The following is a 71,813-nucleotide window of genomic DNA, read 5'->3' as shown; positions in this document are numbered from 1 at the left end:
AATCACGCCATGGGCATGTTCAGCAATGATTTGGCCTCCTGGAAAGGGAGGGTGAAACGAGCTATTGAGGCTGAGGAACCCCTGTCCAAGATTCTGGAGGAAAATCCGACACTTACGGAAGAGGAGTTCGAAAAGTTCAAGGACACTTGCGCTACCGAGGACGCCAAGGCTAAGGCTACGAAATTCAAGAGCCTTTAGCAAAGGAACACGGGGAAGCATCGCCTCAGAAGCCGTGGCTACCTCGGTAAAAGGCCCATATGGGATAAGGAGGACGCGGAACGTGAAGTCGCAGGTCTCCCAGACCCCTTCGCGAAGTTCACCAACCCCTTGGAGCGTGACTTCATCAGGGCCCGCTACAAGTGGGACAAGGAGAAAAAGGTTTTTTACACGGACCAGATCACGAGGAAATTGATTAGACTACTGGAGAAGCAACACCAGCTTGGAGCCGAAAGCCCTACTTCTCCGATGAGGCCCAAGTGGGACACCCCTCTCAACCGGGCCTTGAACGAACTTAAGGGACTCCCTTTGGGCCAGCAGCCGCAATATGGTCGTGTGCACGGTGCTGGAGACGGCGCCACGTGGAAGGTGTTTTACAACGAGGGCCCGGAGGCCAAGAAGCAGAAAAAGAAGTTTAGTCAGGCGGACATCAACACGAAGGTGAAGCTTGCGGTCGAGAAAAAAGCAGCTTAGGACGTGAAAAAAGCAGTCGAGGACAAATATGAGTTGCTACAGGAGGCAGTCAATGCAGCTGTAACTGCCTACATAAATGATTTCGCTACTAACTTGGTTCCAGTTATCATCAACTGGACGAAGGAAAATCCAGACAAGACGGTACATGATTTCCCGTTACCCAATTTCATCGGGAGCAACTCCATGAACAACAACACCATCGCACCATCACTTGCCCACACAACCGGGCCTCCTCTCGCAGCCGCTCCCGCTCATAGCAGCCCGTCCTCAGTCTCTGGCGCGGTCGGTGGGCCTTCGTCTTTGGCTGAGCTCGACGCCATCACGGTAATTACATGTCGCACCAACATATATATATATATAATATTCCATTTTTGTTGCCTTTCGGATGTTTTACGCCACAGACATATGTGTTTGCAGGCGAAAGAAACCCCGTGCACCATACTCTACTTGATCAAAGGCCAGAAGGTGGACGTGGGAAAGGGGATGATAATGGACCCCTTGCAACCCACGTTCCACAACCAGCCGATCCCCGCTGGGCACTTCAGGGTTAGCTTGTCCAGTGTGAAATCGGGGCACGAGGATTTGCCTCCTCCATTACAGCATGTGGGAGCGGACGACGAGACCCCGCCACGGATTGGAAGCTGCAAGGGTTGGGTGCTGCTATGGCCGAAGAATCTTATTCGTCTGGAGCTGGCCGAGAGCACACCAATAACCACACATCAACAAGCATGTGCGGAGACCACCACCCCGCCTACGCAATTACCAGCTCCTGTAGTGTCGGGTGAGAGCGGCGGACGACATGATGAAGGGGGTGCAATAGTACTGGCTGATGTAATTTGTCCTGTAGAACAGAGAATGGATGATGAGACGGAGGTCGACCCTATGGATTTCCTCAATACAAACGCGTATGACTGTGACATGGAATTGATGAGTCAACCATATGACGAATCAGGCTATCAGCTTGCTAATGAGGATATGGATGATATGCCCGGGCAGGAAGGTCGTAGCAGGGATTGCAAAAAGTCTCTCTTCATGAAATCCTCACAGGACACGCCTGAAGATGCCACCTCAACACAGGCTCAACTAGCCGGGCGCGAGGGTCGTACAGTACTTAGCCCGGGAACACTGGGGCAGGGGTTAAGGAAGGGTCTAGAAGGTGTGCCCAAGAAAAAGGAGAGAAAGAGATCGGGGAAGATAGCTGCCTCCAAACAAGCCAGAGCACATAGCAGCCAGACGATGCATTCTGAAGAGCGTGTACCCGTGAAAGGTGCGGCCATGTTCCATCTCACGGGCGAGCCGATGCTACCGCCGAAACCGCTAGAGGCACTATCAGGGGATCTCAGGAGACTGCACGACCATGTGCTGTCGACTGAGAAAAGCCTACTAGCCTCAAAGGATCCAGGATATCCAACATACGCGGCTCGTGTGCCTGAGGGGAAGTGCTACGTCGAGACATGGCCCGCGGAGGTGTTCTTCCTACGGTTTGACCATATCTTTGAGATGTTTCTGACAAGGCGGCTCGATTTTACAATCGTCCACCTTTTTGCGCTACATATGAGCTCCGTCATGAAGAGTGAATAAGTCTCGCAAATCTGTGTGGCGGATCCATACTACATGCACGAGTCTTTCTTGAGTCTCGGCGACTTTGAGCGTGAAACTGCTAGGGAGTACCTCCAAAACTTCATGGTACAGAATAAGGACCGGGAAATTGTCCTCGTGCCTTATCATCCAAAGTAAGTCAGTTCCGGACAACCCTTTCATACATTTCAATCATTCCTTCTCTCTCTATGGGGAATAATTTGAGGTGTCTTTTCCCTGCAGCAACGGGCACGCCGTCCTTATCATTCTTTACCCACAAGTCTCCCACGCCGTGTATTTTGACCCTTCCAGAGACTACGAGAAAAAAAGACTGCACCCACATAATGAATATTCTAGATGATGCTCTCCAAGGCTTCAGCATTAGAGGTGGCCACATGCAGATCAGGAAACAAAGGAACAAGAAGATGGGTTTCATGCATAAAACTAACTTCTCCTGCATCCATGTCCCAAAACCAAGCAAGAAGGATGGATTCTACATCGTCCATCTCATGATCCAGTTCAACACGGATCACCAAAAGCTTTGCATGAGAAGCAGAAATGATGATCATATCCACAAGTGGCTAGAATCTCACGGAGAAGCGGATTATAAACTTAGAGATGACTTCTTTCGCATCCAAAGCGACATTGCGACAATCATCATGAAAGAAGTCGTCGATGAGGAGGGGATGTTCCACCACGGCCCTATATCGCGAGCTGACATCCGAACTCGCATGGGCATCCAACGTCTAGACCTCACGCCGTTCAAGAAGCTAGGGTCCATCCTTGATGATATGGAAGGATGGAACTTCTAGTGATTTATGATGCCGATGATGATGATATGTGTCGGTTGAACTTGTATACTTTTTGTAGCGATGAAACTTTGTGATGTCCACGGTCCCTGTCAAACTTGCGTGACGCTACTTTGTTAGTTTGCGTACGATGACCTGCGTACCTCTAGTTAATTAATTTGCATACTGTATGATGCATCTAGTTGCTAACCCTTTCTTTTTTGGTGTTGCTCTAGTATATTTTGTTGCATATATATGATTGTACATCCTCTTCATGAACATGCATCTCTAACAGGTACCTAGTTTCTTAATGGCGAGATGGAAGTGCTATCTCGTGTACAAAGGGAAGGTTCCGAGGGTGTACAACGAGTGGCATCAGTGTCAGGCGCAAGTGAATGGGTTCTCGGGCACCAGCCATGAAGGCTTCAAAAGCAGACAAGAAGGAGAAGCTAGTTACTTGAGGTTCACGCTAGCGCGAGAGAGGACTCGTAACCGCCACCTCATGTACCGCATAGCTCCGCTCTCACTCATAGTGATAGCTCTTCTCGCGTATCCCTTTGTTTAGATGGATGACGTTGTAGTTGCAAGTATTCGAGACTTGCATGTATCGCTATTTTCGAGATGATGACAAGATACCACTTTGTGTTGGATGATGATTATGATGAGACTATTTGTATGTATATGCTATGATTACATTTGTGGTCTCACAGGCATTTGTATGTGTATCATGATGACATTTGTATGTGCTAAAGATTCTTCTATAAAGCCTATTCAAATACAAAACAAATACGCCGATTTTTTTTACTAAAATTAGCAGTAGCGAGTGGAGAAAAGTTAGCAGCAGCGCGGTAGTAGCAGTAGCGCGTACAGGAGAAGCACGCTATAGCTATTAGCAGTAGCAAGCTTCCACTAGGAGCGCTGCTGCTACACTTATGTAGCAGTAGCGCTTGTGAGCACGCGCTACTGCTACGTGTTAGCTATAGCGCCTTATTAGTAGCGCCGGTACCCGCGCTACTGATACACCTAAAACCCGTGCTGCTGCTAGCCTTTTCCCTAGTAGTGTTGGTAGAATGTGGCGGCTTGTTCTTTGTATCAAATTTGCCTTTGCCCTGAGTTTTGTTCTTGTTGTTTTTGAATTTGTTGGCATGGAAGTTCTTTTTTTGTACCATGTGGGCACTAGAAGCTCCCTTAGCAACTCAAGCACGTGTGTCCTTTGCTCTCACCTTCTTTTCAACATCAAGACTACCAATGAGATCCGAAACGGAAAACTCCCGTCTCTTATGTTTCAGGGAAATAGCAAAATTGTTCCACGAAGGTGGAAGCTTGGCAATGATGCCTCCGGCAACAAATTTATCCGGAAACACACACTTGAAGTACTCAAGTTCTTTTGCAAGCGACTATATCTCATGAGCCTGCTAGACAACAGAGCGCTCGTCAGTCATCTTGTAGTCATAGAATTGCTCCATGACATACAACTCGCTGCCAGCGCAGCCCACATGTCCTTGCCGTTGTCAGACGACATATATGAATCCACAATGAAATCATCGAGAACACTTAGAAGGGCACCTTTAAAGAGGGTATCGATCTTCTCAAAAGCTTCCTGCTGTGCAGGTTCAAGATTGCCCTCAGGCTTGCCCTTGGCAGCGTCATAACAGTACATGGTCTGGAACGAGTAAATTGCTCTCGTGCGCCACCTCTTATATTGCATGCCCTTAAAAGTAGGCGGCTTCAGATGCACAGCAAAACCACTCGGAGCAAATTGCCTATATCAGGCTTTTGGATTGTTGAATATATGAGCAAATTACTACAACAATTAATCCGGATAAGCACTAAATAAATCATGACAGCAATAACAAAGACTAAACTAATCATGCGGACTAGCATAGTAGAGAACAGATCGAATCTAGGGCACAGACTAGAAATATGAATTCTAGCACGATCTCGAACAAGAAGGACAAGAACACATACGGTGCAACGGGAGTAGTAGCACCAATGGCGTTGAGGTTGTCACCCATGTCGTTGAGGAAGAGGTTGCCGAGGTCGGGGAAGAAGTCATCGTCGGTGAAGTCCTCGCTGCCAGCAGTTGCGCGAGTGCGCTCCCCAAAAACCTGATCGCCCCTCTCCCGTACAGGATCACGAGAGGCGGGGTTCCGGAGGCCTGCTGTCCCTTCTCGCGGTGCACGCCGAAAGGGGCGATGGAGAAGACTTGCGTAGCGGCACAATGATCTGGAATGGTGGTGCGAAACCATACGATATGGTGGCAGCTAGGGTAGAGTCTGCCTGACTATATAGTGCGGGCCGGGTAGGTCGTGGGAGTAAGCCCACATCCGAGTTGTGATCCAAAAGAATCAGAAATGGCAACGTGCATAGCTCTGTCCTCGGCTCAATCCCGCAACCCGCGTCGGGGCGAGGCGAGCGAGGAGGAGGAGTGCCTGATGAAGCTATGTACCTAGGGTAGGGTCATGGACCTGTCCTAACTGCCCTACCCAAGGACATCTCTAGAAGAAATCACCTTTTAATCGACTTGGAGGTGTTCCACTCGACAGACTCGAAGACACTCGACCAAGAAGCAATCACTCGACCAATATCCAACCACTCGACGGCCAGGAGACCTAAAGTCACTCCGCACGCTAACGGTCGGTCATTAAGTAGCTTTTATGGTCATCATAGCACTTTATTAGGGGCGTTACCAGTAATGCTCGACCTTAATGTATTTAAAACCCTGCATAACTGAGGGCCGGAGGGGTCTGGCGAACTCTATATAAGCCACCCCCCTCCTCAGTGTAAAGGATTCGCACCCCTGTAAAACATACACGCATAATCTAGTCGACCGCCTCCGGGCTCCGAGACGTAGGGCTATTACTTCCTCCGAGAAGGGTCTGAACTCGTAAACCTCGTGTGCTTACAACTACTCCATAGCTAAGATCTTGCCTCTCCATACCTACCCCCTACATTACTGTCAGACTTAGAACCACGACAGTTGGCGCCCACCGTGGGGCAGGTGTTTTAGCGATTTGTTGGAGGAGTTGCGATCTTTTCCGATCCAAATCATCATGGTTTCTGGCGGAGTTTTGGTGGAGGGCTGCGAGATCCGTCTCGGCGCGCTCACGTTCATCGCCGACGACTCCGCTTGGCTTCAGGAGGCTCCGCTCGACGTAGACGCACTCCCTGTCCGTGGGGCAACGCACTTTCGTGCATACGTCCGCGGCGTCCTCTTGCGGCAATCGTCGACCCATTATCGGTCGGCTCCTGTGTTGTCCTCCCTCCCTGTTTCCCGTCGGCGCAAGCGCTCCGGTCGGACAAGACTTCAGCGGTGGGTGAGACACGCGATGGCACGCCAGTCGGCCACCCCTCAAGTCGTGGCGATCGAGCCCGACGAATCCCTCTACGGCCTGTTCGACCTGTCGACTGGCTCCGCAGAGACCACATCCGAGTGCGACAGCAGTGATCCGGCGGCGGAGGTTCTGATGGTCGATAGACCGCCCAGTCCTCCCGGTTTTCCCCGCATCGACGGAGGCGCAGGTGGAGGCGACCCGTCGCGTCCCCATGAGGAATATCTCCCCGAGCCTCTCACGTCGCTGCAGAGAGAAGAACTTCGTCGCCGGAACATGGATGCACTGCACACTCCTATCGTTGGAGAAACCCCCGAAGCTCGTGCCTTGGAGGACGCACGCCTGGCAAACTTGGCCAAGCGCACTCGACTGGAGAACCTCCAACGAGCACTCAATGAGCGTGCGCGACAACGGGTTCCAGAGTCCAGTCGACGTCAGCTCTTTCCGCCCCCGCAGGTATATCGAACTCCGATTCAGAATTTAGCAGCTGCAGCCTGTATAGCAGAGTCGATTCAGCCTTCCCAGTCAGAGGCTGGCAGAGGCTTGATGCAGATCAGAGCATTACTCCGGGCAGCAGGAGACCAGAATTCCGCTGTTTCTCAGTCGTGGAACAGGATTCATAGCAGATCCATTGCTGCAGACACAGTCCAGTCGGCTCATAGCCCAAGATCGCCCCCGAGGCGTGAGGGGCGTGGGAACCGGCGTGATCAGTACGGGAACCGTGAGCAGTATGATCACCGTTTCGATCGTGACGATCGACGTCGAGTGCCCACCCCTCCCCCGAGGAGTGGATAGTATGTGCCTCGACAGCAGGATGACAGGCGCCCTCATAGTGTTGGGCGAAGGTTTCCAGTCGACCCCAGGGAACCAGGCTTTGATGCAAGATCCATTCTCGTTCAAGGTTTGGTCGACAGGAACAAAGCTCACCGAGAAGGTCACGACAGAGATGCACCTACCAGCAGCAGAGTACATGTTTCGGGGCCAGAGTGCTTTAGTAGAGCCATCAGGGCCGCTGTGATTCCTCCCAACTTCAGGTTGGCGACTGGAGTCAGTAAGTTTACTGGTGAGTCCAAGCCCGATACTTGGCTTGAAGACTACCGAGTGGCTGTCCAGATTGGTGGTGGCAATGATGAAGTGGCCATGAAGCACCTGCCTCTCATGTTGGAGGGTTCGGCCAGAGCGTGGCTAAATCAGTTAGCACCCAGCAGCATTTACACTTGGGAAGATCTCGCCCAAGTGTTTGTCACCATGTTTGAAGGAACATGCAAGCGACCGGCAGGGCTGACGGAACTGCGATCTTGCGTGCAGAAGCCGAATGAAACTTTGAGGGATTACATCCAGAGATGGATCACGTTACATCACACGGTAGAGAATGTACCTGATCACCAAGCAGTTTGTGCCTTCAAAGAAGGCGTCAAGTACAGGGAACTGGATCTGAAATTCGGTCGAACCGGAGACATGTCTCTGAATCGGATGATGGAGATTGCCACCAAGTACGCTAATGGTGAAGATGAGGATCGACTTCGGAGTGGCAAACACAAGTCAGTCGTCCAAGAAACCGGAGGAGGAAATTCCAATCGGAAACAGAAGCGGAAAGCCGAGCCAGCTGCTCCTGGGGAGGCCTTGGCTGTGACTCAAGGAAATTTTAAGGGGAAACCCAAAGGGCCTTGGAACCCCAAGAAAGTTAAAGACCAAGACGGAAATGATGTGTTGGATTTGCCATGTCACATCCACACCAAGAAAGATGAAGAGGGTAAGTTCATTTACCCGAAACATACCACTCGACAGTGTCGGCTCTTGATCCAGCAGTTCCAGGGCAAACAGCCCAAAGATAAGGAAAAGGAGTCGGACAAAGTTGAGGACAAGGAAGACAGTGATGATGGATACCCCTAGGTCAATTCCACCTTGATGATTTTTGCTGATGTTGAAAGCAAAAGTTGACTGAAAGTTATCAACCGTGAGGTGAATATGGTTGCTCCGGCGACACCCAGTTATCTGAAGTGGTCTCAGACTGCCATCACATTCGACCAGTACGATCACCCAACGCATATTGCCACCCCTGGGAGGCAAGCTTTGGTGGTCGAACCAGTTGTTGAAGGCACTCGACTGACCAAAGTCTTGATGGACGGTGGCAGTGGTTTGAACATACTATATGCTGAGACACTGAAAAGGATGGGCATTCCGATGTCCAGACTCAGTACCAGCAACATGAGTTTCCAGGGAGTCATTCCTGGGAAGAAGGCTGAGTCGCTTGGCCAAATTGCTCTTGATGTGGTTTTCGGTGATTCCAAGAACTACCGCAAAGAAAAGTTGACGTTCGAGGTTGTGGATTTCCAGAGTGTTTATCACGCTATTTTGGGCAGGCCGGCTTATGCCCGCTTCATGGCTCGACCATGTTATGTGTATCTCAAATTGAAGATGCCTGGTCCCAAAGGTGTGATCACTATTACGGGCAATCGGAAGAAAGCAGAAGAGTGTTTTCAGAAAGGTTCAAAGATCGCTGATGCTCAGATGGCAGTGGTGGAGCTGCAGGAATACCAGAAGACTACAGACCCGAGTGATTTGTTGCGAGCCAAGAAGCCCGCTACAGAATCATCTTTTCAGTCGTCTGGCGAAACGAAGCCGGCTCACATTCACCCGACCGATCCCAGTGCTGCTCCGACTCATATCTCAACAACACTCACCTCCAAATAGGAAGAAGCGCTCATCCAGTTCCTCCGTGAGAACTGGGACATTTTCACATGGAAGCCTTCTGACATGCCGGGTGTTCCCAGGGAGCTGGCTGAGCACCGCCTACGAGTCGACTCAAAAGTAAAACATGTCAAAGAACATCTCCGACGGTCCACCGTCCAGAAGAGAAAGGCTATTGGTGAGGAGGTGGCTCGGCTCTTAGCAGCGGAGTTCATCCGAGAGATCTACCACTCCGAGTGGCTCGCCAATGTTGTCATGGTCCCCAAGAAGGACAAGTCACTTCGCATGTGCATTGACTTTAAACATATCAATCGGGCCTGCCCGAAAGATCATTTTCCTCTCCCCCGCATCGACCAGATAGTCGACTCGACTGCGGGATGTGAGCGACTGTCTTTTTTAGATGCCTATTCCGGGTACCATCAGATCCGTCTGTATGGACCTGACGAGATCAAAACAGCTTTCATCACTCCATTCGGGTGCTTCTGTTATGTTACCATGCCGTTCGGCCTCAAGAATGCCGGAGCCACATTCATGAGGATGATTCAGAAGTGTTTGCTCACTCAAATCAGTCGGAATGTGGAAGCATACATGGATGATATTGTGGTCAAGTCACGGAAGGGTTCCGACCTGCTGACTGACCTTGCTGAAACCTTTGCCAACCTCAGGAGGTATGATATCAAGCTTAATCCATCAAAGTGTACATTCGGAGTTCCTGGCGGAAAGTTCCTCGGTTTCCTCGTTTCCGAACGGGGAATCGACGCCAATCCAGAAAAAGTCGGTACTATACTCCGAACGAAAAGTCCTGTGCGAGTGCACGACGTCCAGAAGCTTACTGGTTGCTTGGCCGCTTTAAGTCGATTCATCTCTCGTCTCGGTGAAAAGGCATTGTCTCTTTACCGATTGATGAAGAAGTCAGACAAGTTCGAGTGGACTCCTAAAGCTGATGCAGCGTTTGCAGAGCTCAAAGCTCTGCTCTCCACCCAGCCGGTGCTTGCTGCCCCAATCAGCAAAGAGCCTTTGCTGCTTTACATCACAGCCACGGGACAAGTCGTCGGTACGGTACTTACGGTCGAGCGGGAAGAAGGAAAAGCCTTCAAAGTTCAGCGCCCAGTATATTATATTTCTGAAGTTTTGACCCCGTCGAAGCAAAGATATCCTCATTATCAGAAGCTTGTATATGGGATTTATATGACCACAAAGAAGGTTGCTCACTACTTCTCTGATCATTCCATTACAGTCGTCAGCGACGCTCCATTGTCAGAGATCCTGCACAACAGAGACGCAACTAGTTGAGTGGCAAAATGGGTGATTGAAATCCTTCCTCTAGATATCAAGTTTGAGGCAAAGAAAGCTATCAAGTCCCAGGCAATAGCAGATTTCATCGCTGAGTGGATTGAACAGCAACTGCCGACTCAGGTTCACTCGGAGCATTGGACCATGTTCTTCAAAGGTTCCAAAATGTTGAATGGTTCCGGTGCCGGGGTAGTATTGGTCTCCCCCCAAGGAGATAAGCTCAGATATGTTCTTCAAATCCACTTTGATTCCTCCAATAACGAGGCAGAATATGAAGCACTTTTATATGGGTTGCGCATGGCCATTTCACTCGGCGTCCGTCGCCTCATGGTCTATGGCGACTCAGATTTGGTGGTTAATCAGGTGATGAAGGAATGGGACGTCAGAAGTCCAGCCATGACTGGTTATTGCAATGCAGTGAGAAAGCTGGAGAAGAAATTCAAGGGGTTAGAACTTCATCACATACCCCGACTGAAAAATCAAGCAGCTGATGATTTGGCGAAAATAGGTTCCAAAAGAGAAGCCATTCCCAGCAATGTGTTTTTGGAACACATCCACACACCATCAGTTCAGGAGGATCCCTTCACTGAAGAAGCCCCACAGCAAAAAAGTGCCACGGATCCGACTGAAGTTGAAGTTCCAGCTGTGGTCGACCTGATCATGGAAGTTTTGGTCATCACTCCTGACTGGACAATACCGTACATCGCGTACATCCTAAGAAAAGAACTCCCAAAGGACGAAGAAGAGGCTCGACAGATCGTCCGTCGATCCAAGGCCTTTACAGTCATAAAGGGACAGTTGTATAGAGAAAGCGCGACTGGAGTCAGTCAGAAGTGTATAACACCAGAAGAAGGTCAGATAATCCTTGATGATATCCACTCGGGGACCTATGGTCATCATGCATCCTCTCGGACCATTGTGGCTAAAGCATACCGAGCGGGATTCTACTGGCCAAGGGAAAATGAAATGGCGAAAGAGATAGTCGACAAATGTGAAGGATGTCAGTTTTACTCCAATATGTCGCACAAACCCGCGTCAGCCCTGAAAACCATTCCACTCGTCTGGCCCTTCCCTGTTTGGGGACTGGACATGGTTGGACCACTGAGAACGGGCAGAAGCGGTTTCACTCATTTGCTAGTGGCAGTCGACAAGTTCACCAAATGGATCGAAGCTAAGCCTATCAAGAATCTTGATGCTTGCACTGCTATCAGTTTCATCAGAGAGTTGATATTCAGATATGGAGTTCCGCACAGCATCATCACTGACAATGGGTCAAACTTCGATTCTGACAAATTCAGAGCCTTTTGCACCTCTCAAGGCACACGAGTCGACTACGCTTCAGTCGCTCACCCCCAGTCGAATGGACAAGCGGAAAGATCAAATGGCTTAATTCTCAAAGGACTGAAACCCCGACTGATGCGCGATCTCAAGCACGCAGCAGGTGCATGGGTCGACGAGCTTCCATCAGTTCTTTGGGGATTGAAGACAACCCCGAACCGATCGACTGGAAGAACCCCATTCTTTCTGGTCTACGGAGCCGAAGCAGTTTTGCCGAGTGACCTGCTTCACAACGCACCCCGAGTCGAGCTCTACTCTGAAGATGAGGCAGAACAAGCCCGGTAGGACGCAGTCGACCTCCTGGAAGAAGAAAGAGAAATGGCCATGATCCGATCGACCATCTATCAGCAAGACTTGCGTTGATTCCATGCCAGAAATGTGAAGAGTCGAGCCTTCCAAGAAGGAGACTTGGTCCTCCGAGTGGATCAGCAGAAACCACACAAACTCGCTCCTACTTGGGAAGGTCCCTTCATAGTCACCAGAGTCCTCCACAATGGAGCGTATCACCTTTATAATGTCAATCGCCAGATTGATGAGCCATGAGCCTGGAATGCGGAGCTGCTCCGCCCCTTTTATACTTGAATTCTCACTCGGATGAGATGTAATAAGAAAAACTCCTGTAGTTTATTTATCAAAGACAAGAGCGTTGTAATTTTCCCAGTGATTGTTATCGTTTTTGTTTGCGTGAGAAATCCCCCCAGTGGGTGGCTTAGCTGCGAATCTGTTTCGCCTAAGTTTGTAAAATAATTTCATACCGAGTGGTGAGCCAGCCTCCCACTCGGGGGCTTAGCTGCGAACCCGTTTCGCCTAAGTATTTGAAAATCCTACCGAGTGGTGAGCCAGCCTCCCACTCGGGGGCTTAGCTGCGAACCCATTTCTCCTAAGTGTTTGAAAATCCTACCGAGTGGAGAGCTAGCCTCTCACTCGGGGGCTTAGCTGCAGTCCAGTGCTCGCCTAAATATTTGAAAATCCTACCGAGTGGTGAGCCAGCCTCCCACTCGGGGGCTTAGCTGTGAACCTGTTTCGCCTAAGTGTTTGAAAATCCTACCGAGTGGCGAGCCAGCCTCTCACTCGGGGGCTTAGCTGCAGTCCAGTACTCGCCTAAGTATTTGAAAATCCTACCGAGTGGCGAGCCAGCCTCCCACTCGGGGGCTTAGCTACAGTCCAGTACTCGCCTAAGTATTTCAAAATCCTACCGAGTGGCGAGCCAGCCTCTCATGCGGGGGCTTAGCTGCAGTCTAGTACTCGCCTAAGTTTGAAAAATCCTACCGAGTGGAGAGCGACCCTCCCACTCGGGGGCTTAGGTGCAGTCCAGTACTCGCCTAAGTTTGAAAAATCCTACCGAGTGGAGAGCGACCCTCCCACTCGGGGGCTTAGCTGCAGTCCAATACTCGCCTAAGTTTGAAAAATCCTACCGAGTGGAGAGCGACCCTCCCACTCGGGGGCTTAGCTGCAGTCCAGTACTCGCCTAAGTTTGAAAAATCCTACCGAGTGGAGAGCGACCCTCCCACTCGGGGGCTTAGCTGCAGTCCAGTACTCGCCTAAGTTTGAAAAATCCTACCGAGTGGAGAGCGACCCTCCCACTCGGAGGCTTAGCTGCAGTCCAGTACTCGCCTAAGTACGAAACACATCCTACTCCGCAAGGACGACGAGGTGCAGGTCGACTGTCACCTTCTCCTTGGGAGCTTCGCCACAAATACAACGTGCGCTCCATCACCGACTCCGCAAGGACGACGAGGTGCAGGTCGACTGCCACCTTCTCCTTGGGAGCTTCGCCACAAATACAACGTGCGCTCCATCTCAATCCGCAAGGACGACGAGGTGCAGGTCGACTGCCACCTTCTCCTTGGGAGCTTCGCCACAAATACAGCGTGCGCTCCATCCCACTCCGCAAGGACGATGAGGTGCAGGTCGACTGCCACCTTCTCCTTCGGAGCTCCGCCACAAACACAACGTGCGCTCCATCTCAATCCTCAAGGACGGCGAGGTGCAGGTCGACTGCCACCTTCTCCTTGGGAGCTTCGCCACAAATACAACGTGCGCTCAATCCCACAGGTGCAGGTCGACTGCCACCTTCTCCTTCGGAGCTCCGCCACAAACACAACGTGCGCTCCATCACCGACCCGCAAGGACGACGAGGTGCAGGTCGACTACTACCTTCTCCTTCGGAGCTGCACCACAAATACAAAAGTCGTCTCGAGTGAAGAACGAGTTCCACTCGATGGAGGATTCATGAAGATATTCAACGATAAACCAAGTTCAGATAAATCCTAAAGGTTCCAGACCACAGATCGAAGTGCTCGGGCATTCAGCCCGAAAGAGTTTAACGGTTACAAAAACCACTCGGCATTCCGAGGCAAATTTAAGGTGGGGCATAAAAGTTTGTTCACTCCGCAGGAGGAGGACTGGCAGGCTCGACGAACTCGTCCAGGTCGACGCCGTCGGTGATCCGAGTGGCTGCAGCAATAAAAGTCTCCATAAAAGATCGGAAGTCATGCCTCTGGGTGTTGGCGACCTTGATTGCTGCTAGCTTATCTTGTCGCACCACCTTGCAGTGGACACGAACCAAAGACAGAGCCACATCAGCACCACACCGGGCAGAAGATTTCTTCCACTCCTGCACTCGATCAGGGATCTCGTTAAGTCGAGTCATCAGGGACTCAAGATCATTCTAGAACGTGGCCTCTGGCCAAAGTGTCGTGTCGATCTGTGACGTGGCGACCTTCAGTCGAGCCAAGTAGTCCACAACGCCGTCGATGCGGGATTCCAGTCGGAGCAGATTCATGGCAGTTTCATCTTTCACGGGAGAATTGATTGGGTCCAAACCTGGCTCAATCCGCCCAATCTCCTCCTCGAAGTTCTGGCAAAACTCTGCATTCACGATCCAAGGGTAAGTCAATTTTTGTATGCTGAGTCGACAAAAAAACATCAGTCGGAACAAAATGTATACCTTCAAGCTTGATGAACAACTTCTTGGCAAGGCTCCTCAGATAGCTCTCCAGATCGTCCCTCCTGCGAGCGATGCCTTCCATCTGCTCGTACAGGTTGAGGTTGTCCTTCTTCAAGCGCGTGCACTCCTTGTTGGCTTTGTTCAGGGCAGATTTCATCTTGGTGTTCTCTTCCTCCAATTGGCCGACTGAAGCCAGTTTCTGTTCAGCCAGAGCGGTTCTGTCGTCAGCTTTCTTTTGAGTAGCAGCCAAATCCTGATCCTTCTTCGCCAGAGCTTCTCTCAGTTTTTCTGCAAAGAAATGGTGCTTGATTCAGAAAGAGCAGAAGGGTACTCAAGCCTAAGACAAATCAGTCGACAAGCTCGTCTTACCATTGGCGTCGTCCTTGGCCTTTTGCAGCTCTGTCTTGGCCAATTCCAAGTCAAGGTTTAGTTGGATCTGCTGTTTCTCCAAGTCAGCAAAGCGAGCTCCAAGATCACAAGATTTCTGCAATCAGGGAGGAGAAGTTATTTTACAATGAAAAACGACAAAGACAATAAATACTAAGACTACGGTCGACTGCCCGTAGTCCACCATAGTCTCGGGGACTACACCCAGTGGGTGCACTTTGCGTGCCCCCACCGGTTCTGATCCCACTCGACCGGCCCGCCGGAGTCGAGTGCAGGGAGTAAAAAAAGAGAGAGAAAGAACAATTGCACCGTCAAGAAAGAAGAATTCAGACCATAGAACTCAGACCACAGTCGACTGCCAGCAGTCGACCGCGGTCTCGGGGACTACACCCAGTGGGTGCACTTGGCGTGCCCCCACCGGTTCTGATCCCACTCGCCCAGACCAAGTGGAGGAGATAAACTACCAGTTCGGTTTACACTCGACGCGGCCAGACCAAGTCGAGCGAAAGAATCAAAATACAAAGACTACAGTCGACTGCTAGCAGTCCACCGTAGTCTCAGGGACTACACCCAGTGGGTGCACTCAGCATGCCCCCACTAGTTCAAAAATTCAATCGACGCACCGAGTGGGTGTACAGATGCAAAAAAAATCGGAAAGAGAGTCTTCAGATAGCATATCCTAGCAGAACAAGCGGTGACCAACTAACCTGAACGTTGCTTTAGAGAGCCGAGTTGGCGTCGTAGGCGGCCTGACTGGCGTCCCGCACCGTCTTCATCTTCTCCATCATAATGCCCGCCTAGCGTATGGCTTCCTTGGCAGCATTCACTTCGTCCTCTGGGACATGATGGGTCGCAAAAACTGAAGGTGGGTCGGCAGGGGCTTGAGCAGTCGATGAAGAAGGCAAGGCACTCGACAATGGTACGACGAAGGTAACAGAACCCCGATTGGCATCACCAGCATCCTGAACGACTGGTTTCGCCCTTGGCATCGACTGTGGCACCTTGCTTGCAGGAGCTTGCCTATTTTTCCTCAACAAAGGCCTCTCAGGCTCTTCATCATCATCATCGGGGAGGTCAATAATGTTAGGAGCTGTTCAAAGATCAATCGCCAAAATCACATCACCCAATGGTACACATTGCAGTTGAGTCGACCAAATAAAGGCAGAATGACAGAAATCATACCCAGATTGGAAGTGACCGCATCCTCCATTACCTCATCCTCGTCCCTGTAAGCTGAGGTCCCGGAAGTAGCAGCGCTGCCAGTTGCAAAGTTCGTCTGGTTAAATCAATAAAAAACAAACAGCACGAGGCGTCGAGTGAATACAAAGGGAGACACTCACGCAGAAGCGACGGGGATGTCAATCTTAATCTTCGGCAACGCCTTCCGAGGCTTCTGCTCTGCAACTTTGGGATGCTTTGACGCTTTTTCGATTGGGGTTGGTGAAGAGGTCTGAGGACGCTTTGAAGACTGACCAGCCTGAGCAATCGCCTTTTCACGGGCGCTCGGTCGTTCTTGGTCAAGCTTGGATCGCCTCTCCCTGCGAGGAGGCGACTCGACTTCTTCTTCGTCACTCGGGTCGTCGCTTTCTTCGTCTCCTTCACCGTCAGAATACCATTCGCCATTGTCGCCGCCGCTCGCCTCTTCTTCCAGGTCTTGCTCTTACTCTCCGTTGGGCATTGAATACATTTCGATAAGGGCCTGAAAGAAAGCAGGAAGAATAAAGTCAGTCGACGTAGTATAGACAGCTGCGCGAGTGAATTCAGATTACAATCAAAAGCTCAGAATCGGACCTTTTCTGGTTCATGGGACTGGTCGAATGGAGGAACTCTCCTGGCTCCTCTGGGGTTGTCCTTGAAGGAAATATGCCCTAGAGGCAATAATAAAGTTATTATTTATTTCCTTATATCATGATAAATGTTTATTATTCATGCTAGAATTGTATTAACCGGAAACATAATACATGTGTGAATACATAGACAAACAGAGTGTCACTAGTATGCCTCTACTTGACTAGCTCATTAATCAAAGATGGTTACGTTTCCTAACCATGAACAAAGTGTTGTTATTTTATTAACAAGGTCACATCATTAGTTGAATGATCTGATTGACATGACCCATTCCATTAGCTTAGCACCCGATCGTTTAGTATGTTGCTATTGCTTTCTTCATGACTTATACATGTTCCTATGACTATGAGATTATGCAACTCCCGTTTGCCGGAGGAACACTTTGGGTGCTACCAAACGTCACAACGTAACTAGGTTATTATAAAGGAGCATTACAGGTGTCTCCAAAGGTACATGTTGGGTTGGCGTATTTCGAGATTAGGATTTGTCACTCCGATTGTCGGAGAGGTATTTCTGGGCCCTCTCGGTAATGCACATCACATAAGCCTTGCAAGCATTACAACTAATATGTTAGTTGTGAGATGATGTATTACGGAACGAGTAAAGAGACTTGCCGGTAACGAGATTGAACTAGGTATTGGATACCGACGATCGAATCTCGGGCAAGTAACATACCGATGACAAAGGGAACAACGTATGTTGTTATGCGGTCTGACCGATAAAGATCTTCGTAGAATATGTAGGAGCCAATATGGGCATCCAGGTCCCGATATTGGTTATTGATCGGAGATGTGTCTCAGTCATGTCTGCATTGTTCTCGAACCGTAGGGTCCGCACGCTTAACGTTACGATGACAGTTATTATGAGTTTATGCATTTTGATGTACCGAAGTTAGTTCGGAGTCCCGGATGTGATCACGGACATGACGAGGACTCTCGAAATGGTCGAGACATAAAGATTGATATATTGAAAGCCTATGTTTGGATATCGGAAGTGTTCCGGGTGAAATCGAGATTTTACCGGAGTACCGGGAGGTTACCGGAACCCCCCGGGAGCTATATGGGCCTTAATGGGCTTTAGTGGAAAGAAGAAAGGGGCAGCCCAAGGTGGGCCGCGCGCCTCCCCCCTCCCCTAGTCCTATTAGGACAAGGAGAGGTGGCCGGCCCCCCCTCTCTCTCTTTCCCCCTCGAGGAATCCTATTCCAACTAGGATTGGGGGGGGAGTCCTACTCCCGGTAGGAGTAGGACTCCTCCTGTGCCCTCCTCCTGGCCGGCCGCCCCCTCCCCCTTGGATCCTTTATATACGGGGGCAGGGAGGCACCTCTAGACACACAAGTTGATCCTTGAGATCGTTCCTTAGCCGTGTGCGGTGCCCCCTGCCACCATATTTCACCTCGATCATATTGTAGCGGTGCTTAGGCGAAGCCCTGCGACGGTAAAACATCAAGATCGTCACCATGCCGTCGTGCTGACGAAACTCCTCCCCGATGCTTTGCTGGATCGGAGCCCGGGGATCGTCATCGAGCTGTACGTGTGCTAAGAACTCGGAGGTGCCGGAGTAACGGTGCTTGGATCGGTTGGATCGAGAAGACGTACGACTACTTCCTCTACGTTGCGTCAACGCTTCCACAGTCGGTCTGCGTGGGTACGTAGATAACACTCTCCCCTCTCGTTGCTATGCATCACCATGATCTTGCATGTGCGTAGGAATTTTTTTGAAATTACTGCGTTCCCCAACAGTCCTTGTTTCCGGTGATGCCCGACAGCCACTTCTCCAGTGTGTCGTCATCGACCTCCTCCAGGTGAATCCGAGTGGTGTCGTCAAGACCCGAATACATCCACATCGGATGGTCTCGGGCTTGAAGAGGCTGGATGCGCTGCCGAAGGAAAACCTCCAAGAGATCCATACCGGTGACCCCGTCACGGATAAACTGGACCACTCGTTCGACCAGCACCCTAACCTGCGCCTTCTCCTCCAGGAGCACCTTCAAAGAGGAGGGTTTCCTCACTCGGTCCATGGTAAAAGGAGGGAGGCCAGTCGACTGCCCTAGCGTCGGCTGGTCTTTGCAGTAAAACCAGCTCGACTGCCATCCGCGGACCGAGTCGGGAAGAATCATGGCTGAAAAGGAACTTTTCCCTCTCATCTGAACACCAAGACCCCCACACATCTGAATCACTTGTGTTCTCTCATCACTCGGATTGGCCTTTTTCACCGTCTGAGAACGACAGGTGAAAATGTGCTTGAAAAGACCCCAGTGAGGCCGACAACCCAAGAAATTCTTGCACAAAGACACGAAAGCAGCGAGATACACGATTGTGTTGGGAGTGAAGTGGTGGAGTTGTGCCCCAAAGAAATTCAGAAATGCCCGAAAGAAAGGGTGAGGAGGCAAGGAAAATCCACGGTCGACGTGGGTGGCAAGGAGAACGCGCTCACCCTCCCGAGATTGCGGCTCGGATTCCTTCCCCGGAAGCCGCGCCGATCCATGGGGGATCAGCCCTCCATCGGCTAGGTCGTCGAGGTCTTCTTGGCGGATCGCCGAGCGGATCTAGTCGCCCTGGATCTAGCCCTTCGGCAGGCCGGCTCGCGACGAAGATCCACCCCGACTGGTCGCCTTCCCCTTCGCCTTTGCCGTCGCCTTCTTCGCCCGCTACAGAGCCGCCGTCTTCTCCTTCCCCATCGTCGCCGGCGAGACGCGTACGGAGCGGCGGCGCTGGGGCGAGAGCGAGCGCGACGAAGAAGCCTGAAGAGGAGAAGAGGAAATGGGAACGCACTGTTCAAGAAACCCCGGTCCGACGCCTTATATGAGGTCGCTTCCGAGTGGCTGACTGGTAGGCCCGGACGGTCCTGTCAAATCCCGTAACAATCGCGCGCGCGATACGTGGCGAAAAAGGTGGCGCGGAGATCGAGGCGGCCCCGCCCTATCCCATCCGATTACTGCGGCCTCCCCCGTCCCGCGCGCTTCCCAAAATTTGAATCTCGCGAAATCTGCGGGCAGCAGAAAAGCTTGTCAAACGGAAGATCTCCTCCACACTGTCACTCAGAGCTTTTCAAGTAAAGAAACTCACTCGACAGAAAACTAAGAATGGATCAAGGCGACTGAAAAGGAAGTTGCTGTCATCACTCAGGTTCATTGATCCGAAACAAGATATGCTCATGGCATGAAAAATGCGTCGGAGAAGTTCTCAACTCCTTCCCCACTCAAACCTCGATCCATTCGGGGGCTAATGATGAAGCTATGTACCTAGGGTAGGGTCATGGACCTGTCCTAACTGCCCTACCCAAAGACATCTCTAGAAGAAATCACCTTTCAATCGACTTGGAGGTGTTCCACTCGACAGACTCGAAGACACTCGACCAAGAAGCAATCACTCGACTAAGATCCAACCACTCGACGGCCAGGAGACCTAAAGTCACTCCGCACACTAACGGTCGGTCATTAAGTAGTTTTTATGGTCATCATAGCACTTTATTAGGGGCGTTACCAGTAACGCCCGACCTTAATGTATTTAAAACCCTGCATAACTGAGGGCCGGAGGGGTCTGGCGAACTCTATATAAGCCACCCCCCTCCTCGGTGTAAAGGATTCGCATCCCTGTAAATCATACACGCATAATCTAGTCGACCGCCTCCGGGCTCCGAGACGTAGGGCTATTACTTCCTCCGAGAAGGGTCTGAACTCGTAAATCTCGTGTGCTTACAACTACTTCATAGCTAAGATCTTGCCTCTCCATACCTACCCCCCTACATTATTGTCAGACTTAGAACCACGACAGCGCCCGTGTAGGTCTCCTCTTCTCATGCTCATACAATTGGTGAAGAGCTCACCTTATAAAGAGGTGTATGTCTCACTCAACTTTTAGGGTAGGACCAAACTTTAGTCCCACTCACACCACTCATAAATTATGTATGAATGAGACAAAAGAATTTCAGAATTTTAGTTGGCCTTTGGGCCAAAGGCCTCCTAGCAAATTCCAACACTACTATGCATTTCATCACATGGTACAGTGCACCGTAAAATCTCTTCTTTTTTGTATCCAAGTCAGTTGTGCAAAATGCAAACTTGCTACATCCTGCAAGAAACAAACAAGCAAATGGAAAAATGGAAACAGGGCACTCCGGCATTCCGCGCAAGCGCAGGGCGGCAACAACAGAAGAGGGCAAGTGCAAGTGAGCCAAATACAACTCTGCGATTACTCGCACAAAAAAAAAACACTGCAATTTTCATGGTCTGCTCCGTTTAAAAGAACTGTTGTGGCATGCTGGAACTAGAGATCCACATTCAATTCGAGGCAAAAGTTGTACTGCATCTCAGATTCCTTCCAATATCAACACAAGGCTGTGCAGGTCAAAAGGCTAGCCGGTGCAGTTGCAGTAAGTATATTTCTTCAGGAGGTGAAGGAAGAACTGTCAGCGATGCTGATTTTCTTTTTCGGGGTCAACGAGGAATCTTGCTTAATCAAGCGCTAAAAGCAACCCCAAAGGGACGACTCAAACGGACGCTAATTTTGTTTGTTTTTTATCCGTTTGGGTCGCCCGTCCGCTTGTCCGCATCCGCTTTTTCGTTTGGATCGGTCGATGTGCCCAACAAAAGCCAGACCCATTTTGTGCATATCTGTGTCGGCATTCAGTCAAATACCTGATGGGCGAGCTCCCGCGCGACCTCATCCTGCGCCCGCGAGCTCACCTCCGCCGCCTCGCCCGCGAGCTCCCGTCCGCAGCTCGCCGAGCCCGTCGCGCATGCCCCACCCCCGTTTTGCAGCTTGCCGCGCCCGCCCTGCAACTCGGTCACACCCCCGCTAGGTCGCCTCCGTCGACATCCGTGCTCCGGTCGCGCGCTCGCACCAGCACATGCATGCAAGCAGCCGCCCCGCGCGTAGACATCACACGCAGATCACGAGCAGCTTCATGTCAAGAGGCTCCGTGCACAGCTTGATGCCAGCATCCAATGATTGTCTGACTAGCATCCGACGAGTATCTGACCTGCATCCGACGAGCTTCCAACCAACAGCCGTGCAGCCTCGCCCCGCGCCCAGCCCCGCAACTCCCGCACCACCGCGCCCGCACTCCGTCGCATGCGCCTCGCCGGCTTTGCAGCAGCTCTCGTCCCGGCCGCGCACCGCACGCCACCCGCGCTGCGTGCCCCTCCCCGCAGCTTCGGCCCCGTGCCACTCGTGCCCGAGCTCCGCCCGCAGCAGCTCGTCGGGGCTGCAGTAGCTATCGCCCCGGCAGCGCACCGCACGCTACCCGCGTTGTACGCCAGCAGCAGCTCGTGCCTCGCCCACGCCCCGGCGAGGTCGTCGAGAGCATGGGGTCGCGCATGTTCTCGCTGTGGAGGTGCGCCGCCTGCGCGGCGAGGTCGTCGAGAGCATCCGCTTGCCCTGGCGTTGCCCCGGCTCCGGTGCTTCTCCGGCGCTGCCCCCTTGCTCCCTGCTATCTCGCGACGGAGGCCGAAGCGGCCGGTGGCGGGGCACTGTTGGGTGGATGGGAGAAAGAGAAAAGGAGGAGAGAGACGGGAATGGGATGGGTGGGTGGCTGATAGATGGGCCAATGCTCCCATGCAGCGGACGGAGGCGGACGAGGAGGCCACAGAAAGCATTCGTTTTGTGTCCGTCGTGGATCCAAATATGTCCTAAATTTGAGATAAAAATGGGTCTGAACGGACACGAAACGGACAACGGACGAACACTGTGTTCGTTTGGATTAACTCGTTAGGTCAATTTTTGTGTCCGAATGAACCAAACGGACAAAATGGGTCGCCTTTGATCTAAACGCATCCAGATCACGGTCCGTTTGGTCGACGGGGAGCGCGGTAATTACTGCACCACGCAATGCAGGAGACACGATCGATGGACGGTGGAAACCAAGAACTGTGGGCGCTCGGAACCATGCGGGGATCCTCACCAAAGTCCATGGCGTCCGCGATTAACAAACCATTTAACGCGGCGTCGTCGTCTCTGGACGGCTAAATACTGTCGGTGCTAAAATTATGGGCGGAGCACCGTCGCCACTACTGGTTTGTTTTCTTTTCCATGGACGGCGAAACGAAAGCCGGCCTTAATTGGATTGGATTGCTCTCTTCTGCAAAGCAAACTGATGCACTGCACTGGAGTGCAACAAAGATCATCGCTGCCGTTCTCTCGTTGGTCGCATTCCGAACGTGATCATCTCGCGAGATGAAACATCCGGGAGCAAATAGCGGGGGTGAGTTCGTGCCTTCCGTTCCACACTTTTCTGTACCCTTCTTTCCCAAGCTATGATGGGCGATTGGCCGAGCAATCATCATGTGTACGCACGCACCTTTAGTAGTTACAGTATCTCTCTGCCGAACATCATTTCACTCAGAAACCTTTTGCTCATCAGTTTGATCAGCACTCAAGCTCATCGATCGGCACGGCTGCAAACGGAATAACCGGACGCTTTCTACAGAGCCCACATCCCAATCACTTGTACATGCTGCAGTTAGCGAGCCATTGAGGAATGAAAGGCCGGTAACCTTCCCTTGTCCGCTTCCAGCGGCCGGAATCTCACGGTCAGACCACGCTCCCACTTTGCCCCCGCCACCTTTGCTGGTCGTCAAGTGAACCTTTTTCGCGATCTCTAGCGGCGAGCGGTACAAAGCGCGGCTAAAGGTGTTGGCGTCACCCAAGATGTGAATAAAAACTAGTCTACCAACAGGACTTACGCCTTTCCTTGTACAGGTAGGTGGGTGTCAATGGCAGCCGCGATACGACTCGATTGCGCGGCACGACGGGGGATACGGCCGGTGTGGTGGCTGGCCATGAACCGTCGTGCGTGGATAGGGATGGGGGTGGTGGAGTTTATGGAGGTAGCCAAACATTCAATAATTTTCTAGCGTAGCGCCTACCTGGGGAGAGTGTTAGTGCTGCCCCTCTACTGCGTGCCCTGCCGTATGATTATGATGCCTTCTTCCCTTTGACTCTAACCCTCAGCCCTGCCCAGATGAACATGGGAGAGAAACTTATAATGCTAGTACTAGGAGGAATCTTGATGAGTTCCTGTTTTTTTTTCTTAGTATTGTCTCTGTTTCATAATGTAGTGTTCACAATTTTTTTAAGGATAAAAATTTATAAAGTTTAACCAAGTTTATAGGATATACGTCTAACATCTAAATAAAAGCAAATGCATATCAATAAATCATACTCCCTTCATTCCACAATGTAGTGCTTACTCTATCCTCGTGCTTCAACTTTGACCGTAAATTAAACTATCAAGACCGATTGCGGCGGGAGCAAAAATTATATCAGTGAATTCGTATTCGAAAGAAGGTTTTAATTATATAATTTTTTCTCCCGTCGCAGTTGGTCTCCTTGGTTAAATTTATGGTCAAAATTGGACCTCGGGAAGCGCGGGCGCACTATATTTTGAAATGGAGTGAGTATGGGACATGCTTCCACACTGTATATATGGCACTGTAGTTTATAAATAGTTTCCTTCGTAAACATGATCAAAGTTCATAAAGTTTGTTTTTTTCATAAAAGTTATAAACACTACAAAACAGATGGGATTGTAGGTATAATTTTTTGGAACAAGTTTTTTATTATTATCATTGAAACAAGGATTGTAGGTATAATAGTAGTACTAGCGAGTGCGCCGCTATCCTCTACTGTGCGTACAAGAAAAATATTGAGTTTGCACATGGAGACGCATGTGTGTATGTGCTTTTCCAACAGGGACGAAATAGTTTTTGTCCCCCTTAACGGCTAGTGGATTACGGTTAAGAAGAAGGTGATAACATATCCCTTCCGTGTGAGTCGTGGCTGTCACCAGGTGACACAAGCCCTCACAAACCCACCAGGCAAGCAAGGCATGTGTTCCATGTCTCGCTACCTTCCCATCAAAGCCACGTACAGTACAACCTAAACAAACAAATCTCCATTCATCCTTCCTTCCTTCCCATAGCTGTTTTTTTCATAGATCATAGGCCACCCACCGAGAGGAGAAAGGTGTTTTTTAAACAAGGCGGCATAATTACCACCACGTACCCTCGTAGTAGGAGTAGTAGTAAGTTGTAATCCATGTGCCCTGCTATATAACAATCCCCTAAGCACTCTCTTTTAGCCGTCCAATGCCCGCTCCCCCCTCTCTCCCTCTCTCTTCTTTCTCCCGCACGCACGCGCGCTGTTTGGTGAGAGGCCAACTTTGGTGGTGACCATGGAGAGGACGCCGTCGTCGTGGTGCATCCTCCTGTGTCTGGCCGCCGCTTCGGCGGCGGCGGCGGCCCCGCTGCCGCAGTACTACAACGCCATATTCAGCTTCGGCGACTCCTTCTCCGACACGGGCAACTTCGTCATCATCAACTCCGGCAAGCTGCCCAACATGCCCAAGTTCCCGCCGCCCTACGCCCGCTGCTCCAACGGCCGCCTCGTCATCGACTTCCTGGGTACGTGCTCGCCTGCTCTGCTCGGCCGTCGATCGATCGGATGTTTGTTTACACGTGAGTTGCTGAACCGGATGGATGGATGGCTGGATTGATTGATGTGTGCGTGCGTGCAGCCGAGGCGCTGGGAGTGCCGCTGCTGCCGCCGTCGGCGAACAAGGGCACCAACTTCAGCCAGGGCGCCAACTTCGCGGTGATGGGCGCCACGGCTCTGGAGCTCAAGTACTTCCGGGACAACAACGTGTGGAGCATCCCGCCCTTCAACACCTCCATGAAGTGCCAGCTCGAGTGGTTCCAGGAGGTCAAGGAGACCGTCTGCTCCTCCCCGCAAGGTATCGTAATTAGCGCCGCTAGTAAACAAGGAGTTTTCTTGTCCGTTTCTTGTTGAAAACGAAAAACCAAAAAGGAACCGACGAACTCAACAATCTGCAGAGTGCAAGGAGTTTTTCGGCAAGGCGCTGTTCGTGTTCGGCGAGTTCGGCGGCAACGACTACAGCTTCGCGTGGAAGGCGGAGTGGAGCCTGGACAAGGTGAAGACGGAGATGGTGCCCAAGGTGGTGGAGTCGATGATCGGCGGCGTCGAGGCGGTCCTCGACGAGGGCGCGCGGCACGTGGTGGTGCCGGGCAACCTCCCCGCCGGCTGCATCCCCATCACGCTCACCATGTACGCGTCCGAGGACCGCAGCGACTACGACCCGCGCACCGGCTGCCTCAAGAAGTTCAACAGCGTGGCCCTCTACCACAACGCCATGCTCCGCATCGCCCTCGACCAGCTCCAGCGCCGCCGCCCGGACGCCCGCATCATCTACGCCGACTACTACACCCCCTACATCCAGTTCGCCCGCACGCCTCACCTCTACGGTCAGCCGATCACCTCCCTTTTCCTCCTTTGATTTCATTGATCCCTACTTGCTTCCTGGTGCTGCTAGCGTGTGGGTGCTCTGCTCTCCTCTGTTTCAATGGGGAATGGGGCACCGGCCACCTTTGTGGGTGTTAGTTCCAGGTTCAGCCTCTCAGGGCTGGTCACGCGCTAGCATGTCAGTTCCACACAGAAGACCGGCGCGAGTGGTGAGCTTCCACCGTCCTTTTGCTAGTTTTAGATGAGTGGCGTCGCGCGGGGATCTCGGGCTAGGGCCAGGGCAACAAGGCAAGGCTGGTGTTCCTTCCCAGGAGTAGGACAGTGGGGAGTGATGGCGTTGTAGATACGCCTGTGTCAGAGGCCAGAGCAACATCGTTGTGACTTCACCTGCCAACACGCGACACGCAGCACGCACGCATAGCTGTTCCTCACGGCTCACGCACTGCTGGTGCTATCTGCTAGCTAGCTTGGCACAACACTAACACCGGGTTCCATCCGTGCTCAGGCCAACCTGGCACTGCATCGGCTTAATCTCCGCCCCATTATTAGGGACACAAATGCCATCTGCTCTACCTCACTGAACCACGTAGTATACCTGATGGTCTTAGTACTTTTTTTTTGAGGGAGTGATGGTCTTAGTACTAATTAACACGTCGCACGCTCACTCATCACGCAAAGACAACTTTAGGTACAAACAAAAGCATAGAGCACAAAGAACAGGACAGAGTATTTACTTCAAGGGGTGTAGCTAGGTCTAGGTCAACTGAGATTTAGCCAAGTCTCAGTCAAGTGACATAGTATATAAAACAAAACAAAAACCAGAAAGAAATTTTTGCACGGATCTCCATGTAGGATCGAATGAACATAGCATTGACTGAGACATAACCAATTCTCAATCGACTGAGACTCGGTAAAACTGTCACTCTAATAACGAGATATGTGGCGAATTGCAGGGTACAAGAGGGGAGCCCTAAGGGCGTGCTGCGGTGGCGGAGGCCCGTACAACTACAACATGAGCTCGTCGTGTGGGCTGCCCGGTGCCACGGTGTGCGACGACCCCGACGCGCACGTCAGCTGGGACGGCATCCACCTCACCGAGGCGCCCTACCGCTTCATCGCCAACACCTGGCTCAAGGGCCCCTACGCGTACCCGCCCCTCGCCAGTGTCATCCGCGACGACATGGTCTATTAACTTAACTACTGTTATTAACACAAACACACACGATGATCCTTCATCCATGACTAAACTACACCATACGTCCGTCCGCTTTCTCTCTCTACGTGTGAACCACGCCTTCATACAATCCCGTGTGCGTGTTTTGGTTTGTAATATGCTTAGCAAGTTATACATTGGCCGTGTCACGGGAAGGTGACCTCCAATCTTTTTGACGCCGGATTGGCTGGCGCCTCTACTGTCTTGATCTGAGTTGGGGACATTGTAATCGTTGGTTGTATATTGGCAAGTAAATCGATTAGGTTTTTGCTGTTGTTGTTGTGTCGGCTGTAAATTGTGAAATGTGTTCTCCGTGTTACCAATGATGAACAAGTCCCTTCTTCGAAAAAAAATAACAAACATTTTCGGAGAACACGAACAAAAAATTAAATTTCAAAATATTTTTTCAGGAATGCGAACAAAAGATGAAATCAAACAGGTGTTCTAAATTTTTCCCAAACATTTTTTAAATTTGTGAACATTTGTTTTCTTAAAAGTTAAATGGGAACATTTTTGAATTTCCGAACAAAATCCAATAGGTGCGAGCATTGTCGTCGTTTAGTTGGGCAAGGCCCGAGAATTTTTCTTTCTTTTCTATGTTTTCATTTTTCATTAATTTATTTTCTCCTTTCTTTTCTATGTTTTCATTTTTCTTCTTTTTTCATGAATTAATTTTTTTCTCCTTTTTAAACTTTATTTTTTAACCTGTTCCAAAAATTGAAATACCAAAATAACATTTTTAAGTAACTGTTCTAAAATTATGATTTTAAATTATTTTTTCCTTTAAATATTTATTAAATGCTTTTAGAAAAAAACATTTGCTATTTTCAATTTTATCATTTTGTATTTATTAGTTATGCTAAAAACTTAAAATGACAATTAGTACCTATATAAGTTATGATTTTAAATACCATTTTCCTTCACACCTAGCATGGATGCCTACATGGGCACGCTACGTTGAACATGGTGTTTTTTTGGACATTCTTGAAATGATCCCAACTTTTGCGAGCAGGTGGCGTGCCCATGGTAGTCATCTATACCCCCAATATTTTTTTCATGGCCTTGTATGACCAATTCAAGGCACCAAGCAAATTTGGTTGGGTTTTCGATAAGTGTTGCATTTTCTAGAGTTTTCTCGGTAAAAAAAAAGTCGATAAATGGTTAGACATGCCGCAACCTGCATATGTGCTGGAAGTCGTTCAAACCTGCCATGAATGCCTACCACGGGCATGTCCACCTAGTGGAAGAATTTAGGGTAATTTCAACGATGTCCATAAAAACACCATGTTCAACGGAGGGTGTTCAGGTTGGCCAGAAGGGTCCGTCTGAGAGCTCGTGGTTTTTTGACATCCTTAAAATGGCCTTAATTTTTCATGATCTTGTATGACCAATTCAAGGCACCATGAAAAATTGTGTTTGTTTTCGACAATTTTTATATTTTTCTGGAGTTTTCTCAGTCAGAAAACACGGAAAAAAGGCTGGACGTGTCGCAACTTGCATACGATGTCAAAAATTGTTCAAACTTGTCATGGATGCCTATGAGGGACATGCCCACCCAATGGCAAAAAGTTGGATCATTTCAAGGATATACAAAAATAGACCATGTCAAACAAAGTTGCTTCGGGGAGGGGGGGGGGACAGAAGGCTCCGTCTGAGAGCTTGTTGTTTCTCGATATCCTTGAAATGACCCCAATTATTTTCAAGGGCCTCATATGACCAATTCAAAGCATCATGGCAAGTTGTTTTGGTTTCGACAAGTTATACATTTCCTGGAGTTTTCTCGACGAAAAGAGGACAATTAATGGCAGAACATGTCGCAACATGCGTACGTTGTTAGAAGTCATTTAGACCTGGTGGGGATGCCTAACATGGGTATTCCCACTTGCTTGCAAAAATTAGGTTAGTCCTGATATTTTCAAAGAAATACCATGTTCAATGAAGGGTATTCAGATAGGCCAGAAGGATCTGTTTGAAAGCACCTCATTTCTCGACATCCCTTAATTGACCCTTTTTTTATGGTCTTGTATGACCAATTCAAGGCATCATGCCAAATTATTTGGGTTTTGTCGAGTTTCATATTTCTAAAGTTTTCTCGGTGAAAAAAGGACGATTAATGGCAGAACGTGTCACAACGTGCATACGGTGTTGGAAGTCATTCAAACCAGGCATGGATGCCTAAAATGGGCATGCCCACCTGCTTGCAAAAGTTGGGATCTGTCCTGAGATTTCCAACAGTTGGATCAATTATCCATAGTCCTAAAAACACTAGTTTAGATGAGTGTATTTATAATTTCCGATCATTATCAATCAGCATGAGCATTTTCTTTTGTCCTGAAAATTTCATGAAAGTTGCCAACAATTTTGGAATTTCAAAATGTGCATGAAAATTTTACAAACTAGAATACTTTTTTCTAAAATTGTAAACAAATTTCCAAAAAATTATGAAAATTTTGAACAAAAATTGCAAACCACGTACTTTAAAAAAATTATCAACTTTTTTGAAACCATAAATTTCTTAAATTTGTGAACAAAACAATCGACAACAAGAACGTTTTCTAAAATTCTAGAACAATTTTTAAAATTGCAAAGAATATTTGAAAACAAGAACATTTTCTGTTATGCCAAACAATTTTTTATTTTTGAAAAAAGTTTCACAAAGAATAATAAATTTAAAAAGTAGAAAAATGAATAAACAAAAGGAGAAGAAAAATGAAAAAAAATGAGAATCAAAAAATGCTCAGGCCCTAGAAAATAAGAAATGTTTTCAGAAAATGTTAGTAAATTTGAAAAAATATTCGTAAACTTGAAAAAATGTTTCTGTTTTTCGAATAATGCTCAAAAATTAGGTTTGCATGCTGAAAAATATATTCGGAAATTTTAAAAATTCTTCATAATTTCAAGATTTTTTTTAAAATTGATAAATTATTTGACTTTTTGAAAAAATTCTTACACTTTCAGAAAAATATCCTTGAAGTTTGAAAAATATTTACAAAATCAAAATGTTTTTCCGAAAAAAATGTTCTCAAATTTGGAAAAAAGATCGTGTTTCCAAAAGAAGTTCAAATTTTGAAAAACATTTCGTATTTTTGAAAATATTCATGTTTTCAAAATATATTTTGATGATGAAAAAACACATTAGTATTTTTGAGCTATAAAAAAACACTTTAGCTACAATACCCCCTGTCAAATAATCTCGATACACTACAGTGTGTTCTATTCGTGCTAGAGTGTCTGCCCCTTTGTACAGTACTAATTTCGATCTGCTACAGCATTTATATAAAAAATACTCCTACGGTGCGACCATTCTCTGTGATAATATACCACGCTAGTTATGTATAACCAAGTTGTGTTTGTCCTGGTGGCTATTAAAGTACTCCCTCCATCCTTGAAAGAGTGTATTTTTAACTTTGTTAGAAAGTCAAACTTTTCTACGTTTGACCGTATTTATACAATAATAGACCAACATTTATGCCATCAAATTAGTAGCATTAGATTCATGATAAAATATATTTTCGTCATATGCCTATTTGGTTTCACAAGCATTGACATATTTTTCCATAAACTCGGTCAAACTTTGAGATAGTTTGAGCCCAATAAAATTGGAAGTACACTCTTTAAAGGAAGGAGGGAGTATACAACTGCAGAAGGTCCTGGGTTCGAAGCCTGATATTTTTTTTGATTTTCGATCCATGCTACAGTAAATACTAATGGGCCGGCCCAAGGCGGACACAGAACGTAACAGATCTCCGTGACGTATTTTCTAGAAAGATTATCCTTTATTATGAAGGGGTAAAGATAGATCTCGTCCATTGATGTATTTAGGGGATTGTACCGAAGCAAAGATTATTTTGTTATCGAAAATTATAAACCAACGGACTTTTACGGGCCTATTACGTGGTCTGTTTCGTTAACTAATCTCCACCCCCACCCCTGATTTTCGGATTGTCTCAAAAAAACCCTGATTTTCAGGGATGTGGGCCCCGCATCATGATTTTCTCCAATCAAAAGGTCCCAGCTAAGCCCGTAAAAGCCCATGCTTATTTGCCCATGCGTGTAGCAAAGCTCTTTTCTTATTCACGTCCATTGTGAGCTTAACGAATTAATCGAGCTAGCTCGAGTTACATGAGTCGAGCTGAGTTTATTATGTTAACGAGTCAAGCCAAAGCTAACTCGAATTCTAACGGGTCGAGCTGAGTTTATTATGTTAATAAGTTTATTATATTACCGAGCTCTAACGGGTCGAGTCATGCTGGCTCGACTCGAATTCCACCCCAAGTGAACGGTTTAAGAAAAAGAAAAATATGGTAAATCAAAATATATGTTTGAAACATGTACATATGATTTCAGTGGGCTATTCAACTTCAACAAAAAGTAACGGCAGGGATCAATAGGCGTGCCATGAACAAGTTCAGGCAGGTCATAATCGATATCAAGCTATCGGAGGGCCCCCCTGATTGGGTGGCGATTTACATTTGCACTGTGTTACAAAAATATCCATGACAATATTGTTACACGTGAAAAGATATTCAGATATTTTTGGAACTTCTAATGCCCTCCTCAGGGTTTCAAAATTACCAGGAGCAGCAGTGCCGAAAACCACTTGTTTCTCAAAAAGGAAAATAGCTACTGCATGTCATGAAGACATGAAAGTATCAAACAGGAAAAAGAACACAACAAAAATAACAGCTTGATTTCCATCTTCCGCTTTTGATCAGGGTATTATCACAAGTACGGAGAATCCATGTGTTGACCATCCCTCTCGTCACCAAGCATCATCATTGGATCTAGACCAAGATCGGGGCGTGGAAACAGTAATTTGAGACGAAAAGCATCCACGCCATTTAGATAGTATCTATACAGCCTCTTTGCTCGGATAAAACCTAGGCGGCCATACAGAGCGAGGGCACCCTTGTTTGTAACCTCTGCTTCAAGCGTCACCTGGATTGCACACGAGTCAGATGTCAAATACTCTAATCGTTCACACTGTTAAGGCAAATAGCTTATTCTGGTAACTGCAGGACAATCAAGGGACTGCATGAGTCAGATGTCAATCCTCTTTCCCTTTTTTCTTTACAAAGAGGATATGAACCACATCCATAGCCAAAACAAATAGACAACGAACACAAAAGTAGGATATATATAATAGCTGATATGTTTCTCAGATGACAAAATATCAAAAACGAATGAAATGTTAGAAAAGACGGACCAACAGAACTGTAGTATAATTACCTCCTCACAACCAGATTCCATCATTACCCGAATGGCTCTAGTAACCAGCTCAGTTGCTGTAGCATGAGGAAATACAGGTTAGATCAGCCTAATATACAACATAACACATTAAACTGTAAGGTAAAAAGTATGACGATTCCTATGGAAGGAGATAAACTGGAAGGCTGAAATTGCAAGGAGTTGACAAAGATTATGGGACGCCGCATTACTACATTACAATATTTGAAGTACTAGACAACTGAGCATCTTCGTTATATTTAGCAACAATGCACTGATATCTGATTTGTCAGAGATTGAGCTACCATATGAAATCCATTTAGTCCAAAACAAACTCAACGTATGAAGAATGGTGCAGAATATAACTTCAGTATGTAACACCAGATAACCAACAACGTTTGCTAAGTTCTTGCATAAATAATAATGCACATAGCGGTTGCAACTAATGACATCACAATAGCACTTAACGAACGAACATTATATAGATCAAAAGAAGGCAGCACAAAAAGCAATTGTCAAGAAAGAAACCTAGCAAGGCTAGCATAGACATGTCAATCATCAAGAAATAAACATAGTATCCAAGAACTAAGCAAATAAATACGCCTTTCTTTCTGCAAATGAAGCAGACCCAAAGTTAAACAAGCACAATAAAATACTTAACATAGCTGTTTCATTAAAGGGCAGCCCGGTGAACGTAGCTAGCTGTTTCTTTCTATAAAAAAAAGCAAATAAACAAATGCATTAGAAGATCCTACTCATAAATAATGGACTAACATTAATAAATTCTACAACACAAGCAACATATTAAAACTGTGCCCAGCACCAGTCAGACCACCAGAGTTCGACGACTTCCATCGGCTAGAATTTATTCCCCACCTCTATCTCTACTACTAAAAGCGCGAGTTCTAATTCTTCTAAAGCCACCAAAAATAGTGCACCCAGAACAAACCACACCCTGATCTAATCTATCTAATTAAATCTAAGAGTTGATATTGCTTCTGTGGTCTGCCATCCAATCCAAGGGCTCATATTCAATGTTCTCCCACAGCCCCACGCGCGTCCAGCCCCAGTCACGTAGCCACCACCTCCCTCACACAATCCTCCCTTAATTAATAGCATATATCCAATATCCATGCTAGCACTAACCAATTAATTATATCCTACAAAAATATCAATGTGTAATTAAGATCTTGTCAAATATTAGTGTGCGATGCAATTAATATATTGCCTAATATGCACATGCACGATTAATGTGCAATGCACGTTAATATTATATTAACGTGCATTGCACATACACGATTACTAGTAGTGACTGGTGTCTCAGTCGTTCTTCTTTAGACAATGCCAACAGGTGCTAGTGACTGGTTGGTTGTATGTTTTTCTCATATTGAAACTAACAGCAGATAAAAGGATTCTTTGGACAAGAGCAGGAAAACTGTGCTAACCCAACATGTTTGTATTACAATACTAAGCCAAATGTAGTTCTATAATGCAAGGTAAACATGTAAAGTGATCAAGAAAAAAAAAGGTGAATTTGGAGAAAGATAACTCATGTTAGTCATAATAACTAATGAAGCGAACTTACGCAAACACAACAAAGAAAAGGAACATGATCTCACAAAAACATAAGAATATCAAGGACAACATACGGATTCCCTCTGTTTTCTGCCGGTAACCCTTAATAACCGACCAAATCTAGTTTCTACGTAATCAATAGGTAGAGCTCCTATTGGTTGTGCGAAATAAAGCATATGGTACTCCAAGAAAGATGGTTGGTTGTTACATAGAAAAAATAACTCCGCCACTCCATACTTGTTGGCCAAAATGGGACCAAAAAAGGCACCTTATCCTGAGTCTGTAAGTTAGTTAAGTTATTTATTTAACTAGCGTAATGCCCGCACATTGCTACGGGTATTATTAGATTGTTTAGTGACTTTATTATGTTGAAATGTTTATATAAGAAATTGCATGTTTTTTAAGCATAGAGTTGCAAAGTTCAAATTTTGTCCAAGTGCGTAAATAAATTAGAATTTTAAATTTAAGTACATTAGTTTTCTGGCACAGTTTCAATGGTCACATCTTCTGGGAAGTTAAAAACTGTTTTTTTAATGTGTTAATCTAACAATTATTATGCTTCTTTTTATTCTTTTGTAATGTCTTTCTGCTAAGAGACATCATTTCGCCAGCACACCTTTTCACCAAGGGATGTGTCTTTCCACAAAGAGAAATCCTTTCACCAGGGGGTGTGTCATTTAACCGAAGGACATGACTGTTCGTAGGCCCTAACTGTCAAGATATAACAGACTTGATTGATCCTCTATATAATCTAAAGACTGGTCCTTTTAGGGTCATGTGTCTAATAATGGATACTGCATTAGGAGTCACTTTTAGAATAAAGAGGGACAAGGATTGCAGATGCATGCTGGGAACATGCAGCATGTCAGTCATAAATCGGTTCAGTTGCAGAGCACATCACATTCAGAAATTACAGTGCTTCTTTTGAACACAATCGGAAGCAAAGAGAAAATGTTTCCTTTTCAGATGGACGAATGAGATAAAATCTAACTGCAAGCATAAAAATTGCTCCAATTCAAACAAAATAAATGAAACAACCAGAGAACTTTGGACATTTTTCACAGTAAGCACAATGCCTATCCCTAATAAAATACTAAATGAAACAAGGCAAAGAGCGCCTTGCAATGAATCAAATGCTTATGTAACAACACTAAACCTGACGTTTCTTTTGGGAAGCAATAACCATTAATTGTGTGTTCCTACTATAGGATTCAATATTGCAACCTTGCAAAAACATAAAAAACGAAAACCACACCCTTATACGAGAGTGAACAGAGTCTTAGCAGTTACATACACTGGACAAGATGAAACCCTTGAAGTAAAACTATACACAAGTAAGATCTCTACGACTAGCAAACTCAGTAAGAAAGATTGTGTTTCCATAAACCTTACTAAGTCGATACTGCCACCCTTAGACATACATAGCAAGATTCTAAGATCACACATCGCCTAGCAACAATTGATGAACTATAGCAGAAAATTAAAGGATTTTTTATAAATATAAATCTAATAAACTCACCGATTCCTCGTCCTCGGTAGGGCTTGAGGACGACGAGCATGGCGATGTACCCCCTGAAGGCGCCTCGGTGCTCCCCCATCTTGCAAACCACTGTCCCCACGCACTTACCATCCTTTGCATCAAACGCCTTCGGACGAATCCCCCGGACAAACCAAGAAACCATCAAGAATATACCAAAGCCACATACTTTCAGCAGCGTGAGAGGTAGAGTGCAAAGAGAAAGTAAAGGCGTACGAGCAAGGTGAGCTGTGGCCAGAGGTAGACGAAGTAGCGGTAGGTGAAGATGGAGTAGGGTTCGCTGAGCTCCGCGTCCACCAGCGACATCACCAGTGGGAGGTGCTGCTCACCGCCGTAGCTAACGTACGCAATCTCCGCTCCGCCGCTGGAGGAGTCGCGGCGCTCTACGGGCGCTGTGCCCTGCATCACAGCCGCAGACATAGGTCGCCGGAGGACGAGCGAAGATCGGCGGCGGGGACGGATAGCTAGGTGAGAGGGAGTCAGCGGCCGGCGTAGGCACGCACGGGCTAGTGGACAAGCCCGTGGCCTACCCAAACTTTAGCCCGAAAGGATCTGGGCCAACTTTCTGTGTAGGTTAAACCCGTTATCAAATTAAAATGTTCAGGTGTGCCCAAACGGAGTCAAAGCCCATATCAGAACTCCTCTTTCACGAGAGACACAGTTTTTTCATCCGTTTTTTTTAAAGTTCATCAAAACCTATTAATACGGGATCTTGTTTTGAAGATCTCGACGCAAGGGATCCAACGGTGAAAACGATTTGAGATTTGAACACACGATCTAGGAGATAAAACATTTTAAATAAACGGATCTATGAAAAAAAACTCCCAGGTTGCGACAAGTGACGTACATGTTATGCGCCACTTGTCACAATCTAGAAAGGTGAAAGTGATCTTTGGAAGGAGTATTCCTCAATTAGTGATTTTGCGTGCACCCTGCTTGCTAGACTATCTGGGTTGCTGATCTATTTCTTTCCTTTTTCAATTATCCTTTTAGTTTTCACTTTTTTCTATTTTTCCTGAACTTCTTTTTACAGATTTTGAACTTTTTTCAAATTTGTTTCAAATTCATGAACTTTTCCAAATCTATGACCTTTTTTAGTTCATGATCATTTTTCTTTCAAATTTGTGAACTTTTTTTTCAACTCCCTTAACGTTTTTGTTTTTCCATTCTTTTCAAATTCACGAACTTTTATGTATTTTGATATTTTTAAATCCGTGGACTTTTTTTTTGTATTCTTGAACTTTTTTGCAAATCCATGAATTTTCTTTCCCATGAACATTTTTCTAATCCATGAAATTTTCCATTCATTTTTTCTTTTATCATTTTATTTTTGAAGTCTGTTTTTCTTTTTCTAATTTTGAACTTTCTTTCTTAAATTGATGAATTTTTTTCATATTTGTGAACTTTTTTCTTAAAATCATGAACTTATCTCAAATTCATTAACTTTTTTCAGACTCGTGATATTTTTTCCCAAATTCTTCACCTTTTAAAAATTCATGATTTTTTAATATTTTATTTTTCGTGACTTTTTCCTTTTTCAAATTAGTGAATTTTTGTTCTTAAATTCGTGAACATTTTTCCAATTTTATAATATTTTTTTCAATTTGTGAACCTTTGTTGAAATGCATTAACTTTTCTTAAAATCGTGACATTTTCTAAATTGATAAAAAAATCAAACTCATGAACTTTATTTAGATTCATGATTTTCCCCTAAATTTATGAACTTATTTAGAAAATAGTAAATCCTTTTTTAGAATGTCAGCGGTCAATGCTCCATGTCACCACTCAACGGTCAAAGGTCACCGGTCATGGTCCTAGGTCAAAGTTAATGGTCAAAGTGTGCTTATAATCAGTGCGATCTAAGAGCATCTCCAACAGCCGCGCTAAACAAGCGCCGCGTCACAAATTTGGCCATTTTAACGCGCGCGCAACCCGGCTGGTGGCTCCAGTGGGCGCGCAATAACCGCGCGCGCGGTATAAGGAGTTAGGCGCGCAGTCGGATTCGCTATCTCGCGCGGTGTATTTGGGGCGCCCGCTTCCGCGTGCGGCATACTTGAGCGCTTGCGCCGCACTCTCTCCTCTCCGCCTTCTACGGCCCACGCGCACCGGCGCCGGCGAACTGCACCCATGGACGCACGCGCCGCCACCCCGCTCCCCCATCCTATAACCGCGACCCCTCCACCGCTGCTGCCGCCGCCGCCGCAAACCCTAGCCCGGGTGGCGTTGGCCTCGTCTCCGCCGGAGCTCCTCCGACCATCGGCCTCGCGCGCGGCCTCTTCATGCCGCCGCGGATGACCTCGGCGGCGGGTGGCGTCGCGCCAGCGCCGGCCCGAGCCGACGCCCCCTCCTCGAAGCTTCCCAATGCGGCGCGACCAAAGAAGGGCAAGACATCGGCGAAGAAGAACAAGACGGTGGACGGCTCCGGCACCTCGAAGGCAAGGAGGAAGAAGCTTGTAGGGCGTGCGACGCGCGCGGCAACTACCTAAGCGCCGGCGAGCTCACTCGTTGAGCCGGCGGCCGACGCGCACAACATGTTCGACGAAATGTCCCCAAGGTAAAAAAAATTCCAACTTTTCTCTTCTTGTTATTTTTTTTCAATGCATTCATATAGATAGCTTATTTGCATTGTTCAAAAAACTTTGTAGTCTCAATGATGATGCATACATGTCAACTATGGGTGTTGGCTCCAACAATTCGCATTGATCTCAAACCAATGACATGCATTTCCATGACCATGAGTTCGAGGTTGTGACGCCCGGATAATTAAGCTACAGTAAACCTCCGTTGATGATGCCGCGTCACCACGGTTACTGTTGCTAATCTCACGTTAGTTCGAAACAGATTCAAATTCAAATTAAAAAAAAAGCAAACAACAAAAGTTTTCAAAAAATTAACACCAAAATGTTCGGATTGTTTCAAATAAATCGTAAGCAATTATGATAGAGAAACCAAGCTTTTATAAAATGCTTAAATGAACTATAAGGATTTAAACAGTAGCAAAAACAATTAAATAAATGCCTTTTATATTTTGTAAAATACTAATCTATTTTATTTGGGTGCCATGGTTAATATAGCAGTAGTAGATATAGTTATACTAAAATAGGAACTATTTTTATCTTTTTAAAATAGAAAATAAATTAGAGACTAAAAGAAAAATGGAAAAGGAAAATAAAAAAAGGAAAAAAACAAACATAAAACAAAAAAAAGAGAAGACCCCCCCGGGCCGTGGCCCAACTGGGCCAACCCACCAGGCCCAGCCGGCCGCCCCCCCCCACTCCCTTATCCCCACTCCCCCAATAATCCTAACCGGCCACACCCCACACCCCCCACGTCGCCCATTCCCCTCTCTCTTGTTGGATCTGGATCGGGAGGGCCCAATCCCGTCCCCGACGCCGGCGCCCGGAGCTCGCCGCCCCCACGCCAGGACGCCGCCGCCTTGCAGGACTGCCTCCCCGCCGGCCTGTTTCCGCGATGACCCCATCGTCCTCTCCGTCGTCGCCTCGTCCCCATCGCCCTCCCCACGCCCGCTGCCTAGTCCCTACGGCCCCGCGGTGAGGAACCCCGTCCGTCCTTCCCTTGCTCTGACCCCGCACGGATGTGCCCGGTCATGCCTCCGCTCGCACGCAGCTCACTCCCTCCCCCGCGCACCGCGTCCCCTTCCCCGCTAGTGCCCGCAGCCGCGTGCTGCTCACGCTTCGGCCGCGCCGCACGCGCCCGGCCACGTTCCCATCCCTCCGCGCGTGCGCCCCACCTCGTCGTTGTCGTGCCGCTCACCGTCGTCCTCGCTCACGCCCGCTGCATCCCGTGGACGCCGTCGCGCCGCACTTGCCGGCCGCGCCCTCCGCACGGCGCTGCGCCGGCCACCGAACCTGCTACCGCGGCCTCGTTCGCCTCCAGTCGCCGCGCCCATGGTCCCCTCGCGCACACCGCGCCCGTCGCGCCCCGTCCTCCCACCGCGGCTCTCGCCGCTGCACTGCCTCCCCTGCTGCTGCCGCTACCCCTGCGTTGCGTGCATCCCGAACCCCCCTCGCACGGCCTCGCCGGTGCTGTTCCCAGTCGTCGCCCAGCGCTGGCGCCTCGTTCCCCCACTGTAAGGGCATATTTATCCCTACGGTGTTTTGGTGATTGATGACAATGCATTTGCGGACTAATCGGGTGCTTTGAGTTCTTTCAGATATTCATCCTTCGGCACGAAACGATTATTTCCCCTCGGCGCTCTACTCAAGACGGTGTAGCTTCCTTCGTGACTTTGTTGGTGGACTAAGTTTCGTAGTAGTCACCGTACTATCAAGAGGGGATCTGCTTCGGTATGGTTTGGGTGGAATCAACACGTACACGTTCTTCTCTCACCCACCGTTTCTTTCCGTCTCTCTGGAGCTCCTCTTTGCGTGTTTTCCTGGACCCAGCGGTAGTACCGCGGGCCACAGCGGTAGTACCGCTGAGACTCACTAAGCGGCAGTACCGCTCCTCGGAGCGGTAGTACCGCTTTATGGCCTCAGCAGCAGTACCGCTGCGGCTCCGTGTTCCTACCGCCTCGACTCGAGTGCGCATTTTCTCGTGTCGGGTTTTACGGCACTAGCTGCAGTATAGCGGTAGTACGGCTGAAGCTCAGCAAGCGGTAGTACCGCTCCTCCGAGCGATAGTACCGCTGGATGGCCTCAGCCGCAGTACCGCTGTGGCTCCGTGCTCCTACCGCCTCGACTCGAGTGCGCATTTTCTCGTGTCGGGTTTTACGGTACTAGCTGCAGTAGTAGTGGCGGTAGTGCTGCTTGCGAGCGGTAGTACCGCCCTGCCTCCGCGGTAGTACCGCTCTGGGTCCCAGTCCCAGCCTCTTCTCTTCTAGCGCGGCAGTACCGCTGAGGTGGAGCGGTAGTACCGCTTATGAGCGGTAGTACCGCCCTGCCCCCGCGGTAGTACCGCTCTCTACGGGGCTGAGTGGGGGGTAACGGTTGGATTGTTCCCCCCACTATAAAAGGGTGTCTTCTTCCCCCCTTTGACCTACCTCTCCCACCATTAAAGCTCCATTATTGCTCCAAGCTCCATTTTCGCCCGATCTCACTCCCTAGCCAACCAAACTTGTTGATTTGCTCGGGAGTGGTTGAGAAGGCCCCGATCTACACTTCCACCGAGAGATTTTTGATTCCCCCACTCATCCTTAGCGGATCTTGTTACTCTTGGGTGTTTGAGCACCCTAGACGGTTGAGGTCACCTCAGAGCCATATTCCATTGTGGTGAAGCTTCGTGGTCTTGTTGGGAGCCTCCGATTAAGTTGTGGAGTTTGCCCCAACCTTGTTTGTAAAGGTTCGGTCGCCGCCTTCAAGGGCACCAATAGTGGAATCACGGCATCTCACATTGTGTGAGGGCGTGAGGAGAATACGGTGTCCCTAGTGGCTTCTTGGGGAGCATTGTGCCTCCACACCGCTCCAACGGAGACGTACTTCCCCTCAAAAGGAAGGAACTTCGGTAACATATCCTCGTCTTCACCGGATCCACTCTTGGTTATCTCTTACCTTTACTTGTGCAAGCTGTTTAGTGTTTGTTCCCTTGCTTGCTTGTGTGCTTGTTATTGTTGCATCATATAGGTTGTTCACCTAGTTGCACATCTAGACAACCTACTTTGATGCAAAGTTTAATTTGGTAAAGAATAGCTAAAAATTGGTAGTTTCCTATTCACCCCCCCCTCTAGTCAACCATATCGATCCTTTAAATTGGTATCAGAGCCTCGTCTCTTTATTAAGGACTTTACCGTCCAAAGAGTATGGTTGATACCGTAGACGGAGCGGAGGAACACTCCGGTGTGAATCCTATCTCGTCTACGGGCGATGGGGGAACTTCGGTCTCTCGTGAGGAGTTCAATGTAGCCTTGGAGACATTGAAAACCTCCATGACGACCGAAGTTGAAAACATGTTTACTAAATTTCTCGAGGGGCTTAAACTATCCACCGCACCGTTGAAAGTGGGGGATCCCACCAACAAGGTGTCGGATGCTATCCCCGACAAGGGGGAAGCTAGTAGCGAAAAGGCTCCTTCTTCTAGTGGCAAGAATGGCACTGGCATCTTTGCCCATGTGGAACCACCACTTGTGTATGGTGGACCGGTTCCTTCTACTCACTTGAATCATGCCGGTCCTCCTCCTAAGATTGTGAAAATGAGGATTTTGATTCTTGGGTTTACCGCTTTAAACGTCATTTAAATCATGTGAACACTAACCTTTGGAGAATCATTGAAGAAGGTTTCTACCCACATGATCCAAGCAACTTCACTCCTCGAGAAGCCGCGGACAATCAATTCAATGAGAATGCTCTCTTCATCATTCAAGATGCAATTCCACCCGAATACCTACCTCATCTTCGTCCCTTCGCCTTGGCCAAAGATGCATGGAATTGTGTCGTGTCTCTCTACCGGGGAAGCGCAAGCATTCAACGCTCCAACTATGAAGTGGTACAAGATGAGGCCGATGAGTTTGCAATGAAGGAAGATGAAGAACCTCGTGAGCTTTATCGGAGAGTCACCAAACTCGCGGTCTCACTACAATATCACGGGAGCAAGGACACGGATGACAATTGGATCAAGCGCAAATTCCTCAAGGCAATGATGCCCTGCCACAAGGCCATGTCCTCCGTCATCCGCCAAAGACCGGACTTCCACACTTTGACCTCAAGCGAGGTGTTGGATGAGTTTGTGGCCATGAACATTTTGGACAAGACCGCTGACAATGCGGTGCTCCGTTCTCAACGGGGAAAGAAGCCTAACCTTGCTTTGAAGGCCAAGCTCACCGTGGAAGAAGAAGAAGAGGAAGAGGAGGAGAGCAACCCCGAAGATACAAAGTATGCATATCATGAACACATGGAACTTGCTTCAAGGCAATTTTGGAGCAAGAAAAACTCGAGGAACAACTTTAGCAAAAACACCTCGAGTGGCACGAGGGGCAAGCAACGTGTAAGGACTTGTTACAATTGCGGCAATGTGAGTCATTTCGTTGCGGAATGCCCGTATGAGAAGAGGGAAGACAATGGTGGCAAACTCATCCGAAAGGACAAGGCCAAGTCGTTCCCCAACAAGAACAACTTCACCAAGAAGACTCCTCCCAAGGCCTTGGTTGTGCAACAAGAGTACAATGAGGATGATGACGATGATGAAGATGATGAGTCTGTTGCCATGGCCTCCGTCGCCATTGCCACAACGTCACGAGTGTCTCTCTTTGACTAACCTAACGAGAGCATCAACGCCAAGTGCCTCATGGCGAAAGCCACCAACAAGGTAACCTCCAACATCAAAACTACCATCATTAATCATCCTTCCCCATCGGAGAGCATTAATGAAGTTGAGGGAGCTAATGTGGAGGCTAATGAGTTTGAGGTCTTTATGGGCAAACTCAGGGGAAAATCCAAGAAGCACTTTGTTTCTCTCTTGGAACAACTTGGTGAGGCCAATGACATGATCGAGGCTCACGAAGACACCATCTCAAAGATGGAAGGGCATAGTCATGACTATGCCAATGAGATTTCGGATCTTTCCAATACTCTTGAGGAAGAGCGTGGTCTTCGTTTGGCTCTTGAGGAGTCATACAACGTTGATCATGCTAAGTTAGAGAAAGATTATGATCATGCCCTCGTTGTTTCTCGTGTGCTAAATTCCGAGAAGGCCAAACTCAGAGTTGATCTTGCTAGACTCAAATAGGAGTTTGATATACTTGACAAGGCCCACAAGGCCTTGAAGGGTATTCACGCTAGTCTCAAGGAGTCTCATGATCAACTCCAAGTGAAGCTAAATAAGGAGAAAGCAACTTTTCCTCATATGGTTTTAATTGATAATGCAAATGCTACTAACCCGTGTTGCGAGCATATACATCTTGTTGAGGAAAATGCTAAGTTGAAGGAGCAACTTGAGAGAGGCCTTGCGACTTGCATACAAGGCAAGAAGAACCTCAATGATCTCTTGATCAACCAAAAGGGAGGTGTGGCGAAGGAAGGGGTTGGGTACGTCCCCGACTCCAAAAACAAGAAGAAGAATGACAAGACCAAACGTCCTCCTCCCCTCATGCAAACCTTTGTGAGGGGGGGAGAAAGTGTCCCCGAGGAGAAGAAGAAGAACAAAGTCAAGAAGGGTAATGTCACCTCACCCAACAAAGCCGGCGACTTTAATCCTTCTTATGTGTTGTGCCGTGCTAGTGATGGGCATGTTTATGCCAAATTTGTTGGTTCTCTTCATGAGCACATTGAATGGTCTATTTGGGTTCCTAAGACCCTTGTTACTAACATCAAAGGACCCATTACAAAATGGGTACCTAAAACCAAGCATTGATCTCTTGTAGGTGTTTGCTTCCGGTGGTGGATCATGGTTGCTCGATAGCGGAGCTACAAATCATATGACCGGAAGCAAGGACTTGGTGGTGGACGTGCACAAGGTTCCATCTATGCCCACCAATGTCGAGTGGGGTGACGCCTCATCTTCTAAGGTATTGGGACTTGGCAAGGTGGTCATCTCTCATGATCTCACGATCGATAAGGTCATGCTTGTTGAGTCCCTTGCATACAATTTACTTTCCGTACGTCAACTTGCAATCATGGGCTTTGCCACTTTCTTTGATATCGATACCGTGGCCCTCTTGTGGAGCAAGACTCTTAAAGTAGCCTTTGTTGGGCATGTCGAGAACGGTCTATATGTGATTAACTTTTTGGAGCGACCCACTAAGACCGCGACATGCCTAATGGATAAAGTTGATGTGGGATGGCTTTGGCATCGCCGTTTAGCCCATGTCAATATGAGATCTTTGCAAAGTCTCCTAAAGGGGGACCATGTCCGTGGACTAACGAATGTTAGTTTTGCTAAAGATCGTGCTTGCAGTGCCTGTATCGAAGGAAAGCTACATGAGAAGGCTCACCCTCCCACGACCATCATTTATTCAAAGAGGCCTTTGGAGCTCCTTCACATGGATCTCTTTGGGCCTCCATCCTTCGATAGTCTTGGAGGTAGAAAGTATTGCTTGGTGATTGTGGATGACTACTCAAGGTACACGTGGGTGTATTTCTTCAAGAGGAAGAGCGAGACCCAACAAACCATCATTGACTTTGCCAATGAAGCACAACGTCAACACAATGCAAAGATCTTGACAATAAGAAGTGAAAACGGCACCGAGTTCAAGAACTACACCTTGGATGAATTTCTTAGTGATGAGGGAATCAAGCATCAATATTCCGCACCATACACCCCTCAACAAAACGGTGTTGCGGAGAGGAAGAACCGGACGTTGATGGATGCGGCAAGGACCATGATGGCGGAGTTCAAGTCTCCATACAACTTTTGGGCCGAAGCCATCAACACCGCGTGTCATGCATCAAATCGGCTCTACCTCTGCAAGGGTTTGAACAAAACCCCTTATGAGATACTCACCGGTAACAAGCCCAACCTCAAGTACTTCCGGGTATTCGGGTGTAAGTGTTTCATTCTCAAGAAAGGTGTTCGGTTGTCTAAATTTGAGGCTAGAGCTTATGAGGGCATATTTGTTGGTTATGCTACAAACTCTCATGCTTACCGTGTCCTCAATAAATCCACGGGACTTATTGAGGAGACGTGTAACGTGGAGTTTGATGAGAATAACGGCTCCCAAGTGGAGCAAAGTGGCACTTGTGATGTAGGTGATGAAATTCCTCCTCAAGCCATAAGAAGAATGGGTGTTGGCTTCATCCTACCCATTGAGGAACCCCTTGTGGCCGAAGGAGAAGGACAATGCTCCACTCAAGTGGAGCCATCACCAATCCAAGGCCCACATGCTTCTGAAGAACAAAGTGAAGGCCCTCAACCTCATGAACAAGACCTAGGGCAAGATCATACTCAAGACGGTGTTGACACACCAAGTGATGCCCAAGGTCAAGTTCTCTCCCCCGAGCAAGTTCAAGACCAAGAACAAGTTCATGACAACGCTCAAGATGATCAAGTAACTGCTCCTCAACTCACCACCGAGGAGGAATTAGAGCGTCGTGCCGCCAAAGTTGCTTCCAAGCTCTCCACCAAGGATCATCTCATGACGAATGTGCTTGGAAGCTTAAGAAAGGGGGTAAGCACTCATAGACAATTAGCAAATTATTGTGAGCATCACGCATTTGTCTCTTGTGTGGAACCTCACAAGGTCTATGAGGCACTCGAAGATCCAGATTGGCTCAATGCCATGCATGAAGAACTCAACAACTTCGAGCGCAACAAAGTGTGGAGATTGGTGCCAAGGCCAACGGGGAACCACAATGTCATTGGAACCAAGTGGATATTCAAGAACAAGCAATATGCCCATGGGATTATCATTCGCAACAAGGCTCGTTTGGTAGCACAAGGCTACTCCCAAGTCGAGGGTATCGACTACGGTGAAACCTTTGCTCCCATTGCTCATCTTGAATCCATTCGCATGTTGATTGCATATGCCTCTCATCATAACTTTAAGTTACATCAAATGGATGTGAAGAGTGCTTTTCTTAATGGTCCCATTAATGAATTGGTGTACGTCAAGCAACCCCCCGGGTTCGAGGATCCCTACTTTCCCGATCATGTGTATCAACTCGATAAGGCACTCTATGGCCTTAAACAAGCCCCACGTGCGTGGTATGACCACCTTACCGAGTTGTTACAAGACCGTGGGTTTGAAGTTGGGATAATCGACCCCACTCTTTTTACTAAGAAGGTCAAAGGGGAGTTGTTTGTGTGCCAATTATATGTTGACGATATTATCTTTGGTTCTCCTAACAAAGCTTTCAATGAGGAATTTGCCGCTCTCATGACCTCAAAGTTCGAGATGTCCTCCATGGGGGAGTTGAAGTTCTTTCTAGGGTTCGAAGTGAAGCAAAGAAGAGAAGGAACCTTCATCAATCAATGCAAATACACTCAAGACATGCTCAAGAGATTCAAGCTAAGTGACGTCAAGCCGGCTTCCACCCCAATGCCCACCAAGTGCCAACTTGATCTAGATCCCAATGGTAAAGTGGTGGATCAAAAGGTATACCGTTCCATGATTGGATCCTTGCTTTACCTTTGTGCATCTAGACCGGACATCATGTTGAGTGTGGGAATTTGTGCACGGTTTCAAGCCGCACCTAAGGAAAGTCACTATGTGGCCGTCAAATGAATCTTTCGATATTTGGCTCATACCCCAAACTTTGGCTTATGGTACCCAAGAGGATCAAACTTCAAGCTTGTAGGGTACTCGGATTCCGATTGGGCGGGAGACAAAGTGGATAGGAAGTCCACTTCCGGAGGATGCCAATTCCTTGGTTGCTCGTTGGTAAGTTGGTCTTCCAAAAAGCAAAGTTGTGTGTCTCTCTCGTCCACCGAAGCAGAGTATGTTGCGGCCGGTAGTTGTTGTGCACAACTCTTATGGATGAGGCAAACTTTAAAGGATTACAGTGTCACTTGTGACAAAGTGCCTCTTTGGTGTGACAATGAAAGTTCCATCAAGATTTCTCTCAACCCGGTGCAACACTTCAAGACGAAGCATATTGAGATTCGGTATCACTTCATCCGGGATCACATTAGGCGAGGAGAGATCGAGCTCAACTATGTCAACACTCATGACAACCTTGCAGATATTTTCACGAAGCCCTTGGATGAAGCAAGATTTCGTGAGTTAAGGCATGAGCTAAATATCATTGATTCAAGCAATGTTGCTTGAACCCGTGCACACCCTACCACGCTCAATTTGTTGTCTAGTTTAGGTGTAGGCATGGACATAGGGGGAGTGTTGTTCTATCAATGAACTCTCCCTCCCCCCATTATGCATAAATTGATCAAGTCTTTCACTTTAGCCATTGTTGATGGCACGTGTGCTCAAAAGACGAGTTTTGGTCATGGACCCAAGGTTAAAATCTTCGCGGCGCCATACCTCTTGACTCAAACATAGGTGGCTTCGGCCACCGCCCTCTCTTGAAGAGAGGTTTCTTGGCCTCTTGCTGGTGTGTTCTTTTGCTTTTCGTTGCGGGTTTTCTGTTTTTTTAGCTAAGCCATGTAGTCTAGTTGCCGCGGTGTGCTGGGCGGTACTGCCGCTGCTGGCGAGCGGTACTACCGCTGATAAGCGGTACTACTGCTGGTGATGGACGGTACTACCGTGGTAAGTGGTACTACCGCCACACCAGGGCAGAACTACCGCTTATGAGCGGTACTACCGCTCCCCAGCGCGGTACTACCGCTGCGGGGCGGGGCCAGGGGTTTTTTTATCGGGGCAGGGGGAGGTTTCTTCTCCCCCATACCCATTCGCTCGCCCCCTCGTGCCTCTCCCTCTCTCCAGCACCGTTCTGCCGCGGAAGGGCTCCGGTGGATCTCCTCCTCCGGGGCATTCCTCTCCATTTCCTTCGGTGGAGTCAATCCCCACCTCGTCCTCTTGCCATGGATGCCGGTATTGCCCTCGTTCCTTCTCTCTTTTGGTCTTGCTTTTAGATCTTGTGCTTAGGGGCAATGGTGGTTGCATCTCTAGATTTTTGGCTAAATCTAGGCTTGAGTTGGTTGGAGAAGGCAACTAGATCATCCAGATTGATGTTTGGTAGGAATATTTTTGAATTTGGTAGGCCGGTAGTGCCGGATCTGTCCACGGTAGTAGGAAACCACTGTTTCACCGCCTCGCGCTTTGAAACTGCTGGGTATCCGCCTCAAGCCGTACTACCGCTCCCTTTGGAGCGGTACTACCGCTTGGCCTAGGGCGGTACTACTGCTCCCTTTGGGGCGGTACTACCGCTTGGGGCGGTACTACCGCGGGCAGGTCACGGTACTACCGCTGCATGCCAATTTCCATCATTCTCCTACCTTCCCTTGATCTTTTTGTTGTGTTTGTTGGCTTATGCTCGTTTCTTCTGGTTGTTTTGCCTCCTTTTGTGTTTGGCTCCAGGTGATGACATTTCCGAGCAGCAAGGTCGCCGTATCAACCCCAGGCGTGCCACCTCCAAGTGCTACCGGACCTCAGAGCCTGCCGGTGGTTCCTCGAGCACCCAACCGCCTCCAGCAAGTGCTTCTGCAACTGTTCCTCCACCTCCTCAGCAATCGAAGCGAGCCGCCAACAAGCCGAAAGGGAAGGCTGTGACTGAGATGAACAGCAAGGAGTTTTGGGAGAAGCGTCGCCGCAACCCCTATACGGTGGACCAAGAACCCACTTTGGTCAACCGTCCGTTCTGGAACCGTTTTCAGTTTGCCATCTACTTTGATGTGATCAAGGCCAAGAAGAATCTCTATGTTGATGTTCGCTCCATTGACACCGATGCTATGGAGAAGGATCCAGAGTACTTTGGAGAAGCCTTTCAGATGTGCACTCAGCTGAACATTCTCAGAATCATGCAGTTCAACAAGGATTTTGATGCGGATTTGTTGGCTCAATTCTATGCCACCGTCCATCTTGGAACAGATAGCGACAGGACTCTGACTTGGATGAACAATGGCAAGCAGCTTTCTGTCAAGTGGGGGGCGTTCATGGAGTTACTTGATGTGGTGGATAATGGGCTTGAGACTCCTGTCGGTTTCCGTCCTCACCGCCATGTTACTTCCACCCACAAGCAAGCCCTTTGGCCCTACTGCACTGTGAAGGTTCACCCTGTCACTGAGAAGAAGACCTACGAGCTGTGTCCGTATCTGGAAATTCTTCATCGCATATTCCGTGAGACTCTCTTCCCTCGCATTGGGAATCTGGATCAGGTTCACTCCTACCTCGTGGACATGCTCCTTTTCTGTCAGCATGAGAAGGAAGCAAACACTGGAGAGAGCCTGGATATCTCTCATGTCATGTGGTCTGAACTTGTATCTACCGTGTCTGAGCGCAAGTGTCCTATCTATGGTCCCTTCATCATGAGGCTCATTGAGAGGGCCTGGGCACAGACTTATCCCAGAGTGCTGCTAGAAACTGGCGAGTTGGTGTCACATGAGATCAAGCGCCTGAGGAAGAAGGACAACTGGTCAGCGCCTCACACAGGGGGTCCTTCTGCTACTGCTGCCACGGGAGGCCCGTCTGCTGCTGCTGCTGCCATGGGAACTGAGGGTGAGGCTGCTCCTGATGCCCACGATGAGGACGTTAGCCACTCCAGTGCAGAACCATCTTGGGCCCAGAAGCTCAAGCGCAAGATGAAGAAGCTCTTCTGCATGGAGTCCCATGGTCAGTACATGACTCATGTGGCGGAGAAGAATGCCAGGACGCGCCACAAGGAGATCATGCGTCAGTTGGGAGCCACAGTTGTCAGTGGGTCTGAGGGACAGATCACTGAAGAGGAGGACCGGATTCATCAGAACTGTCACTGGACCGACTCCGATGCCGAGCACTTTTCAACCCACGATGAAGATGCAGAGATGTGATGTTCAGGACCTTCCTCGCCCATCACCTGGAGTCGTAGTGTCCCTCTCTGCCCTTTTGGTGTCTCGATGCCAAAGGGGGAGAGAGTTTATGGATTTGTGTTTGCGAGTGTGTCTTTGTGTCGTTCGTTTGCTTTCTCGTTGTTGGTTTTGTTTGGTTTTGTGCTTGTGAGACCTAAGTTCCAGACATATGGTGTAAGACATATGCTACCTTTGTTATCTTATCTATGTGTTATGCACCTCGGTATCTTATAGCTTGCATGCTTATCCTATCATATATGTTGTTCTCATACATCGTGCTTAGGTTGTTGGTCTCTAAAATATAGGGGGAGCCGTGATCCTACTATGTGTGCCGTGCAGTCCAAAGCACTTATCTAGTGTGCACAACATCTAGGGGGAGCCTGTCTATTTTTTAGAGGCGTGGGTTCTCTTGCATTCTATGTCATTACTCTTTTCTGTGCAAATCCCGTATTGTCATCAATCCACCAAAAAGGGGGAGATTGTAAGGGCATATTTATCCCTACGGTGTTTTGGTGATTGATGACAATGCATTTGCGGACTAATCGGGTGCTTTGAGTTCTTTCAGATATTCATCCTTCGGCACGAAACGATTATTTCCCCTCGGCGCTCTACTCAAGACGGTGTAGCTTCCTTCGTGACTTTGTTGGTGGACTAAGTTTCGTAGTAGTCACCGTACTATCAAGAGGGGATCTGCTTCGGTATGGTTTGGGTGGAATCAACACGTACACGTTCTTGTCTCACCCACCGTTTCTTTCTGTCTCTCTGGAGCTCCTCTTTGCGTGTTTTCCTGGACCCAGCGGTAGTACCGCGGGCCATAGCGGTAGTACCGCTGAGACTCACTAAGCGGCAGTACCGCTCCTCGGAGCGATAGTACCGCTTTATGGCCTCAGCAGCAGTACCGCTGCGGCTCCGTGTTCCTACCGCCTCGACTCGAGTGCGCATTTTCTCGTGTCGGGTTTTACGGCACTAGCTGCAGTATAGCGGTAGTACGGCTGAAGCTCAGCAAGCGGTAGTACCGCTCCTCCGAGCGATAGTACCGCTGGAAGGCCTCAGCCGCAGTACCGCTGTGGCTCCGTGCTCCTACCGCCTCGACTCGAGTGCGCATTTTCTCGTGTCAGGTTTTACGGTACTAGCTGCAGTAGTAGTGGCGGTAGTGCTGCTTGCGAGCGGTAGTACCGCCCTGCCTCCGCGGTAGTACCGCTCTGGGTCCCAGCCCCAGCCTCTTCTCTTCTAGCGCGGCAGTACCGCTGAGGTGGAGCGGTAGTACCGCTTATGAGCGGTAGTACCGCCCTGCCCCCGCGGTAGTACCGCTCTCTATGGGGCTGAGTGGGGGGTAACGGTTGGATTGTTCCCCCCACTATAAATGGGTGTCTTCTTCCCCCCTTTGACCTACCTCTCCCACCATTAAAGCTCCATTATTGCTCCAAGCTCCATTTTCGCCCGATCTCACTCCCTAGCCAACCAAACTTGTTGATTTGCTCGGGAGTGGTTGAGAAGGCCCCGATCTACACTTCCACCGAGAGATTTTTGATTCCCCCACTCATCCTTAGCGGATCTTGTTACTCTTGGGTGTTTGAGAACCCTAGACGGTTGAGGTCACCTCGGAGCCATATTCCATTGTGGTGAAGCTTCGTGGTCTTGTTGGGAGCCTCCGATTAAGTTGTGGAGTTTGCCCCAACCTTGTTTGTAAAGGTTCGGTCGCCGCCTTCAAGGGCACCAATAGTGGAATCACGGCATCTCGCATTGTGTGAGGGCGTGAGGAGAATACGGTGGCCCTAGTGGCTTCTTGGGGAGCATTGTGCCTCCACACCGCTCCAACAGAGACGTACTTCCCCTCAAAAGGAAGGAACTTCGGTAACACATCCTCGTCTTCACCGGATCCACTCTTGGTTATCTCTTACCTTTACTTGTGCAAGCTGTTTAGTGTTTGTTCCCTTGCTTGCTTGTGTGCTTGTTGTTGTTGCATCATATAGGTTGTTCACCTAGTTGCACATCTAGACAACCTACTTTGATGCAAAGTTTAATTTGGTAAAGAATAGCTAAAAATTGGTAGTTGCCTATTCACTCCCCCTCTAGTCAACCATATCGATCCTTTCACCCACCGTTGGCCGGGGCGTGCGCCCAAACGGGCTGCTGCCATGCCCGACACCCGTAAACCCCACACCCGCTAAGGCCCTGGCCCAATGACAGCCGGGGCCCAGCCCCTGAGAACGTTTTATAAAAAAAAGGTATTAAAAATAATATATATAATAAATAAATAATTAATAATATAATATAATATAATTAACTAACTTAATTAATTCTGATTAAAATTAACTAATTAGGATTAATTAATCTAATGCCTAATTAACAACTGTTAATTAACTAACAGTGTATGACAGTGGGGCCCACCCCCTAATTAATACGAATTAGGTCAATTAAATTGTTTAATTAAAATGTGTCACTGACCAGTGGGACCCACTGGTCAGGTTGACTAGTTAACCCCCGTTGACTGCTGGCGTCAGCATGACATCATGCTGATGTCATAAATCCATTTTCGAATTAAATTAAATAATTAATTAAATTCCAGAAATTAATAAAACTTTGGAAAATCCTATAAAATAATCCGTAGCTCGGATGAAAATACTTTGTACATGAAAGTTGATCAGAACGACGAGACGAATCCGGACACGCAATCCGTTCGTCCGCCACGCATCCCTAGCATAGCAAACACGCAACTTTCCCCCTCCGGCTCCTCTGCCCGAAAACGCGAAACACCGGGGATAATTTCCCGGATGTTCCCCCCTTCACCGGTACCACCTCGTACCGCGTTAGGGCACACCTAGCATCACGCTTTGTCATGTCATGCATCGTCATGCATTTGTTTGCATTATATTTATTGTTTCTTCCCCCTCTTCTCTCGCTAGACACCGAGACCGACGCCGCTGCTACCCTGTACGACTACGGTGTTGACGACCACTCTCTCTTGCCAGAGCAACCAGGCAAGCTCCCCCCTTGATCACCAGATATCGCCTACTCTCCTCTATACTGCTTACCTTAGAGTAGTGTAGCATGTTACTACTTTCCGTTAATCCTATCCTGATGCATAGCCTGTCATTGATGCTCTAGCTGTTGATACCTTACTTGCAATCCTAAATGCTTAGAATAGAATACTAGTTTACCATCAGTGGCCCTACATTCTTGTCTGTCTGCCATGCTATATTATCGGGCCGTGATCACTTGGGAGGTGGTCACGGGTATATACTTATACATAATATATGATACTTGTGGTGATTAAAGTCGGGTCGGCTCGTAGGAGTACCCGCCAGTGATTCCGATGTTGGGGGATGAAGGGGCAGGTGGCTCCATCCCGGTAGAGGTGGGCCTGAGTTCCCGAAGGCCCCCGACGGTTACTTTGTGGCGGAGCGACAGGGCAGGTTGAGACCACCTAGGAGAGAGGTGGGCCTGGCCCTGGTCGGCGTTCGCGGTTATTTCAAAATAACACGTTTAACGAGATCTTGGTATTTGATCTGAGTCTGGCTACTGGCCTATACGCACTAACCATCTACGCGGGGACAGTTATGGGCACTCGACGTCGTGGTATCAGCCGAAGCCTTCGTGACGTCAGCGACTGAGCGGCGCGCGCCGGGTTGGACCGCGTAACGCAACTTCCTTTGTAATGGAGGTTGCTAGGTCTGCTCACCGGCCGCGTTCGCAACGTGCAGGTGTGCAAAGGACGATGGGCCCAGACCCCTGCGCCATAGGATTTAGACCGGCGTGCTTACCTCTCTGTTGTGCCTAGGTAGGGCTCCGACGTGTTGATCTTCCGAGGCCGGGCATGACCCAGAAAAGTGTGTCCGGCCAAATGGGATCGAGCGTGTTGGGTTATGTGGTGCACCCCTGCAGGGAAGTTAAACTATTCGAATAGTCGTGATCTTCGGTAACAGGACGACTTGGAGTTGTACCTTGACCTTATGACAACTAGATCCGGATACTTAATAAAACACACCCTTCCAAGTGCCAGATACAATCGGTGATCGCTCTCTCACAGGGCGACGAGGGGAGGATCATCGGTTAGGATTATGCTATGCGATGTTACATGGTGAACTTACCATCTACTCTCTTCCCCTGCTGCAAGATGGAGGTTACCAGAAGCATAGTCTTCGAAAGGACTAGCTATCCCCCTCTTATTCCAGCATTCTGCAGTTCAGTCCACATATGATAGCCTTATTCCAGTTGATACCAATGCATACATATGTAGTGTAGCTCCTTGCTTGCGAGTACTTTGGATGAGTACTCACGGTTGCATTCTCCCTCTATTCCCCTTTCCCTTCTACCCGATTGCTGCGACCAGACGTTGAAGCCCAGGAGCCAGACGCCACTGTCGATGACGACTACTACTACTCGGGAGGTGCCTACTACTACGTGCAGCCCGCTGACGACGGCCAGGAGTAGTTTAGGAGGATCCCAGGTAGGAGGCCTGCGCCTCTTTCGATCTGTATCCCAGTTTGTGCTAGCCTTCTTAAGGCAAACTTGTTTAACTTATGTCTGTACTCAGATATTATTGCTTCCGATGACTCGTCTATGATCGAGCTCTTGTATTCGAGCCCTCGAGGCCCCTGGCTTGTAATATGATGCTTATATGACTTATTTTATTTATAGAGTTGTGTTATGATATCTTCTTGTGAGTCCCTGATCTTGATCGTACACGTTTGCGTGTATGATTAGTGTACGATTAAATCGGGGGCGTCGCAGAGGTGGACGAGGAGGGTGAGGGCATTGTCGACGCGCCGAAAGGAAGAGCCAAAAATTACACCAACGACGATGACATCTTACTATGCAATACTTGGTTGCAAGTGTCGAGGGATCCATCCATTGGAGGTGATCAAATTAGAGATGCTTATTGGGGGCGGATGAAAGAACACTTTGATATTCACAACGTGAGTGGAATTGACCGCTCCGAGAGATCACTTCGGTCCCGATGGTCGACAATCAACTCTGATTGTCAAAGGTGGGCAGCCTGTCAAAGGCGGTTGACAAGTTGAACCCAAGTGGCACAAATGAGGACGATAGACTAAGTGTCATTTCATACATGCTCATCATACTTGTTGTTGGTGTTCGAAGTGCTAACTTGCTTTGTTTTCATGTAGTACAGCATTGCGCAAAACTTGTTTAAAGAAGAGGAGAGGAAAACCAAGAAGTGGAAGATCAAGAAAGGAAGGGTCTTTACCTTGCCCCATTGCTATAACGTGTTGAAGGATGATGAGAAATGGAAGAAGCGTGAAGATTTGGATGATTTACATTTGAGCAACAAACGCAAGCGAACAATTGAGTTGGATGATGATGATGAGGAGGATGATGCATCAAGTGATGACGGCAAGAGAAGCCCCACACCCAACTCGGTTTCATACTCGAAGCCAAAGCGACCGGATGGATGCAAGAAAGACAAAACCGAAAAGAAGAAGAGGAAAGGAGATGATGAGATCAAAAATGTTATGGAAGCTATTGTGAAGGCAAGAAAAGAAGCCAACAAGGTGAGGAAAATGGGAAGGAACTAAGATGCCGCGGCCGAGGAGAGGAGGGTGGCGGCCGAGGAGAGGAAGGTGGCTTTGGAGGAGAGGAAGGTGAGCAATGAGGAGCGAACTAGATTGTTGCAATGGGAGAAGCACTTGTTCTTCTTGGACACATCTAACCTTAATGAGGCTGAAAGTGCAACTATCCCTAGGTGGTTTTGGTAATTCATAACAACATATAGCTCATTGAGCTAATGCTATTCCAAGATGATTATTTCAGGAAAGCTCAATGATTGGCATGGCATGGATGTGAAAGTGGAACCCTCAAAATGCTAAGGACAAAGGATTGGCTCAAGCTCAAAAGCTCAAGACTCTTCATTTTATATTTTAGTGATCCAAGATCACATTGAGTCTTTAGGAAAAGCCAATACTATCAAGGAGGGATGAGGTGTTGCTTAATGAGCCTCTTGCTTCATGTGCTTAGTGATATGCTCCAAAACCCTCAACTACTTTCCCATATCCACATATGACCTAAACCCTAAGCCAAACTCGGTCCTACCGATTCTTCCTATCCGGCGCCACCGAGTTTCACTTGTCATAAGCCACTGCCAAACCCTAGCAATTCGGTTCTACCGATAGGGATCTCGGTTTCACCAAGATGGGATTGCAAACTCTCTGTTTCCCTTTCGTAACTTTTCGGTCTCACCGAAAGAGCGAATCGGTCCCACCGAGATTGCAATGTAAATTTAGTGTTTCCCCTTTGTAACTTTTCGGTCTCACCGAAAGAGCAAATCGGTCCCACCGAGTTTGCCTGACCAACTCTCTGGTTAGCTAATTACCAAATTCAGTCTCACCGAGTTTGTGTAATCGGTCTCACCGAGATTACGTTATGCCCAAACCCTAACCATATCGGTCCTACCGAGTTGCATGTCAGTCCCACCGAAAATCTCTAACGGTCACTAGGTTTACATTTTCGGTCTGACCGAGTTTGTTGATTCGGTCCCACCGAGATTGGAAAACTGTGTGTAACGGTTGGATTTTGTGTGGAGGCTATATATACCCCTCCACCTCCTCTTCATTCGAAGAGAGAGCCATCAGAACACATACACCATTCCAACTCATATGTTCTGAGAGAGAACCACCTACTCATGTGTTGAGACCAAGATATTCCATTCCTACCATATGAATCTTGATCTCTAGCCTCTCCAAGTTGCTTTCCACTCAAATCTTCTTCCCACAAAATCCAAATCCTATGAGAGAGAGTTGAGTGTTGGGGAGACTATCATTTGAAGCACAAGAGCAAGGAGTTCATTACCTACACACCATTTGTTACTTCTTGGAGAGTGGTGTCTCCTAGATTGGCTAGGTGTCACTTGTGAGCCTCCGACAAGATTGTGGAGTTGAACCAAGGAGTTTGTAAGGGCAAGGAGATCGCCTACTTCATGAAGATCTACCGCTAGTGAGGCAAGTCCTGTGTGGGCGATGGCCATGGTGGGATAGACAAGGTTGCTTCTTCGTGGACCCTTTGTGGGTGGTTGCTTCTTCGTGGACCCTTCGTGGGTGGAGCCCTGTGTGGACTCGCGCAACCGTTACCCTTTGTGGGTGGAGCCCTCCGTGGACTCTCGCAACCGTTACCCTTTGTGGGTTGAAGTCTCCATCAACGTGGATGTAGGATAGCACCACCTATCCGAACCACGGGAAAAACATCCGTGTCTCCAATTGCGTTTGAGTTCTCCAAACCCTTCCCTTTACATTCTTGCAAGTTGCATGCTTTACTTTCCGCTGCCAATATACTCTTTGCATGCTTGCTTGAATTGTGTGATGATTGCTTGACTTGTCCTAAAATAGCTAAAATCTGCCAAGAACTAAAATTGGGAAAAGGTTAAGTTCTTAATTGGTCAAGTAGTCTAATCACCCCCCTCTAGACATACTTTCGATCCTACAAGTGGTATCAGAGCTTTGGTCTCCATTTGCTTTGATCTCCATAGCTTTTGGTGGTCATAGCCTTGGTTTCACAACCTAGGAGAGTATGGCGTCTAGCGAGGGAAATTATCACCGTAGAGGTCCCTACTTTGATGATACTAATTTTGCTAGTTGGAAGCATAAAATGAAAATGCATATTCTTGGACATAACCCCGCCGTTTGGGCTATTGTGTGTGTTGGTTTGCAAGGTGACTTCTTTGATGGGAAAGAACCAAACCATGAAGCTACCGCGGATGAGTTGAAGATGTTGCAATACAATGCTCAAGCTTGTGATATTCTCTTCAACGGATTGTGCCCCGAAGAATTCAACAAAATCAGCCGTCTTGAGAATGCGAAGGAAATTTGGGACACTTTGATTGATATGCACGAAGGTACCGACTCCGTCAAGGAATCCAAGTTGGATGTGCTTCAAAGCCAACTTGACAAGTTCAAGATGAAGGATGGTGAAGGTGTCGCTGAAATGTACTCTAGGCTTGCTCTCATCACAAATGAGATTGCCGGCTTAGGAAGTGAAGAGATGACCGATAGATTCATCATCAAGAAGATTCTAAGAGCCTTGGATGGAAAATATGATACCGTGTGCACATTGATCCAAATGATGCCCAATTACAAAGATCTCAAGCCAACGGAGGTGATTGGAAGAATTGTTGCTCATGAGATGTCACTTAAGGATAAAGAGGAACTTCACAAAAAATCAAGTGGTGCCTATAAAGCCTCATGTGAAGCCCCTACATCATCAAGTGAGAAACAAGACTTCAATGAAGAATTGAGCTTAATGGTGAAGAACTTCAACAAGTTCTACAAGAGTAGAAGCAAAGATAGAAGCTTCAAGTCAAGGTCCTACAATGACAAAAGATCTTCTAGTCGAGAGCGAAACTGCTACAGTTGTGGAAGACCCGGACACTATTCCAATGAGTGTACGGCTCCCTACAAGAGAAAAGAAGAAGCAAAGAATCACCACCAAGAGAGAGAAGGAGTAGAGATGATCGTTATGAACGAAGATACTCACGGAGAAGCAAGGATTCGGAAAGGAAGGAAAAATCATCAAGGAGCTACACAAGACGAAGACATCAAGCTCATGTTGGTGAATGGGTATCCGGCTCCGACTCCGACAGCCACTCCGAGAGAAGTTATCACTCCAACTCCGAAGATACTCAAGATGAAGGTGTTGCCGGTCTAGCACTTGTGTCAACCAACTCCTACGACATATTTGACTCACCAAATGAAGGAATTGGAAGATGCTTCATGGCCAAAGGTCCTAAGGTAACACACCCCGAGTATGTTGATTTCAATAGTGATGAAGATGACTTGTTAGGTGATGATTTGCTTGTTGACAACTCTAGTGATGAATACTATGATGAAATGTCAATTAATCATGCTAATCAAGATAAAACGAATGACAATGATAAGGAAAAGATTGAGGCTCTAACTAAAGAACTAAACACTCTTAAGTTAGCTCATGAAACTATCTTCGAAGATCATCGAGAACTTTTAAGAGCTCATGAGAAATTACGCTTTAAAAATCTCAATCTTGAGCAAGAGCATGAGTTCTTAAAAGCAATCAATGATGATCTCCGTAAGAAAAGTTCTTCTTACATTGCCAAGCGTTTACTCTTATCCACTTACATGCCTCAAGTCAAGTCTAGTAACAAGAACAAGAAAGATTCTTCCTCTAGCAGTAACAATGATCATGCTAAATCCAATATTGTTGCTTCTAGTAGTTCTCTTGATTCCACTAATGACTCTCTTAGCCAAGTTACACTTGAGCAAGAAAATAGCTTATTGAAGGGAATTATAGAGAAAGGAGTGTACAAAAGCCTTGCCGGGAGCAAGCAATTCGAGGAAATTGTGCGCAAGCAAGGAATGCACCGGAAGAATCAAGGCGTTGGTTTTGAACGAAAGTTCAATGCCAATGGAGTTGAGTGGGAAGAAGATCAATACCCCAAGACAAAGTTTGTTCCTCAACAAGAGAAGTATGATACTTCTTTCAAGGGGACACAAGCTCAAGATGATCTTCCACCACAAGACTACAAGCAAAAAGGCAAGGACAAGCTTCAAGAGGAAATTGACGCATTTGAAGAAGCTCCTAAGACCTTAGTCAAGTGGATTCCCAAGACTACTTCAAGTTCCACTTCATCAAGTACGACTACAACTCCAAGGATTCCCATCAAGATGATGTGGATCCAAAATAAGAAGAACTAGAGAGTCCTTGAGGGTGACTCCGCCAACATACTTCACTCTTATCATTTTGGCAAGAACAAGTGCAATCAACTTCCACATCCTGCACTAGTTCAAGGAGTCACAAACCCTCTTGTTGGTAAGACAAGGGACAAGGTAACCTAAAAGTTTTCATGGACATCATCTTGTGTGTGCATCACTCTATGTCTATGGATATCCTTGTTTGTTCCTTGTGGGACTAACCCATGTAGGTATTGAAAGTGCAATTCACTCAAATGGATAGCTCCAAGTGATCTACATCAACATTGAGCATCCACATCTTCAACATCTACATGAAGTCATCATCGATGAAACCCAAGGTTAGTTCATCCCTCCAAGGGGGGATATCACATCTAGGGGGAGCTTTACTCTAAGACTTGAGCTAAAGCAACTCTAAAGATGTGAACACAACAATGCTTTATGTAAAAGTGGTAACCCCACTTGAGCTTAAACGATGAGTATGACCTATGATCAAGTGTTCTCACTTGACTCCTAAGTCAATATACTCATATATAGATGACCTTGTCATCGCAAATTGCTTGATAGATGCTAGAATTGGTTGTGCATGCCTTGCCACATATTTCATTTGCCATCTTATTGTGTGAGCATGCTGGTTGCATATTTTACTCATTCGAGGACATCCACTTGTTGTTTTGATCGTTTGGGTTTATTTCCTTTGCCAAGTGGATGGACAAGAATGCCTAAGAACCTCCTCTATCTATCTATGCTTTTCTCGTCTCAAACTCTATTCATGGTGCATCAAAAAATTTGATCAAGTCAGATTCGAACTACTCTGTGTGAGGAGCGCTCGGAGTCCCTGATTCGTCATAGACCTAAACTTCCAAAACCTCTTTATGATTCTCGGTCTGACCGATACCCCACTTTCGGTCCTACCGAGATCATTAGGTTGATCTAGGTTTTCGATCTCGGTGCAACCGATTTGAACATTTCGGTCACACCGAGTTTCAGTAACTGCATGCAGTTATGAATCTCGGTGCCACCGAGTTGTTCCACTCGGTCACACCGACAGGGTCGGGCTATATATAGTCACGGGCAAAATTTGGAAATTTCTCCGAACCCCTTCGCCCGCGCGATAGCCTGCTCTGCCAACGTGGTCTCCGGATCATCTTCTCGCCGCCAGCCGCCTCCAGTCGCTGGTCTCCGTCGCCGTCAACGGGAATTCTGCCCCGCCGTTGCCGCCGTAGCGAGTCTCCGCTGAGCTAGGGTATGGACTCGATCTTTGTGCTATTCTCCAATCCAATTCTCAGCACATTGTGATCATCATGATTCTTGCCACGATTGAAACACTCCTATCCAGTCAATACCCCCGTAGATTAGCTTTGATTCGAAAATTTTAGGGTTAGGTTTCCGCCGAAACCATCTCGGACCCACCGAGTTGAAAAACTCGGTCCCACCGATTTGGCTTATGCCATTGCACAAGTGAGACTCGGTCTGACCGAGAATTACTTATCAGTGTGACCGATTTTGGAACTCTGTGAAACCCTAGCAGTCTCGGTGCCACCGAACTGTGACTCGGTCCAACCGAGTTCACTAGTTTAGGTTCCAAAATTGCTTCGGTATCACCGAGTTTAAAAATCGGTAGATCCGAGATGATTTCAGTGGGAAACTAAAACTAAATTTTTGGATCATTCTTTTGCAAAAATCTCTGCATTTTGTGATGCTCATCTATTATACCTCATCTATAAACTATTCACAGGGTCAGCAGTCAGAGCTTGCAACATGTCAGATCAGAGTGATAGCCAGAATGTGTCAGAACAGCAAGTGGTGATGAGTGAGGGCACTAGTCCCTCCAGCTCTTCAGATGATGGCAGCAGAAGTACCCCAAGCAATCTGCCAAAAGCTGCCACTAGACAAAGGAAGAAGAGAACTTCTGATTCTGAAGATGAAGATTATGTGGCAGAGGAAGAGGCCACATCAAAGAGAGTTGAGCCAGCTCAAGGCACAAAGCCAGGACTGAAGATCAAAAGTCCAACAGGCAGGCAGCCTATGTCAAAGGCTAGAGCTTCAACTGAAAAGCCTGCACCCAAAGAGCCAGTTGTTGCTGAAGGCAAGAAGAGGAAGGAAAGGGTCAAGAAGACCGTAGCCAGAGTGCTTGGAAAGGCTTCCATTATGGAAGAGGAAGAGGAAGAAGAGGTTGCTGCACCAGCACCTAAGGCACCCAAGCTAATGGGTGATGCTATCAAATCAGGGGCTACTGCATCTAAGCCCAAGGCTGCATCAAAGGTCAAGACAGCACCAAAGAGGAATACAAGGAGCATTCCTGCAGCTGAGAAGAACAAGGCCCTAGTGCCTGAGACTGTTGCTGAAGAAGAGGATGAAGAGCAAGTTCTTAGAAAGCTCAAGCCCAAGATCCCTGACCACAACGATGCTCATCCTGTGACTGAGGACATGAAGCTCAGGAGAGATTCAGGGCTGAGGAAGTGGAGAGAAGCAGACCCATATGCTTCAAGGAGAAGGACTGCTGTGGATTACAGATTTCACACCAAGGAACCGCAGGATTTCTATGAGACAGTGCTGCTAGATAAGAAGCCCATTGTTTGTGACATGAGATGGGTCGACTGGACCTACATGAAGGAAAATGAGGAACACTACCCTGGAGTGCATGACAGCTTTAGTGCTTGTGGAGTTGCTGACTTTGTTGGGCAGAAGCTCACAAAGTGGAACGAGGGCTTATCATGCAATTCTACTCCACGGCACACTTTTATCCAGATGAGAGGATAACTTGGATGTTTGAGGGTACGAGGTACCAATCTACAGTTGCTGAATGGGCTCAACTGATCAATGCCCCAGAGGAGCAAGCAGATGACTTGGACATTTATGCCAAGAAAAAGATGGATCATAACTCAATGTCCAACATGTACAAGGAAATTCCAAATGAAGCTCTTGACACTTTCAAATTTGGCTCAGTGCACTATCTTCTGTCAGGGCTGCCAACAATCAATTGGATATTGAGGCACACTCTCTTGCCCAAGTCTGGAGATCACAAGATGATCAGAGGCCGTGCAATCAACTTGCTTCACGTCTTTGATGTGCCACAGAAGTTCAAGGTCATGAGCCTCATAGTAGAGACTATCAAGAGGACTGCAGCAGATCAGAAGAGGAGCTGTGGATATGCACCTCAAATTCAGGAGCTCATCAACTCTAAGATGGGCACGGGCATATATTTATTGGACAAGGAACACCTGCCCATCCGTCCAGATTTTGAGGACAATCAAGTTGTCATGACTGAGAATGAGCCATTGTCTGCCCAAGCACAAGAAAAGAAGGAGAAGGCAAGGAAGGAGAAAGCTGCCAAGATGCCAACCCAAGAGGAGGCATCTGAGTATTTCTTGAAAACTAAACAAGAGAAGCTTGGTTACCTGATTGCATCCACCCTGCGGATTGAGAAAGGACTAGCCACCCTAACTTAGAACCAGGCAAGCTTAGAGAGGATCATGGAACAAAAGTTCTATGACTTGGATGTCAAGGTGACAGAGATTCAGACTGCAGTGGAGCAGCTCCAGGATGACATGCAGGAGAGGAGAGGCAGGACTACCACTGATGCCTTTGCCAGAGTGCCACGAGGTCCGAGGTCGTCTGCCGTGCCAGTTGCTGCCACCAGAGCCACCACCTCAGCACCAGCTACAACCTCAGTTCCACCAGCTCCAGCATCTACTTCAGCTCCAACTCCAGCGTCTACTTCAGCGTCTACAGAAGCCTTCGTCCTTGGAGTGATCCGGACTCCACCACCACCTGAAGATCAAGCCTGAGCGTCGATCTAGCACTATGCATTTTCTAGGAACTTTTTGGTAACTTGTTGCCAAAGGGGGAGAAGACGTATAGATCATAGGCTTCGAGAGAGAGAGAGAGTGTTGTTTTCTCTCTCTTGCTTTATTTGGTGGTTTTTTGACTTGTTTGCTTTTGAGTGCTTGAGATACTATGTCATTGCTTGTGAGACATTGATGATCATGTGTTTGATCATAAGCTACACTTAATGCTTGCTTAATGCTATTATCTTATCTATCTTATGTGATCATTCACTATTCTTGGTGATGAGTGCATGTATTTCATTCTTATCATTTTAAGTGCTCCACCAAGATGTATGTGACATGGAAGAGTAACCCATGACTCTAACTCCTTGTGCATTTGCAATCCAAAGCAAATTTTAAATATGCACAAACTTAGGGGGAGCTCTTACTTATCACATACTTCTCAAAGCGACGATATATTTCATGCTTATTATCATTTGTCGAAGCTTTGATCTATATGTTGTCATCAATTACCAAAAAGGGGGAGATTGAAAGTGCAACTATCCCTAGGTGGTTTTGGTAATTCATAACAACATATAGCTCATTGAGCTAATGCTATTCCAAGATGATTATTTCAGGAAAGCTCAATGATTGGCATGGCATGGATGTGAAAGTGGAACCCTCAAAATGCTAAGGACAAAGGATTGGCTCAAGCTCAAAAGCTCAAGACTCTTCATTTTATATTTTAGTGATCCAAGATCACATTGAGTCTTTAGGAAAAGCCAATACTATCAAGGAGGGATGAGGTGTTGCTTAATGAGCCTCTTGCTTCATGTGCTTAGTGATATGCTCCAAAACCCTCAACTACTTTCCCATATCCACATATGACCTAAACCCTAAGCCAAACTCGGTCCTACCGATTCTTCCTATCCGGCGCCACCGAGTTTCACTTGTCATAAGCCACTGCCAAACCCTAGCAATTCGGTTCTACCGATAGGGATCTCGGTTTCACCAAGATGGGATTGCAAACTCTCTGTTTCCCTTTCGTAACTTTTCGGTCTCACCGAAAGAGCGAATCGGTCCCACCGAGATTGGAATGTAAATTCAGTGTTTCCCCTTTGTAACTTTTCGGTCTCATCGAAAGAGCAAATCGGTCCCACCGAGTTTGCCTGACCAACTCTCTGGTTAGCTAATTACCAAATTCGGTCTCACCGAGTTTGTGTAATCGGTCTCACCGAGATTACGTTATGCCCAAACCCTAACCATATCGGTCCTACCGAGTTGCATGTCAGTCCCACCGAAAATCTCTAACGGTCACTAGGTTTACATTTTCGGTCCGACCGAGTTTGTTGATTCGGTCCCACCGAGATTGGAAAATTGTGTGTAACGGTTAGATTTTGTGTGGAGGCTATATATACCCCTCCACCCACTCTTCATTCGAAGAGAGAGCCATCAGAACACATACACCATTCCAACTCATATGTTCTGAGAGAGAACCACCTACTCATGTGTTGAGACCAAGATATTCCATTCCTACCATATGAATCTTGATCTCTAGCCTCTCCAAGTTGCTTTCCACTCAAATCTTCTTTCCACAAAATCCAAATCCTATGAGAGAGAGTTGAGTGTTGGGGAGACTATCATTTGAAGCACAAGAGCAAGGAGTTCATTACCTACACACCATTTGTTACTTCTTGGAGAGTGGTGTCTCCTAGATTGGCTAGGTGTCACTTGGGAGCCTCCGACAAGATTGTGGAGTTGAACCAAGGAGTTTGTAAGGGCAAGGAGATCGCCTACTTCGTGAAGATCTACCGCTAGTGAGGCAAGTCCTGTGTGGGCGATGGCCATGGTGGGATAGACAAGGTTGCTTCTTCGTGGACCCTTTGTGGGTGGTTGCTTCTTCGTGGACCCTTCGTGGGTGGAGCCCTGTGTGGACTCGCGCAACCATTACCCTTTGTGGGTGGAGCCCTCCGTGGATTCTCGCAACCGTTACCCTTTGTGGGTTGAAGTCTCCATCAACGTGGATGTAGGATAGCACCACCTATCCGAACCACGGGAAAAACATCCGTGTCTCCAATTGCGTTTGAATTCTCCAAACCCTTCCCTTTACATTCTTGCAAGTTGCATGCTTTACTTTCTGCTGCCAATATACTCTTTGCATGCTTGCTTGAATTGTGTGATGATTGCTTGACTTGTCCTAAAATAGCTAAAATCTGCCAAGAACTAAAATTGGGAAAAGGTTAAGTTTTTAATTGGTCAAGTAGTCTAATCACCCCCCTCTAGACATACTTTCGATCCTACAGAGGCGCAAAAGGAGTATGTCAATCTTGCCCGTGAAGAAGTCTTAATCCAAAAAAGAGCCATGGTTCGTGCAATGGGTGGCGGTGGCCTTAGCGCCATGGGTGGCATGGGTGGCTTCGGAGGTACCGTGGGCGGTTTAGGTGCCATGGGAGGCATGGGTGGCTTTGGAGCACCCCCGACGCTATGGCCGCCATGGGAGGCATGAGTTTTGCTTCTCTCATGGGAGGCATGGGTGCACCTCCGGTCGCCATGGGCGGAATGTCTTTCGATGTGCCTCCTCACACACATTCCCATGAAGATGCCGTTGAACATCTTGCCAACACTGTCGGAGCTTCACGTGATGTGGTGCGCGATGAGGAGAGGGAGGAAGATTCATCTTCGGAGGCGGAAGAATCGTCTTCCGAAGATGAGGACGAAGACGAGGACGAGGATTGATGTGTCTTTCATTTGTATCTTGAACTTGGTTTGCATTTTGAACTTGGTTGGATGAACTTGTGGGCATGAACTTTCATTCATCAACTTGTTTGTGTGAAATTTTATATGTCATGTTCATTGCATTTTGAATGTTTCAAATTCATTTTGTGTCCAAAATGCCATATATGCAATGAACCGGCGAGTCGTGCGCGCTGCATTTTTTGTGCGCTACTGGAGCGACGCGCGCGCACTGCATTTTAGCGCGACTGTTGAAGCCAGCGCTGGCGACCGCACAAAACCAGGAGAACGGCGCGCGGCAAACTAGTTTTTAGCATGCGGCGTGAAGCGCGACTGTTGGAGATGCTCTAATGTAGCGAACCAGGCTACGCTCACATGATGTTGGGCCGGCGCATAACGATCGTCACACGGGCACCAGAAAATGAGCGGACATAGAAGGCAACGAAGAGGAGCGCCTGAAAAAAAAGTTGCGCGTCCAGGAGAGGCGCAAATTTGCATCTCATGGAGGCATATATTTCCTTTCGCAAGAAGCACAGTTGCGCTTCTCAGAAAGAGAAAAACACATTTTTTGCTTCCATACGTGGCAAAGATTTGCTTCTCTTGGAGGCACAGATTTTCTCCTGCGAGAAGCATAGTTGTGCCTCTCAGAAAGGAAAACAAATGTGATTTTTGCTTTCACGAGAGGCAAAGATTTGCTTGCGCGAGAAGCAGAGCTGTGCCTCTTGAAAAAGGAAAAAAACACGTTTTTTTTGTTTCTAGGATATGCACATTATTTGCTTTTCATGGTGACACGGATTTGCTTTCGCGAGAAGCACAACTGTGCTTCTCGGAAGGGGAAAATGTGTTTTTTTTGCTTTCATGAAAGACACAAATTTGCTTCCGCGAGCCTCTCAGAAAAGAAAAAAAAGGGGAAAACATGCTTTCGGCTTTGATTTTTTTTGTAAAAACATAGTTAATCGAAACCTATTAACATGGAATCTAATTTCAAAGATCTCGATGCGAGAAATGCATTGGTGAAAATGAGTCAAGATTTGGACGCAAGGTTCAAGCAACAAAACGTTTTGAATGAACAAATCTACAAAAAAGGAAAAATCTCAGGTTGCGACAAGTGACGCACATGTAGTGCACCACTTTTCAGTGCCTGAGAAGGTGTGGATGACCATTGCAAGGGGTACCCCTTAATTAATGATTTCGGTAAAATACATCGTTGTCTATCCTAATAATAGAATAGGAAACACTTTCTGTCATATGTATGGTTTCCCTTCATCAGACCAATCTTGTACCATGCATTTATTTTTCATCGTATGTCAGGGAGAGAGAGAGGTTGTGAGAGAGATCTTTTTTTAGTTGGGGTCCACCTGTAAGGGAGATAAAGGGGTTGTGATAGAGTGTTTTTTCTTTTCTTTTTCCAAGGATAGGTCCCATATGGAAGTCAAATATGCATAGAGGGGCAACTATGTCCAAGAAATGTCTTAGTGACAGTCAAAGCCCTTTGACCCAACGAAAATGGTATGGAAGGGTATTTCCATAAGCACATCAAACGGGAGAGGGGCAAAGTCTATCACATAATTTTGTAGGGGTAAAGATGAGAGCGGGCAAAAATTAGGGGGGGGCATTAATCAAGGATGGAAGCTGCCCACCAACCCATTAATCATGCACCTATGGTTACGAAATCAAAATTGATCCATAATTGATTGTTCCACCATTGTTCTCGCCATGCTTAGCAGTATTCCTCTAATCTGCCTACTGCCCCAGCGCATCAACCATCAGACTGTTTGCTGTCAGGACCCACAGAGCAGACATCAACCTTATGTCATCCGCTAGAGAAGGAAAGGCAAACTTGACGTGGGCATGAAGTAAATGAGTAGGTAAATTGCAAACCAACCTCAACCCACCCTAGCAAATCGGCAATGTATGACTCCCTAAACGGCATGAGCGAAAACATCCCTGCCCGTATGGCAATCGTGGGCAACCGACTTCTCGTCACAACACCTAGCAGGATGGAGCGAGCCAAAACTCCCGACAGTGGGCAAACAAACCAGATAGACACGCTGCCTGGAGAACACGGGTGAACCATCCGCCCAGGAGGCGAACAGAAGGCCGGAAGAGCGTCATTGGCTCAGGCAAGCGAACCCACTATCCCGGGGAGAACGACATAGCCGCACGCGCCTTGCCGGCTACCGCGAGCGAGAGACCCCGGTGCACTCCCGTATCCAGCTCATGCGACTGAGAGCGGTGCAGACCTGGTGTCTCCGTTGGGCCTAGGGCAACGCATGAGAGGGAAAGCCAGCGCATGACGGTGGCCCTCATGCATGCCATACGGGCAGACTGGACGACGCGGAGAACCCTCGAGAAGCCCCCTGTGGCAGGTCACTGCAGAATGGATGGCCTCAAAGGTACCTAGGAAGTCGCACGCGGGTGCAATGCAAATTGGGCTGGTTCGGTCATGATAGACTGGGCACGTATTGCGCCCGCCTGAGCCTGCCCGCGCGCCTGAGCCTGACGCGGGACAAGAATGCTGACACATGGGTCCGGCCTCCGCTATCGTGCGCTAGTGGGCGCATGAGAAGGCGCTGCATGACGGTGACCCTGGGCACTCCCGCGGTCCACCCGTCATGGTCCCTTGAGGCAGATCGCGCGGTGCTACTCCTGTAGGAGTCATTGGGTCCCCCCAAAGAGGAAGGGTGATGTAGATAAGAGCAAAGCTTTCCCTAAGTTAAGAACCAAGGTTTATCAAACCAGTAGGAGCTCCAGGACTACAAAGATAAGAAACACTTGCACATAAACAAAATAAAATGATTGCACCCAACTGGCAAGAGGGTTGTCAATCCCCTTGTGATTTCTAGTTGCAAGATTAAAAGCTAATAGATAGATATGTAGTTTTAAAAAATGACAAAATGAAAGAGGCAAATTGTATGGAAGAAAGTGTTGATGGAGAATGGACCCGAGGGCCATGGGTTCACGAGAGGTATCTCTCTCGAAAGAAGGCAAATGGCATGGTAACAAATTATAGTTGGGCAATTGACAAGAATATCAATGTTTATAACTATGATCATTCATGGCATAATCTCATATAGACATTACATCTGTGAAAGGTAGACCATTAACCCAACAAAAACTACTATTATTACTCCATCTCAAGACCATTATCCAGCATGCATCTCAAAGTATTAAGTTTATAAGAAACAAAGCAATATAGAAGATGACATAATGTAGACAGGAAGAAATCTATCAATAAGATCAAACCCCATAATCTTATCCTTAGTGGCAACAATACAAATGTGTGTCATGTCCCCATTCTGTCACTGGGATATAGAATACCACAAAATTGAACCCACTACTATGCACCACTCCCTCTGAGGATCTACCAATCAATTTTTGCCAAAGAAGACAAATAGATCAGAAAACATACATAGCTACTTAATTATACAACAAAGAAACTTCAAATGGTTCAATGAATAATCTGATCATAAACTCACAATTCATCATGTCCCAACAAACACACTACAAAATTACATCGGATTGGTCCCAATCACACAAGTAAGAAGGGGGACATGGTATTGAAGATCCAAAAAGAAAGAGAGAAACATCTCGCTACTTGTATGGACCCGTAGGTCCTAAAGGAACTACCCAGACATCATCATGGAGGCAGGAAGGTTGATGAAGAGGCCTTTGGCAGAACTCAGGAACATGGCTCCAGATGGGATCACTTTGGAAGAGAGGCTTGCGAAGGCAATAAAATTCTTCCTGAGGAACAACGAATGGTTTCAATATTTATTGGAATTTATGGCGGTTGAATTAGGTCAAGGCGTAACTAGTGGGCCCACAAGCCTAGGGTGGTGGCCGCGTCACCTGCCCTTTTGACTGGCTGCTGGGTCCTTTGGACTCTTCACGAAGCTTCCAGTGTTCCTTCTGGTCCATAAAAATCGTTAAAGATGGCATCATGTTTGGGCCTTCCTAGGTATTGATTTTCTACTAAACCAAAAAACAGGAACTGACATTTGGCACTAAATTAATAGGTTTGTTCAAATAAATAATATAAAATTATAGTAAAAGTATATACAAATAATAATATAGCAGCATGAAACAATAAAAAATTATAGGTATGTTTGAGATGTATCACTCAGGTCCGCCCGAGAGGACCCTGTGGCACGCCCCACAAAATGGACGGCACCGAGGGCACTCTCGCCCGCGAAGGCCCTAGTAGGCGAGTACTCCAATAATAATATCGGGATGCATGCATCTCTTGACAAAGGCGAACATGACATGGTGATATTTGTAGGATGCTCCACGTCAATAACCTTAGAGCAAGTTTCCTAACTCATCAGCATAGAATTCAAACTCGTGTGTTCCGAAGAATTGCCTTCGTGCAAGCTTGCAGGCTTTGCTTGGAAGGAGATTTCCAGAGTCTTCAACTATGAATAAATAAGTTTGCTTTAGCACAATCTAAAACACATAGTCTAAAAAACATTTGGACCCCCCATAATTGTAAGGTTTTCCCTATTTACTCAATGAAGGACAAATATACCCAACAACAAGTTAAGTCTTCATACTCCAAATATTTAGCTAAGAATTCAACATGCGCATCACAATGTTCAATGTATTCACAACATTTTAGGGGCCACTACAAGTGATAAAATCAAATCCTCATGGATTATCACATGTGTATACTCATAAACACATTAGTCCCTTAACCCTTTTTGTCATTGATCATTGCTACCTCTTGAGCTTGCGTTGGTTTTCCCCGAAGAGGAAGGGATGATGCAGCAAAGTAGCGTAAGTATTTCCCTCAGTTTTTGAGAACCAAGGTATCAATCCAGTAGGAGGCCACGCTCAAGTCCCTCGTACCTACACAAAACGATAGCTACTCGCAACCAACGCGATTAGGGGTTGTCAATCCCTTCACGGTCACTTACGAGAGTGAGATCTGATAGATATAATATTTTTGGTATTTTTGGTATAAAGATGCAAAGTGAAAAGTAAAGGCAAAGTAAAAAGCAAAACAAGATTAAAGTGATGGAGATTAATATGATGAGAATAGACCCGGGGGCCATAGGTTTCACTAGTGGCTTCTCTCAAGAGCATAAGTATTCTACGGTGGGTGAACAAATTACTGTTGAGCAATTGACAGAATTGAGCATAGTTATGAGAATATCTAGGCATGATCATGTATATAGGCATCACGTCCGTGACAAGTAGACCGAAACGATTCTGCATCTACTACTATTACTCCACTCATCAACCGCTATCCAGCATGCATCTAGAGTATTAAGTTAAAAACAGAGTAAAGCCTTAAGCAAGATGACATGATGTAGAGAGATAAATTCATGCAATATGAAATAAACCCCATCTTTTTATCCTCGATGGCAACGATACAATACGTGCCTTGTTGCCCCTTCTGTCACTGGGAAAGGACACCGCAAGATCGAACCCAAAGCTAAGCACTTCTCCCATGGTAAGAACTACCAATCTAGTTGGCCAAACCAAACGGATAATTCAAAGAGACTTGCAAAGATAACCAATCATACATAAAAGAATTCAGAGAAGATTCAAATATTATTCATAGACAGACTTGATCATAAACCCACAATTCATCGGTCTCAACAAA

At 47.4% G+C, this 71,813-nt stretch overlaps 2 protein-coding genes across 2 annotated transcripts; one reads left to right on the top strand and one right to left on the bottom strand.

Moving 5' to 3' along the window:
* Nucleotides 1–24,957: 24,957 nt before the first annotated feature.
* LOC125551963 (GDSL esterase/lipase At5g45910) lies at nucleotides 24,958–27,639 on the top strand. The gene is made up of 4 exons (XM_048715391.2): nucleotides 24,958–25,296; nucleotides 25,410–25,625; nucleotides 25,726–26,154; nucleotides 27,106–27,639. The coding sequence occupies exons 1-4, from the start codon at nucleotides 25,068–25,070 to the stop codon at nucleotides 27,342–27,344; spliced, it is 1,113 nt and encodes a 370-aa protein (XP_048571348.2). The 5' UTR covers nucleotides 24,958–25,067; the 3' UTR covers nucleotides 27,345–27,639.
* A 4,114-nt stretch (nucleotides 27,640–31,753) lies between these two features.
* On the bottom strand, nucleotides 31,754–36,227 carry ATMAK3 (Acyl-CoA N-acyltransferases (NAT) superfamily protein). Its single transcript, XM_048715383.2, has 4 exons — nucleotides 35,920–36,227; nucleotides 35,686–35,812; nucleotides 32,595–32,650; nucleotides 31,754–32,303 (listed from the first exon to the last, which is right to left on the bottom strand). Exons 1-4 carry the CDS (start codon nucleotides 36,121–36,123, stop codon nucleotides 32,088–32,090), a joined length of 603 nt encoding a protein of 200 aa, XP_048571340.1. The 5' UTR covers nucleotides 36,124–36,227; the 3' UTR covers nucleotides 31,754–32,087.
* Nucleotides 36,228–71,813: the final 35,586 nt, after the last annotated feature.

This window comes from Triticum urartu, chromosome 1A (genome assembly GCF_056163025.1).
Source record: "Triticum urartu cultivar PI428250 chromosome 1A, HENAU_Tu73, whole genome shotgun sequence".
Taxonomy (NCBI): Eukaryota; Viridiplantae; Streptophyta; class Magnoliopsida; order Poales; family Poaceae; genus Triticum; species Triticum urartu.
Note: the sequence above shows the minus strand (reverse complement) of the source record. Positions and strands in the feature narration are given on the sequence as shown.

What these genes read in the sequence shown, in the direction of transcription:
- ATMAK3 (XM_048715383.2), bottom strand. Translation starts at nt 36,123, where the DNA reads ATGTCTGCGGCTGTGATGCAGGGCACAGCGCCCGTAGAGCGCCGCGAC. An exon ending in GGCCACAGCTCACCTTGCTC is followed by an intron (nt 35,813 to 35,919) that starts GTACGCCTTTAC and finishes ATTCGTCCGAAG; the next exon opens with GCGTTTGATGCAAAGGATGG. An exon ending in TGGAATCTGGTTGTGAGGAG is followed by an intron (nt 32,304 to 32,594) that starts GTAATTATACTA and finishes TGTGCAATCCAG; the next exon opens with GTGACGCTTGAAGCAGAGGT.
- LOC125551963 (XM_048715391.2), top strand. Translation starts at nt 25,068, where the DNA reads ATGGAGAGGACGCCGTCGTCGTGGTGCATCCTCCTGTGTCTGGCCGCC. An exon ending in CCTCGTCATCGACTTCCTGG is followed by an intron (nt 25,297 to 25,409) that starts GTACGTGCTCGC and finishes GCGTGCGTGCAG; the next exon opens with CCGAGGCGCTGGGAGTGCCG. An exon ending in CGTCTGCTCCTCCCCGCAAG is followed by an intron (nt 25,626 to 25,725) that starts GTATCGTAATTA and finishes AACAATCTGCAG; the next exon opens with AGTGCAAGGAGTTTTTCGGC.